The sequence below is a fragment of the Schistocerca piceifrons genome, chromosome 5 (genome assembly GCF_021461385.2).
Source record: "Schistocerca piceifrons isolate TAMUIC-IGC-003096 chromosome 5, iqSchPice1.1, whole genome shotgun sequence".
NCBI classification, from domain to species: domain Eukaryota; kingdom Metazoa; phylum Arthropoda; class Insecta; order Orthoptera; family Acrididae; genus Schistocerca; species Schistocerca piceifrons.
The window spans coordinates 54,545,858-54,617,946 of NC_060142.1; the positions used below are offsets into that span (position 1 = coordinate 54,545,858).

At 41.0% G+C, this 72,089-nt stretch overlaps 1 protein-coding gene across 1 annotated transcript; it reads left to right on the forward strand.

Moving 5' to 3' along the window:
- The first annotated feature begins 919 nt into the window (after nucleotides 1-919).
- LOC124797941 (1-acylglycerol-3-phosphate O-acyltransferase ABHD5-like) lies at nucleotides 920-52,089 on the forward strand. The gene is made up of 8 exons (XM_047261077.1): nucleotides 920-1,205; nucleotides 10,326-10,402; nucleotides 11,738-11,944; nucleotides 21,018-21,192; nucleotides 21,764-21,912; nucleotides 41,526-41,643; nucleotides 48,808-48,994; nucleotides 50,402-52,089. The coding sequence occupies exons 1-8, from the start codon at nucleotides 1,162-1,164 to the stop codon at nucleotides 50,609-50,611; spliced, it is 1,167 nt and encodes a 388-aa protein (XP_047117033.1). The 5' UTR covers nucleotides 920-1,161; the 3' UTR covers nucleotides 50,612-52,089.
- The last annotated feature ends 20,000 nt before the right edge of the window (nucleotides 52,090-72,089 follow it).

Here is a 72,089-nt window from a genome sequence, read left to right on the forward strand (position 1 = left end):
CAACTGTTACGTTATGTACACAATGTGAACTTATACGAAAGTATTCCCCACTGACTGCCATTCCAAAAAGGTGTTAATGCGTACTGGAAGACAATACTAGGTTAAAGCATTTTATTTTCTACACTGAAGGAATAGACTGCAAAATAAAGGACACATGTCTTGTTCAGTGTGCTTTACTGGCGATTTTTCCAGTGGAACAGCGAAAAGAAAATCTATGATAAAGCTTAAACGGCGTGCAGAAGTTGGAAATAAGATTCGTAACAAATTAACGATGAACAGCAAGTAGCAGAAACATATGTAAACATAATTCAAGTACACTAAAATGGCCCATCTAGCTATACTGTACACAAACCATCTTCTTGTGTCGAGGTGATGTTGGACGCCTAAATCTTTAATTTAATTTCGTAATTTTTATTTGTATTTTGCTTAACAGATAAAAAACTATTGTTTAGACATTCTGATATATTCATAGAACGATAACTCCTCCTCTTCCAGCTCCTTGTAAAGAGTGTGGAACTCTCCTTCACAGTCTCGATTTTAACATTTTTCTAACCCATACTCTTTTTGCTCTCTGTTCCTCATCATCATGAGCAACAGCGATATTCAAACTGCTGTAAAGTAAATTTCGACAGTTTATGACGTTCTACCATGAACTGCGAAATAGCGCCACTGCTGAGTATTTTACGAATCAGTTGTAACGTAACGACGTTCTGTCGACGTTGACGTACCGTGTAGTGTGTTTGCTCAGGAGTTCCTCTGACCGTCGACGTTCAAGCACATGATGGTGATGTTCCCTCAAACGTTAATCCACCGTAATTGCTGAGCGTGAAATTGTCTTTGGATTAATGTATTCTCTTTGGTTTAGCGAGAAAGCAAAGATTGTCTAATAGCGTTCAACGAATGACAGTTGTAGTTTAGTCTTTGACTGTGTTAGCCTTGAAAGGCGTCATGTAATTAATTTGGAAAATTTTTAGTATTTTTGTTGTTTGGCTTGTATTTGGGAATGGATGACGTAATGTGGAGTTTTGCGAAGTTATATCATTCCTTATTCATGGCTCCTTCTCACTTTAATATGAACATGAACTGACAATAACCGGCAGCGTATTAGTTTACGTGAAGTGTCATTTCAGTACCACCTGATAAGAAAGTTGCTAATTGAAAATGGCAGCTGAAGGTGGGGTTGTGAGCGTGAAAAGCCGATTCAGGTTGAGTATTTTCTGTAATCATAAATAATAATTTCGTTGGAAATAAGGTTTAGGAGTGTTTGAAAATAAGGTAGACCGACAGAGCCTTATCAGTTCTAGTTGGTTTGGCAAGCGCTCTGTGTAGGGAAGTTTTATTTTTAGGAAGGCCTTTCGTTACATTAGACGCCACTGGAGAATTTTTAAGCTGCATACTCCACCGTGCAATGCCACACTGCAGGATGTCTCACCGAACAGAAATTATTTGATAAATCTATCGTTATTTGAGATTTTGTAGTGTAAGTAAACTTTACGGTTGTTATACCAGCGCTGTTTGAAGGACGACCCCCCATTTGCCATTCAGAATGTGTTCTTCTTTTAGTGTCTTGTATATGCTCTCCCCTCTTGAAAATATTTCCGTTCAGAGTTCTCTAAAATGATTGTAATTAACATCTTTACCTGTAATTAATATTGGCTACTTAATTTTCAACGTTTTGGAAAATATTACACCCCTCGTGCCTTAAGTCCACTGTCTACAATGAGACACTACATGCAGACTTTGATACAACTTGAGCGTTAGATACTGCCCGTCTGATTTGAGCCATGATATGGTGGTGATGTGAAATGTGGAGGGAATCAAAGACTTGGTACTGCAAGCAGGTCCAACTGGATGTACGATGTAATAGTTGTCCAGAGATGAAGAGGCTTGCAGAGGATAGGCTACCCCTTGAGAGCTGAATCAGTTCCATCTTTGGCTCAAGGACAAAAACAGCAATGTGTTCATTAGGAATTTTTATTACTTGAAACTAAATACTCAGCTAATTTGTTGGAGTAGTAGTTAATGAAGTTAGTTTTTAATTTCCTTTCAATTTGTAGTGGTTTTCAATTACTTTCCTTGTCAGATGGAATCTTATTGAAGACCTCAACACAAGAATATAGAACCCCAAACTAAACTGTAAACAATATGGTGAAGTTTATATGAATATCATTGTGATTGTACAAATACACCTCAATTGAAACTAATCAGAGCACTTTTCTTCTCTACAAGCTCAATGGAAAATATGTTGCTGGCTACCATTGCAAATGGGACTTTAGATAAAGACAACAAAACCTGAAGAATTAACTGTTCCAAATTGAAAATAAAACAATAATGCAAGAAGAATGAGAAGTATAGATGGATAGCAGGGGTAGATAAGTACAGCCAAAGATTGCAAAACGGTAGTTGTACTGTGTGTCATAATAATGTTTCAAATGAACCGTATGGCATCGCATTTACAGTTTAATTTGTGATGTGAATGTGAAATTACTCATTGTGCATCATTACAATTTATTGTGCAAATGAGCCATGGTACATGAAATTAATTATCAAATTTACATGCATGTCTGAAAGAGCAGACAGTGTTGATGATCCAGAGATCGTTCAAGTATTACGAGCCTGGGTGGTACACAGTGATAACAATATTGGTCTTATTCTTCATTGTCTCTTTCTTCCTTTTGAGGGAATCCAAGTAATGTTGCAAGCATTTGATGATGAATTTAGTGGACTACAATTGAAGGATGTAGACAGTGTGGCAAACGGAAGTTAGTGTCAATTTTAGAAACCTATAGATTGCTCATTTCTTGACCAGAGAAGATCTGCCTCTATTCATCTGGATTAAGTGGTACCCTTTCATAGAAATAGCAAGAAATGCATCAAGCTCTTCTAATGATACTTCATCCCTCAGTGCTGTACACACCTCTCTTTGATCAATAAAACAAAACCATTTGATTTCGGAAACATTTTATTTCTTCAAATTTCCATTACCATGTACGCATGAAGATTCATCACAATTTTCATTGCTGCCCCAGAGCCATTTGAACTCCCTCATGTAATTGTTTTAGTATCAGAATCAGTTGAAATACCATTTACACCTTTTTTTTCTGATTCAGCTTCTTCAGTATTATTTGTCAAAGCTAACATCTGCTCATCAATAGACAACAATGATGAGCTACACTGTCACAGTGCCTGTTTGTTTTGTTTATGTAATGTTTTATTCTGAGAAAGAAGCCACACTTAAAGTTTCATATCTCCATTGGAGCAACAGATGCAATAAAGGTTACCAACATGTGTAGCATTCATTGGCACCTAGTATGAAATGGGACAAAAATGTCACATTGGCAGTCCTAGGTATTTATTATTTTTTCTCGAAAAGTGTTAAGACTTTATTTCAGAATGAGGTAGGCTAAGAAATACTGAAAGTCACGAACACTCATTGATGACCTAAAACAGATAGAATTGGCAGAGGGAACAAAATTTTGCTAAGGGACAGAAATGTCCTGTTGGCAGTTCTAGTGTTAAGTCTTATACTTTTTTGTAATCTGAAGACAAGTTTTAAATCATATGTTCAGCTTTTATTACTGTGTGGGTATATTAGTGAATAATAGTGATTGTGATATAGTTCAACAGAGAATTTATCAGAATGTACTAAGTACAGGAAGACCTACAGAAGGTCAGCATTTAGTCCGTTTCTGGCAGCCGACCTCTCAACGTTACCTGTAGTCATACACATAAATATTTAGCAATAACAGTGATGAGGTTCACTCACCAAATATGTTCAGGGTTTTCTATTCAGGACAATTCAGTGGTGGAGCAGCTGTAGAAATTGCATTTAAAAATTGGTGTTAATGCTGTTTTTTTACAGTCTTTTGGGTTGTGTTGTTCATAGTTGGTAATTAGTTTGGATTGTGATTAGTTGGAATTGTGGCACTTGTTTTACCTACATTGCTAAGATTAGGTTTTCAGTATTAGTTGTACGAATGAGCTTCGGTCTTGGGATACAGGGCACTTTGTTTTAGCTGTATAGGCCAAGTGAAGTGTTAGATATCAGAATTTTTCAGTTTCAGCATTTTGTTGACACAGTATCAGCAACATTTTAACCCTTAACTATAGTAGTGAAAAATACTTACGCTTCTATAATCGTGGGTCCATTGGAACCGTGTATATGGGGATTTTTCAGGATATTTAAGTTAATATTTTATAACACACATTTATCAAAATGGGAATACGGAAGTGTCCGATTCCACCCGTCTGCTTTGACCCATGATGTCACCAATATGGCAGAAACGACCATTCACAACTCCCATATTGTGCCTATGATGTCATTACGTAAACATGACAACAAACTTGAAAACAGATCGAAAAATCATCACACACTTCTTCCTCAAAAAATATAATGAAACTAATGGGACAACCGTGCGAAATTGGGGGTTTTTGGGTGGGAACAAACTAAATATAAACATACGACACTGTACGAAATGACACAAAACGACAAAATAAAATGACCCCACAACCTTACCAAATCCCACTACACATCATATCCTCTGGAATCTGTCACTTCCCTGACCTATATATCTCAACAGCAACTATTGATACCACATTATAAAACTCCAAAACTTTCACCACTGCCACAATTATTACTACCACAAAAAAACACCTAGAAAAACCAAATTGGAATCGAACACTTTCCTTGACCTATATAGGTCAACAGTAACTCACGATACTAAATCACCAAAACCAACAACCAAACAACTCACAAATACCCCACCAACCATAAAAAAAAAAAAAAACACCGAAAAGAAAAACACCACCACAAAAAAGTTCTGACACTGCACTCTAGGTCAGACACCACAATCTCACATACACAAACCCACTCAAGGAAAGAAAAGAAAAAAAACCACAACAAAACAACCAACCCAGCCCCCCCAAATCAAACACCCATAAATAATAAAAACCAAAAAACTCTCAATCACACACTACAACTCAACAACAGCAACAAAAGAGAGATTCCACAACAAAATCACGAAACAACTACCACCGTACCGAGCGAGGTGGCGCAGTGGTTAGCACACTGGACTCGCATTCGGGAGGACGACGGTTCAATCCCGTCTCTGGCCATCCTGATTTAGGTTTTCCGTGATTTCCCTAAATCGTTTCAGGCAAATGCCGGGATGGTTCCTTTGAAAGGGCACGGCCGATTTCCTTCCCAATCCTTCCCTAACCTGAGCTTGCGCTCCGTCTCTAATGACCTCGTTGTCGACGGGACGTTAAACACTAACCACTACCACCACCACCACCAACTACCACCTGTCTACCTCCAAAAAACTCGGCAACAACTAACCCCCCCCCCCCCCCCCTCCCCCTCCCACGACACCTCCCTAACCAACCACCTTCGGATACATCATACTAACTGACATTTTAAAAAAAACCTAAAAATACAATAGCCCTCAGGGACACTCTTCCGCCAACTGTACGCATCTAAATGAGACTGAAGATTAGAAGAGCGCCTCTTCCCCCTTCCAATAACTGACTTAACGGCCCCCGAAACCCCTCCATGGTCTTCGTACAGGCCCCGGTCTCATCATTTTTAAACTCAACGGCATGTTTAACTACTAAACTACCTATAAGATGAAAACGCATCTGAAACTGTGGTACTCCCCTTTTCTATGAAATCCTCAATTAATCCCACTAATTCCCTTTTTGTCCATCCCTCCAAAACCATAAATACACATTCTGAACCATCCCCCCCCCCCCTCTCCCGATAAAACAGCCCCCCACACCCATACACCAACCAAAGACTTACCCCTCCCATACTGCTTCTTCCCAAACTGCGACTTGTCAACCACCACCACCCCAGGCCCACCCAACTTACTCCTGTGCTTAATATACGCTGAATACACCTCACGACAAAATGAAAACCAATCAAGCACAGTCCTCTCACTCACATGAATCTCATGCGCACAGAAACTGAGAGAGGATCTATAACAAAAATGATAAGTCATTAACACAATTTCTTGCACGTCCAAACTAGACTTCTCGAACCAGGAACCTCACGCTATAGAGCACCATAGGTTATCCCTATGGCAGCTCCACATGAAGCCGTCCCTGGTCCGAGGCGCCAGAACTTTCGTCCATCGCATTTCCTCCCAACAGACAGAGCACTTCACCCATTTGGCCAACAGCTCAAAAAGCTAGAGAAACTCGATGAGGGACAAAGCACTGTCCTCCATCTGCACACACAAAGTTCAATTTGTCAGTCATATCCATACCTAACAAAGGCATAAACAAAGTAATGTAAAAAAATTCACACACGACAAACAGCAAACAACACTACAGTAACTTAGACACAACAAAAACTAAATCGATAACTCACTGAAAACTATTCCTGTAAAAGCACAGTCAACAGCAATACCACACACGTCAAGGACTAACACGCAACTGAACCCAATACACCACATAACACGCCACCCATAAAAATGCCACCAGAGAGGACCACCGACCGCATCAAAATGACACCTATAAACACGCCACACTTGCAAACTAAACCCAATACACCACATAACACACAACCCATAAACACACCAACAGAGCACCGCCGACTGCATCAAAACGACACCTATCGTTGTAACGTCACGCCACAGCAGGATTACGTCACGGGTCAAAGCCGATGGATGGAATTGGACGCTTCTGTTGACCCATCAAAATCAACAGTAGGAGTCTACAATTCTTTGTCTAAATGACACTTACAAAATCAGTTTTCCTAGGCTGAAAATGTGTGATGTACAGAAACATAAAGAAAATACAAAATAAACAAGTTAACTAAACCAATATTTTGTCTCCTAATTAATGAAAGTATGTTGTATCACAAAATTAACAAAAAATTATAGCATGTTTCTAAAAAAAAAAAAAATGTACCACTTGCCCAATTACAGGCATTAATTGCATGCAGTATTTCCACAAGTCACGCATACGGGCTGCTTACACTGCATCTACACTTAGTCTATATAAGTACACAGTCTTCGCACTCTTTCCAGGCAAATGGAATGAGCATCGCTTCATTTTGTTCTTATCCAGTTTTAGAGTCTCCCAAGAAGTTCCCTTCCCTGCCAGTGGAATTGTGATAGTTGTCGCAATGCATATTTGAAGTTGTGCGGACAGTCTCTGATTATAGCATCTCAATTTTATATATAGATCACATAAAGCCTTAGCAATGCCTTTCAAGAACAACATCTCTGTCATTTCAGCTCTTTCATGACTATTGAATGATGTAAGCATTCAATGCACTCATATCCAACGGTGTATACAGAAAAGGCATAGACCAACGATGTGTTCTGTGAGTGCTTGAATATACAGAGCACATCTGGACAACAGCGTTGATGCAACCTTTTGTGGCGTTATGGTGCAGAATGATTTCAGACTTGTGTTGTCGTGCTGCATCGAAGACACAAGTATGATGCTCTTATTTTTTTGGTACATATTTGACAATTTTTGCTTCTTTTGTGAATCCAAAGAGTGAAGATCCAATTGAACGATCCTTATGTGGCAAAAATTCTTCAGGAATTTCCTTTTTGGTTTTCATCATCCCTACCACTATAATGCCTTTTGTTCACATAGTATTGACATTCCAATGAGGTGTACCAGCTGTCAGTCATAATGTTATGATTGGTGTTCAGAATTGGTTGGCTTAATTGTAAACAGACTTGTACTGGTATTGGTACTTTGTCCTCTTCATCTGTCAAAGTGAGCCCATCAGTATTTTTACCATAGAAAATGACCATATTTATTCAGTTTGCTGGGAATGCGTATTTTGAAGTAACGCTGCCCACGGAAACTTAACGTCATCTCGTCAGTTGTTTCACTAGTAGCAACTGAGTAAATGCTTGAGAATTCTTATTAACTAAGTTTATTATTTCTGTAGTGATACATTGTGGGTCGGTTTTTTTGTGCTTTTCTATATATTCAGGATTGTTGAAGCGGAGGCATATTAGAACTATTTAAAATGATGAAGAAGACATGCTTTGTTGGAAAACACTCTTCCAATTCCATCTGTCACAAAGACTGATACAATAGCATCATGATTTGATATGAGCACAGTAGAATTCATCAACAGACTTAAGAAACGGTCCAGTTCTTCCCTCAGTGCTGTATGATCAGGAGATTTGTAACTCAGCATCAAAGTTTCTAATTTTTTATTGGTCCAAAACAGTATTTTGTGGAACAGTCAATTCGCCTGGAAAATTTTAAAATTCACATCAGTATTTTGTTGTTCGTATCACTGTCAAACAGTAAACTGAATGCTTCATTTGGATGGTATGGCTCAACAGGTCTTGATTGAGATGTAGTAGATGGCAATCTCATAGTATTATGGCTTCTGACTTGAGTATTTCATGCTGTTGTTGCTTTAGCCCACCTATACCAATTTTCCCTGTAAAAATACCCAGTTGCAATGTGGTTGTTCACTCACCCTATTGTCATCAGAACTTCCGCAGTCAGATATTTCAGAGCTCATGTCATGGTCGCTGTCTATAACAGTGCCCTCGTAATTGTCTGAGAACTCATTGCCTGAATATGTTTCAGCATTACAAGAAGGTAAGGAGTTTTCATTAATTTCATCATCATTGGTTTCTAATTCTTCATTCAGCCACTTTTCTATTATGTCATCCTCATTACCACATACACATTTACAATTTGCCATCATGATAAATTGAAACAATAAACAAAAGTAAATAGATTAACAAAAATAAAAAAAAGTTACGTATCTATAGTCATGAGTCCATTGGACACTCGCGAAAGCCAATATGTACCATAGGAGTAGCAAATGAAATGCATCCATCTCACAATGTGCACTCCAACACACTAAAGGTAGGTGCTGGGGAGGGGGGGAGGCGGACTGTCTTGCATGCCACTTCGAAAATTCAACCTGGGTACAGTGATTGGACCCACGACTATAGTTAAGGGTTAATATTTCATAGAGTGTTTATCAGCAGATCTGTTATAGTTGCAGTACATATAGTTGGCAACTAGTGTCAAGCCTGACTTGTTGAAGCTGCACTGAAAGTGCCTGATCTTAATAACAAACATCAAAATGGCAATACATGCTTTATAAAGTGTTCACAGATGACTGTGCATGATAAAGTCTGATTCTGACTTGCCAAGTAGCCCACGTTGATTGTGACAATCATCTGTGAACATTTTGTAGAGCATTTATTGCCATTTTGATGTTTGTTATTAAGGTCAGGCACCTTCAGTGCAGCCACAGTAGGCCAATTTCAGAATGAACCAGTTCATTTGAAACTAGTTGTCAAATACATTTATTGCAACTGTGACAGATTTGTTAATAGATGCTTCATGAAATCAAAATTTTTGGTTTTATGACAGGATTTTGTGTGCTTGATTTTTGCATTAGTATTTTTTTCAGTGCGCCTTAATTATTAGAATCATCATACACATTTATTTTGTTCGCCTCCCAAAACCCCATGACTGTCTACTTAGTTTCAAGTTATTCCTGCAATTTTTTTATGTATATTTTTGCGTCTGTGATGGGTGATGTCATGGTTGCCATATTGAATAAGCCTGAAGTAGGGGTCTGCCATGTTGATGTCACAGGTCCAAGTTAACAGGTGCTACTGAATTCTTTGGTTTTGCCAAATTGGGTTATGTGAAATTCACTGTAACAATGTCTGTCATTTATGAAGGTTATTTCTCAACGAATTTTGTTTGACCAAATATTAAGTGGTGCATAATCTTTGTGGGATACTTACCAAGTTTACTTTAATTTAAGACTCAAAAAAAATTCATAGCAGAGCGGAACAGATTATATACGTCAAATTTTAGTCAGCATAGGAGTGCCACAAAAATACCTAACAGTAATCAGTTGGAGTTGCTGCACCGAAGATGCCCATAAAGCAAACACTAAGATTTCCTTCCACTTCTTTGTCCAATCTGAACTTGTGTTGATGGGCTGTAAAACCTGAATCTTCCTTTATTTTACTACTGATGTAGATGTCATAATTTCTAAGCACTTTCTAAGAGTGTGTTTAGCTGATGGTAATCATGGATCATCTGATAGAGTGTATGTATGTGGTGTGCAGCTGCACTCTGTAGTAGAACAATATAAATGTTCTTTATATTTTCCTTGGTGAAGACATAATCCTCTGTATTATAGAACTCTGTAGCACTCTACATTACTGTTTCCAGTAGAAAGTGGCATTTTTTATTTATCTTTGAGTAATGCTAGTGTTCTGATTTATTAAAAACAATTGGTGTTTGAAGTAAAAACAGAATGGTGCTTTCAAAACTTTAACATCTCTGATAATGTTTTCTTTCAGCCAATTGTGGGAATGGTTGCAATGGTGTCCAGTTTCAACAGATACTCTTCGGACAATTGAAAAGAAAATAATGACATGTAAGTGTACAATGTAATTGAGATCTATTGATTTTCTAAATGCAATTGAACTTTTTTTCTGTTTAAAGAAGACATTTATAAGTTAGAGAATACTGAAGATTGCAGTACCAGACATCAACTTTGACCCGTGATGTCATCAAGATGGTAGATACCCCTATTTAAAATTATACAATATGGCAACCGTCATGTCACACATTACACATGTGAATACACACAAACAAAACAAAAAAGTAATATCAGAACTAACATGAAACTAATGGAATAAGTGTAGGAATTGTGTGTTTTGGGTGGGGACAATCAGAATCATAAAGACATACAAAATCAAATACTAATGCAAAATTCAACCAATGGAAACCTCAGCCCTCAGCAGAATCACAATTAAAAAACCATTAAAAAGGGGTACTGGAAATTTCACTTGACCTATATAGCTTGGAAAAAGCTTGTGATACCCATGAGCCAAACTAATATAACTGTTATCAAAATCGTACCAGACCAAAATAGCACCACCATACTCCACGATACCCACCGTTATAAACTACTAAATGTGAACTGCAGGCACCAACCTGAAATACAAAGTCACAAAAACTACTCCAACATAAATTTCTATAGCCACACCTCAAAGAAAATTATGTACATAAACAGAGCCCCCCCCCCCCCAAAAAAAAAAAAAACCACACACACACCACACACACACACACACACACACACACACACACACACAGCACCACCACCACCACCACCCAACAACTAAACAGCTAATACTTGACCCCAATACAATGTCCCACACTGCCAACATGTCATACATTCAACCGTAATACCATTTAACCAGAGAAGTTTAATAGTAGCAACATCTATAGCAGCAACTAATAAATCACTAGTAAGAGCCGTGCCTAGTACCAAGCTAAAAAATAAAAAAAATTCTAACCGTGACCCATTAATAACATGATGAACTAGCAATTCCAAAACCAAAAACAAATCAGTGGCCAATAACTAATGACATTAAAATTATTCATTACCAAACAAGCAGAAACAGACTTCCTGAGCACAGGGTACCCTCGACGCTAAGTCCAGTGCCACATCAACATCAGTTACAATCAGTTTAGAAACATAAACATCCCTCATTAAAGTATACCAGTACTTACTCCAACATGCCATCTGCAAACATGATCACAATGATGTTACACAACACAGCTACGTCATGGATCAAAGCCGACGGCTGGTGCTGCAAACTTTGCTTCGCCATAAATAAAGTCAGTGCTCTCCAATTGCTGTTATGTTATGTAGAAGAACTTTTTATTATTGGTCTCAGATTTTAAAATTATGTTATTGTTACAGGTTTAAAAACAAAATATCGTGGATGGTATGTCGATATAGGAGCTGTTGTCGGGACATCAGACAAAGTATGGACCGTTTCTCTTAATGAAGAATCTCCACGAACACCAATTGTATTACTTCATGGTCTCGCAGCAGGTGTTGCTTTGTGGTGTCTTAATTATGATTCATTGGCCAGCAAAAGACCTGTATATGCAATTGATCTTCTGGGTTAGTGTTATTACTACTTTTGACAATGTGTAGAACTGCTGTGTAATAGTTTAAAACAATGAAAAAATCAAAACATAGTTCTAGTTAGACTAGTTCGTTTAGCTAGTTAAGCTTCGTAGATATTATTTACGATAAACTTTGTTACATAAAATGTGCCAGTGTCTATACACACACAGTGAGGTGACAAAAGTAATGGGATACATCCCAGTATCGTGTCAAACCTATTTTTGAAACTTCCTGGTGGATTAAAACTGTGCGCCAATCCGAGACTTGAACTCGGGACCTTTGCCTTTCACAGGCAAGTGCTCTACCAACTGAGCTATCAAAGCATGATTTGTGACCTGTCCTCACAGCTTCACTTTCGCTAGTACCTAGTCTTCTACCTTACAAACTTCACAGAAGCTCTCCTGTGAAACTTGCAGAACTAGCACTCCTGGAAGAAAGGATATTGCAGAGACATGGCTGTGCCACAGCCTGGAGGATATTTCCAGAATGAAATTTTCACTCTGCAGTGGAGAGTGTGCTGATTTGAAACCTCCTGGTGGATTAAAATTGTGTACGGGTTATGAGTTGTGCTTGGGTAATTCAGTTGGTAGAGCACTTGCCCGCGAAAGGCAAAGGTCCTGAGTTCGAGTCTCAGTCCAGCACACAGTTTTAATCTGCCATGAAGTTTCAAATCAGCACTCACTCCGCTGCAGAGTGAAAATTTCATTCAGGAAACCTAGTTTTGCTTGGTATAGTGTAGCAACTCTACATGGCATTGACTCAAAAAGTTGTTGGAAGTCCCCTGCAGAAATATTGAGCCATGCTGCCTCTGTAACTTTCCGTAATTGTGAAAGTGTTGCTGGTGCAGATTTTGTGCATAAACTGACTTCTTGCGTACTTCGTTATGTCCCATAAATGTTTGATGGGATTCATGTCAGGGGATGTGGATGCCCATATCGTTTAGTTGAGTTGTCCAGAACGTTCTTCAAACCAGTTGCAAACAATTGTAGCCTGATGAGATGTTTGGGAATGTCAAGTACACAAATGACTGCAAATTGGCTCCAAGTAACTGAACATGACCATTTTCAGTCAGTGATAAGTTTAATTGGACCAGAGGACTCAGTCCATTTCATTTAAACACAGCCCACACCATTATGGAGGTGCAGCCAGCTTGCACTGTGCCTTACTGACAGCTTGAGTCCATGGCTTTATGGGATCTGCACCCCACTCGATTCCTACCATCAGCTCATACCAACTGAAATTGGGACTAATCTGATCAGCCCACAGTTTTCCAATCATCTAGGATCTAACCGATATGGTCACAAGCCCAGGAGAGATTCAGCAAGTGATTTTGTGCTGCTAGCAAAGGCACTCACATTGGTCACCTGCTGCCACTGCCTACATATGCTAAATTTCATTGCACTGTCCTAAAGGATATGTTTGTTGTACGTCCCACATTGATTTGTGCGATTATTTCACATTAGCATTGTCTGTTAGCACTGCCAACTGCACACAAATGCCGCTGCTCTCAGTGAAAGCTGTCAGCCAGTTTGTTGTGTGTGGTGAGAGGTAGTGCCTGACGTGTGGTATTCTGGGCATGCTCTTGACAATGCGGATCTAGAAATATTGACTTTGGTAATGACTTTACAAATTAATGTCCCGTGCATCTTGCTCGAACTACCATTTTGTAATTAACAATGAAATCCAGACCATTAGGTGCTTACAGGCATTGCTAAATATCAATATGGACAGTTGACAATGTGTGCCCTGACCAGTACTTGAACCTGGGATCTCCTGTTTACATGACAGATGCACTATCCATCGAGGACACGGATGATGGTGCGACTGCGGTGACTTATCTCTGGCATGCTCCCAGTGAGATCCACACTTCCAACTTACTGTCCACACACTACATTTGTAGTGCCCATTCCCTCTATACTCATGCCTCTTAAATACAGGTGTCCCCACACATTTCATTGTGGCACATGGCACATATCCGGCCTTCGATTTCTCGGTTTGCAGTCCTGGCCTTCTCCTGTCTATCCACTGGAGAACACATGACAACCTATGTGGTAGTGACCACTTCCCCATGTTGCTGTCATTCCCCTGGCGTCATGCCCATGGGCGCATACCCAGATGGAATTTAAACAAGGCAGATTGGGAAGCCTTCACCTCTGCTGTCAATGCTGAATATCCCCCACATGGTGCCATCAATGTTGTCATTGAGCAGGTCACTACAACAATCGTCTCTGTGGCGAAAAACACGATCCCTCGTTCTTTAGAGTGCCCCTAGCGAAAGACAGTCCCTTGGTGGCCACCGGAAATCACTGAGACAATTAAAGAGCATCGGCGAGCTCTACAGCGACGTAAGCAGCACCCTTCCCTTGAGCACCTAATAGCCTTTAAGCAGCTCCGTGCCTACCTTCGCCAGCTTATAAAATGATGGAAATGAGTGTTGGGAGAGGTATGTGTCGACCATTGGGTGCAGTACGTCACCTTCCCAAGTCTGGACAAAGATCAGATGTCTTTTTGGGAAACCAGACCCTAACAAGTGCCCCTGGCATTAACATCAATCGCGTGTTATCTACTAACGCAGATGCAGTTGCTGAGAACTTTGCTGAGGACTATCCTCAAGCCTCTGCGTCGGATAACTAACCCCCAGCCTTTCACACCCTCAAACGGCGGATGGAAAGTAAAGTCCTCTTGTTCACTACATGCCGTAGTGAACCCTATAATGCCCATTTACAGATTGGGAGCTCCTTAGCGCCCTTTCACATTGCCCCCACACAGCTCCTGGGCTGGATTGGATCCACAGTCCAACATCCCCTCGTCATCTTCAACTGGATCTGGTGTGATGGTGTCTTTCCATCGCAATGGCAGGAGAGCACCATAATTCCGGTGCTCAAACCCGGTCAAAACTCACTTGATGTGGATAGTTACCGGCCCATCAGCCTCACCAGCTTTCTTTGTAAGCTTCTGGAACATATGGTGTGCCGGTGGTTGAGTTGTTTCCTGGAGTCACGTGGCTTACTGGCTCCATGTCAGGGTGGCTTCCGCCAGGGTCACTCTACCACTGATAATCTTGTGTCCCTCGAGTCTGCCATCCAAACAGCCTTTTCCAGATGCCAACATCTGGTTGCCATCTTTTTTGACGTACGTAAAGCATACGACACAACCTGGCGACATCATATCCTTTCCACATTGTATGAGTGGGGTCTCCAGGGCCCGCTCCCGATTTTTATCTAAAACTTCCTGTGCTCCATACCTTCAGTGTCCAAGTTGGTGCCTCCCATAGTTCCCCTGAATTCAGGAGTATGGCGTTCCGCAGGGCTCCGTATTGAGTGTCTGTCTATTTTAAGTGGCAATTAACGGTCTAGCAGCAGCTGTAGGGCCGTCGGTCTCACCTTCTGTGTATGCGGATGACTTCTGCATTTCGTACTCCTCCTCTGGTACTGGTGTTGCTGAGCGGTGCCTATGTGAGCCATTCACAAGGCACAGTCTTGGGCCCTAGCCCACAGTTTCCAGTTTTCAGCCATGAAGTCATGTGTCGTGCATTTGTGTCGGCATCGCACCATTCATCCAGAACCAGAACTTCACCTTAATGACAATCCACTCACTGTAGTGGAGACATTTTGATTATTAGGACTGGTTTTCATTGTATAATTGACTTGGCTACCTCATATTCATTGGCTTAACCGAAAGTGCTGACAGTACCTCAATGCCCTCCGCTGCCTGAGCAACACCAACTGGGGTGCATATCGCTCTACGCTGCTGCAGCTCAACAGAGCCCTTGTTCAATCCCGCCTTGACTATGGGAGTCTGGTTTATGATTCAGCAGTGCCCTCAGCATTGCATTTACTTGACCCAGTGCACCACTGCGGCGTTCGCCTAGCAATGGGAGCTTTTAGAACGAGTCTGGTGACCAGTGTTCTGGTGGAGGCCTGAGTCCCTCCATTGAAGGTTAGGCATGCACAAATGCTTGCCAGTTACATTGTACATGTTCATAGTTCTCGTGCGCATCCGAATTACTGTCTCCTTTTCCCAACCACAGTGGTTCATCTCCCGCATCAGTGGCCCAGGTCAGGCTTATGACTGCGGTTCGTGTCTGGTCCCTTCTGTGTGAACTGGAGTCCTTCCCATTACCACCTCTCCTTGAGGTCCATTCACGTACACCTCCACAGTGTACACCTAGGCCACAGATCCTTCTGGAGCTTTAGCATGGCCCTAAGTACTCCATTATCCTTGCGGATCTTCGCTATCACTTCCTCTTGATTCTCAACAAGTACCGGGCCCACAAAGTGGTTTACACCAATGGCTGATGGTCACACAGGCTTTGTATATGTTCATGGAAGACATATTGAACAGCACTCCTTGCCAGATGGCTGCAGTGTTTTCACTGCAGAGCTAGCGGCCATATCTCATGCTCTTGGGCACATCCACTCATGCCCTTTTGAGTAATTTCTCCTGTGTACTGACTCCTTGAGCAGCCTACAAGCTATGGACCAGTGCTACCCTCGCCATCCTTTGGTAGCATTCCTTCAGGAGTCCATCTATGCCCTGGAACGGTCCCGTCGTTCAGTGGTGATGTGTGGACCCAGGACATGTTGGAATCCCAGGCAACGAACTTGCTGGCATGCTGGGCAAACAGGCTACGCGGAAACTGCTTCTGGAGATAAGCATCTCTGAAACTGACTTGCGTTCTATCTTACGCCGCAGGGTTTTTTGGCTTTGGGAGATGGAATGGCATAACAGTACGCACAACAGACTGCGTGTTGTTAAGGAGACTATGAATGTGTGGAAGTCTTCCATGCGGTCCTCTCGCAGGGAATCAGTTGTCCTCTGTCAGCTCCGCATTGGCTGTATGTGGCTAACGCGTGGTTACCTCCTATGTTGCGAGGACCCACCTCAGTGTCACTGTGGCTCATAAGTGACGGTCATCCACCTCTTGCTGGACTGCCCAGTTTTAGCTGCTCTGCAGCGGACTTTAACTTTACTAGCATCCTACCTTCGGTGTTGGGTGACAATGCCTCAACAGCACTTTAGTTCTACGTTTTATTCATGAGGGTATGCGCAAGTTTTAGCGCATGTCCTTTGTCCCTCTGTGTCCATTCTAGTGCTTTTAGGGTGGAGGTTTTAATGTGTTGCAGAGTGGCTGGCTTCTCCTTTTTATTCTCATTGTTAGCCAGCCATGGTAATCTGCTCTCTTGTTTTTATCTCTTCTACCTGTTTCTTTCGTCTCTCTGTGGTTTTCATGTCCGATTTTGTTCATTTTAGTGTTTGTTGCCCTTCTGTCATTCTTGTAAGACTCGGAGAAAGATGCTCTTACTTCATGTTTTAACCATTTTTATCTGTGCTAGATAGGTAAATTATGGTAAAGCTGCACTACATCATGTTTTCTCAAAATGAATGACAGTCTAAAAATGTAGTGCTTCAGATAATTTAAATAGGGAATTAGGAGGTAGCAGCATCAGTTTTGAATTCTGATATACTTTTTTTTTTATTAAAACGTATTAAAACTGTTGTAATGAACTGTAGATTATTTACATGGATAACTAATGTCCTCCTTTTACTGGGCATGAGCTGTGCATTTTCCCACTATATGTGAGAGCACATTTTTATCCAGTCTTCCCTTCGCTTGTGCACCGCTTCTTGTACTCCCATTAGCCTACTATCCTTTGTTTTTCCACATGACCTTTCCTGCTCTGCATTCATTTCATGTATCACATTTGGTATTCTTCATTTGACCATTCACTTTTTGTTTGTCTTTACTATTTTGATTCTCTCGCTTTGCCTGCAGGGTTTCACTTTTTATGTCCCTCTGACTGCCATGTTTCTTACCCTATCACTGTGTGTCTCTCTTATGCTGCTCCTCAGGTATTGCATTATGTTTAGTGTATTTTACTCTTGTCTCTTTCCTTGATTACCCATCTCCCAACTACATTCATCAGTATTAGTGTGCGGTATGTGTAGCATATCACTATTGTCTTTTTAGGGTACAATCCCTTGCTCGATACCAAGCTTCTGGTGGACTTGTAGAAGGTTTGAACTTTCGACTGTCATTCATTACATTCTGTGTCATTGTCCACTCTGATCTGTTGCACTGACAAAATATTTAAAACTTTTCACTTTCTTCAATTCTGCCCTCTGCATTAATACACTTTATCTCATTTCTTGTGATCAAAACTTCCCCTCTCTTTTATGCTAAAATTCATTAGACAATCTTTTATTTCTTCCTTCTCTGTGTCTAACTGCTGTTGGACTTCCTGTTCTCCCTGCACTTTCTCTCTGCGACTAGCATAGCTCCTTATTTTCTTTAACAGTATTTTGTGCCATTATGTTGTGACACTTTGATGAAAAGTAATGGTGAAAGAACAATTCCTTCTTGTAGTCTTTGTCTCTGTTCCATACAGTCTGTTCTCTCCAACCTTTACACATCTTCGATCTTCAGTTGTCTTCATGCATCTTTTTTCTTACCATCCATTCGGTGTGTTTATCAACACCTATTCTGGAAATCTTCCCATACCTTCTGCATACCCTATCACATGCATTTCCTCTGTCAAGGAAAGTCGTCACCATGCTCTATCCATACTCGGCACTTGTTCAGCCTACAAAATCTGAAATCTTATTGTTCTTCTCATACTTCCTTTTCTTCCTTGCTCCATGTTCTTATTTCTAAGACCTCAAGTAGCATGATCCCACTTTTTTTTTATAATACTTTCTTCAAAATAGGTGTAACAATGTCCTCCTTTCAGTCTACAAGTGTGTGTATCTCCTTCCACATTTCCTCCATGATTGTGATACAGCTTTCCTACTTACCTCCTGCCTTCATCTCAACTCTCACTTCCTTTCCTCCATTAATTTTCCTTAACACCCATTGTACTACTTCTTGTGTTAATTATGTGAATACTTGTGTTCCCTTCTGACTCATCTTCTTTTCATTCCTTCTATTTAGTTCTGTCTTGGGTTTGGGTGAGTTACCTGAAATGTTTCCACTGTAGTTGTTTTATTCCATCCACTTTCTCCACTTCCTTGCTTGCTTTATTTATCATACTTGGGGTATCTGTTGTAACATGCCTCTTCCTTTTTCACATTCTGTACAACATGTTGATTTTTCCATCACAGCTCTGTTCTGTTATTTTCATGAATTATTCTGCCCATTCTTTTTTTTCTTCTTTTTGCCATAATGTATTTTGCTTCCTTTTTCAGCAGTCTGCATTCATCCCCCTCTCTGATTTTTATTAAACTACTACCTGAAACTATTGCTTTTATTTTCTGTTACTTTCTTTATTATTAATTTTATTATTACTATTACTCTGTTAACACTTCAAAGCTTTGCTCAAAGTAGGGCTTGACTGGAAGGACAGGCGACTGAGTTTGAGTATATACAAAAGTCAAAGTACTGAATTAGATAATGATAGCAAGAAAGAAGCAAAAAACAGAAGGAGAGTGTGTGAACAGTGCCCTCTATCATTTTACTTATTTTGTATGTTCATTGAGGAGGGGGTAACAGCAATGAAAGGAAAAGAACTGAAACCAATTATGGGGATGAAGGATATGTTGTAAGGAGAGTTCCTACTTGTGCATTTCAGAAAAGCTGATGTTGGTCAGAAGAATTCAGTTAGTACAGGCTGTGAAGCTGTCATTAAAAGGAAGCACATTGTCTTGGCAGCAACAGACTGGTCCAGCTGCATCTTGGCCATAGTTAGGTTGTGGCCATTTGTATGGCCAGACAGCTTGTTGGTTGTCATGCCCAAGTAGAATGCAGCACAGTGGTTGCAGCTAAATTGGTGGATCACATATGTACATTCACAGGTGGCCTTGCCTTTGATGGGATAGAGGTGACAGTGACGGGACTGGGGAAGGTTGTAGTGGGAGGATGGATGGGCTAGGTCTTGCTTTTAGGTCTATTGCAGGCTATGAGCCAAGTGGTTAGGGAGCAGGGATGGAGTAGTGATGGACAATGATGTTGTGTAGGTTGGGTGTGTGATAGAAAACCACTGTGGGGTCCCTGCTCCCACTCCAGTGCTACACGTCTTCTGCCCACCAACACATGTACATATTCGTTTCCTCTTCCCTACTTTCCTCTTCTCCCTTTAAATCCCCTCCCCTTCCCCATGTGGAGCCTCCCAATGTTGCATCTAACAACCCTATCCTGTCCCCACCACACCCCTGCACACTCCCATCTCTAGCATCTTTCCCCACCTGTTTCCTGCTATTCATTCTCCTTCCAGCCCAACACCTCTTCCTTACCTTCACTACCCACCCCAGCTAGATTGCTGCCCATGTCGGACACAGTCACAGTTGGGTGTTAGTGCCCAAAGACAATGGTCATTGTGTGTGTGTGTGTGTGTGTGTGTGTGTGTGTGTGTGCAGAAGAAGAATACTTTGTGTGTGTGTGTGCAGAAGAAGAATACTTAATCAGTAGTTTTAGTTAGTTTAAAAGACGATATTTATTCATGTTTAACAAAATAAAATGAATGTTACCATGCAGTTTCTTTTGAAACATTTTACTATATTCATCATACACAATTATTTTATTTTGTGTGCTTGAACGATAGTTGAATCTTTTGATCTGTCATGTGCATAACTTTTCATCCTATCTGTGGGAGAATATTTGTTGAAAGATTGTTTTGTTTTTGTTTCTTGTTATTTCTTTGTTAATCTCTGTCCCTATCATTACTGATAATAAGATGGATGGCCTAATATAAAGTTTAATAAATATTCATGAATGGTGACTTTCCAGTCAAAAATGGTTTGGCTGAGAAATAAAATATGAGGCCTGTCTTTTACAAAGAATATCATGAGCCCCAGTGTGTTAATAATTGGCATCAGTATATTACATTTTTGTGACATAAAAAAGATACTGTTTAACAACATGTTTGAATTGTTTTTAAAATCCCAAACATTTTGTTACTATAATTTTTGGAGAGAAAATAATTGTGAAACATTTACTGTGTTGAAAATGATTGAAAGAGCAAGTTGTTTGGCCATTATGGCAGGTTTTATTTGTAAATCTCTTAGTAATATTATCACATCAAACCAGTAGTGTGTTATCACTGCTTTTTTAATTAAAATCCTTTCACTTCAGGTTTTGGTCGAAGTTCAAGACCAACATTCAGCAAAGATGCAATGGAAGCAGAACAGCAATTTGTGCGCTCTGTGGAGGAATGGCGGCGTGAAATGAAACTGGAAAAAATTATACTCTTGGGACACAGTATGGGTGGATTCCTTGCTGCATCTTATGCACTTGCTCACCCACAGAGGTAAATACCAGTGCCTAAATCAAGACATTAACAATGTAAATGATCTACAGTGATGCTTTCCTTTTGCTTAATGGTGTTTCATAACTAAGTGATTAGACAGTACTAATTTCAACAGGTTTCTGTGAGTTAAGTGACAAATGTAGCAGTCATTTCCTAACTTCAGAGGCTTCTACATTACTGTGTACTGTTCACACAATGTTCTATTCCTTTTGTGTACTTGTGCAAACCCATGGGCATGTGTAGCAGTTGCCAAGAACAATGTATTGCTTTTTCATATGCTCTGTTTCGAATCTGAACCATTATGAAACTTTGAGTTTTGTGAAGTTTCTCTCCAGCAAATTTTTGTTGTTAAGGTTATGTTTCTTACTTATTTATTTATTTGTGTGTGTGTGTGTGTGTGTGTGTGTGTGTTTGCGCGCCCACTGTTTTCACTGATAGTATACTCACTTACATACTTTTAATATTGTAAATAATTGTGACTTGTTAAAGCTGCACAGTAATAAATTTATGAAATGATACTCGATGGAAGATATGTTTTAGTTAGCTTCATTAATGTTTTTAATAAGTGCAGAGTGAAGCATCTGATACTGGCTGATCCATGGGGCTTCCCAGAAAGACCACCTGAAGCTTCAAGACGCATTCCTCTCTGGGTTCGAGCAATTGCTTTTATTATGCAACCATTTAATCCATTGTGGCCTATTCGGTTGGCAGGACCATTTGGTAAGTCATTAGTCATGAAGTTAAAATTGATACATAAACATTGTGTTGTGAGTAGTAATAGTGACAGTGTATTTTTGAATAACTGTTGTGATTAGAAAAGCATTGTAAACTTCAGCTAATTCTGTTGCAAGATTACATTTGATTTACTTCTGATATCTTTTTATTCTTTTAATGATAACTTTCACCTACTGTGTGTATACATCAGCCTTTCCCTAGATGACTAGTCAGCATCATAATCTATGGCAAGTGTCAAGCCAACACAAATTCCTAACCATGAACAAATGTTACCCAAGACCTGTTTTATACTGATTAGCATGTAATAGTTATTGCACTGAGAACACACAGATACATTTACATTTCTGCACTATTTATCAACTTCAGCAAACTGGTCTCTAGCCGGCCGCTGTGGCCGAGCGGTTCTAGGCACTTCAGCCGGGAACCGCGCTGCTGCTACGGTCACAGGTTCGAATCCTGCCTCGGGCAGGGATGTGTGTGATGTCCTTAGGTTAGTTAGGTTTAAGTCTAGGGGACTGATAATCTCAGGTGTTAAGTCCCATAGTGCTCAGAGCCATTTGAAACTGATCTCTAATCATGATCTCACTCATTGAGGTTCATATTATACCAGACTCTTTAACTTTGAAGACACACTTTTCTACTTTAATTCTAGTTTTCCTCATTCATGCCACTCATATTATTAACTTTTAGTAATATGTGAAATAAGGGAAAAGCAGTCGCTCACTCATTGAGGAGTGGTGTGTGAAGCATAGAGACATGTAAAAGAAAAACAGTGGTCATACCAGCTTTTGAGCTCTTGCTTTTTCTAGTAAAAGTACATACCTTCACTCATACAACTGCACAGATGCCCAAATGTACATTCCCACGGCTGTGATGATACTAATTATTGATTATTGGAAAGCAGTTGCTTAGGCTAATGAGACAGATTTACAAGGGAACATATAAATACATTAAAAAGATCAGCACTAGACAGTATACAATCAAGAGCTCTGTTGAAACAAAGCTCATCTCAGATCAGGAAGTGCCTGGTATATATGAGGGCCAATCTTCATTTAAAGTAAAATGTCACTATGAAGTACAATAGCATGTAATTGTATTACCCTCTGTGATAGTGCCTAGGCTGTAAATATGCATGCTATTGTACTTCATAGCTTACTGTGTGACATTTTACATATATATATGAGAAGAGAGATGAGCTTTGTTTCAATCAAGCTCTTGATTGTATACAGTCTAGTGCTGATCCTTTAATGTATTTATGTGTTCCATTGTAAATCTCTGGTGTTAGTTTTATGACTAACAAAGATGTACACATATTTTAGTATATTGTGCTGGATGTACACAGAGATATGGTTTAATGCTACTAACAAATATGTACACATGTTTTAATCTAGTGTGCTGTATACACAAAAAGATTTGATTGAATGCCAGTACCTTCATTTTTAAGCTAAGCAGTGTTATGATTGATGTAACTCTTCAGGCTTTCCCGGCGATCTAATGACATCTTGGGTTGTCGGGTGTTCTGCCGGATATCAGCGTCGTACTTGCATGATATTTCGATCACGTAGCTCGTAACCTTCATCAGGTGCGACCTGAGACTGCTCCTCGAGTGGACCTGGTCCAGTATTTATGCCTATGGCCTTCCCCCTCCACCAACGGCTGCAGGCGCTTCCTCTGTGGTCCGCACACATTCCCTGCGACCTGCTAGAGCGTTGCTGCTCCGTTTTCCGTCCGCTGCGGTTATAGGTGTTCCCTCTGCGGTCCGCGCCCACCAACCCCACTCCTGGGGGTTTCATCTACGGTCTGGGGTACCAAGCGTTCCCCCTGCGGTCCGCGCCCGCTCACCACGACCTGTTGAGCCTGTCCATCCCATGTGGCCAGATCACCTATAGAGATAGAACGTCTCAAAACAGTTTTCTCCAAGAATGGATACACGGACAGACAAATTGAGAGGGCACTCCAACCAGCCACTATACCACAGGTTCCTGAAGAAGACCAATGTGAAACAAAGAAGGTGGCATATCTGCCCTATGCTGGCTCTATTTCTGCCAGAATCAGTAGGATCCTCCGTAAACACAATATCAAGTGTGTTTCCTGTCCATCCAACAAGATTGGGGGACTGCTGGGGAGTGTCAAAGACGACCTGGGGTTACGAAAACCAGGGATTTACAATATACCTTGTCAATGTGGCAGGTCCTACATTGGCCAGACGACAAGAACTGTGGAGATCAGGTGCAAAGAACATCAGAGTCACACTAGATTAAGACAGGTGACTAAGTCAGCCATTGCTGAACACTGTCTAGAACTAGATCATGCCATGAAGTATGAGGATACCAGGATTCTAGCACAAACACCCAGATTTTGGGACATTGTTATAAGAGAATCGATAGAAATTAAAATGGCTGACGATCTTATGAACCATGACACAGGGTACCAGCTAAGCAGAGCCTGGGATCCGGCTCTGGAATTGTTAAAGGAGCAACGGGGCCAGCTGCAACACTGCACAAACAGAAGAACCAGAGACATGGAGATGCAAAATGAGCCTCTGACGGACTGCCAGGCGCACCAGACTGAAGATGGAACCCCCAGAAGTGGGACTGGTGGGCGCGGACCGCAGAGGGAACATCCAGAGCCGCAGTGGACGAAAAACGGAGCGTCAAGGCTCCAACAGGTCATGGTGAGCGGGTGCGGACCGCAGGGGGAACGCTTGGTACCCCAGACCGTAGATGAAACCCCCAGGAGCGGGGTTGGTGGGCGCGGACCGCAGAGGGAACACCTATAACCGCAGCGGACAGAAAACGGAGCAGCAACGCTCCAGCAAGTCGCAGGGAATGGGTGCGGACCACAGAGGAAGCGCCTGCAGCCGTTGGTGGAGGGGGAAGGCCATAGGCATAAATACTGGACCAGGTCCACTCGAGGAGCAGTCTCAGGTCGCACCTGATGAAGGTTACGAGCTACGTGACCGAAATATCGTGCAAGTACGACGCTGATATCCGGCAGAACACCGGACAACTCAAGATGTCAGTGTTATGATTACCCGTCACTTTCTGTAAGCGTGCTTTGTACACCCTTATATACTACATATATACTCTTTTATTATTTAGGGGCCTGAAGATGGAAAAATGAAATGCTGAAACTGGTTGCTTTCAGAATAAAATAAAATATCTTAAAGTATACAGCTGTTGGTGAATTTCATTGACATTAAGAATATCCAAATGATCCGTGTAGTCAAGTAGCTGCTGAAGGGATTTGTGCTGAGGTTTGCAGCATGTTTGGCAGCTGGAAGGTCAAGTTTGCAGTTTTTCATAGTTCGGCAGAGGCCATTCGTGCAGGTGAATAGTTCGTTCCATGCTATGCACACAGAATGTGGTGCTGTAATTACTGCATATCTATTGTTTGATATAACTGCTTTCACATGTGGCCCTGTCTTTTATTAGCTAGAAAATGCCCATGACCAGACTCCATTAGCAGGCAGTGGGTGGATGCATGGGAGAGGTCTTGCACCTGGGCTGAACACAAGGTTTCAAAAAGAGTAGAGGTTGTGAAATATGGTTTGAGCTTGGATTGTGTGATAAACGGATATCTCATGCCATTGTATGAGGTTTGTATGGGGTGCAGCATAGGGAGCAGGAGTGCATTAAGGATGGACAAGGATATTCTGTAGGTTGGGTGGCTACCAGAACACTATTTGGATGGTGGTAGGTTATTCCTAATCTTGGGCACTGTTGAGAGGTGGTCGAAGCCCTGGTGAAGGCATTGAATTTTTCAAGGTTGGGTGGATGCTGGGTGATTAGAGGAGTGCTGATTGGTGCTTGTTAACACATTTGCTTGTGTCAGAAGACGGCACAGGACACCTGTTTATGGATGAGCTGGGTAGAATATTGTCTGTCAGTTAACTTTCAGGTAAGGTGATAAGTACGCTTTGACAACTTCTGCCTTCCAGTCTTGATGTGGTGCCCAAGGGTAGTGAGGCTGTCAAAAAGAGATGTTTTGATAGGGAATGGATGACAGCTGTCAGATTGGAGATACTATTGATGGTTGGTGCTCTTGATATGATCAGTAAGTTTTTATGGAGCCATCTTAATGGTGGAAATGAACTTCTAGGAAGATGGCAAGTTGAGCTGAGAAGGATCAGGCAAAGTGGATTTGGGAGTAGGTGTTGAGGTTATGGAGGAAAGACCAAAGGTTGTCTTTGCCATGAGTGCAGATAATGGAAATATCATCAATGAATCTGAACAAGACTATAGGTTTTAGACATTGACTAGATGAAAAAGATTTGTCCAGGTGTACCATGAATGAGTTGGCACAGAATGGTGCCACACAAGTATCCATGCCAGGACCATGGACTTGTTTATATATTTGATTGGGAGTATTAGGAAAGAGGTGGTGGGCTTAGTATCAGGACGACATTGGGAAAGGTAGTGTTCCATGGCCACAAAGCTATGGATATAGTGGATGTTGGTGTAAAAGGACATCACATCCACAGTGACCAACAACTGTGGAGGGGTAATGAAGAAAGTGAGCAGTGTTACGAGTGTAGGATGGGAGGTTATGGACAATAGTTTGGAGGTGTTTATTAACAAAGGCATAGGTTTGTTCTGCTGGGAGCATTGTACTCAGACACAGCAGGATGACCAGTAGGGAGAACTGTGGGGTTGAGTTTGTGGAGTTGAAGGAGTAGGTAAATGATTGAAGTATGGGGGTCACTGCTGTGAGGAGGGAGGTGAATTGAGGTTCAGGTTTTGGGATGGACCTAAGGCATTGACAAGGAATGGAATGGGATTATAGTTGTAAGGTTTGTTTGCAAATATGTTGGAAAGTCAGAGGCCCTCAGGCACATATGCATTACAATTCATGATTACAGTGATGGAGCATTTGTCTGTGGAAATGATAAGATCTGGATTGGTTTTCAGGTTACAGTTAGGTATGTGTTCCACTGGAGTGATGTTGGACTGACTGGGGAGAGATATACGAAAGAAAGATGAGGCCAGGTTAGAAGTGAGGAATTCCTGAAAGATTACCAGGGGATGACTGTGGAAGGGAGAGGAGGATCATGGCTGGAGGGAGGTTGCATATGTTCTAAACAAGGTTCTATGTAGGACTTTGGTTGGCTGTTGTCAGTGGACTACATGGTGAAAAAATAGTTGGCTGTTGTCAGTGGACTACATGGTGAAAAAATATTTCCACTTCAGAGAATCAGTAAAGGAAAGAACATCCTTTACAAATTCAGCATGGTTGAACTTAGTTTTGTGTTAGTTTTAGTTCTGAGACTTCAATAGGGGTCAGAATTTTGGCACAATCTCTGAAAACAGAATTATGGGATGGGTGTTAATGAATTAATGTATTTTGAGGAGACGGGAGGAAGTTTTGGGGGATATGAAAGACTGAGTATGTCAGCAAGTCATGTCAGAGAGCTGTGAAGGGTTAATGGTAGTTGGATCAGAGGGGTTGGCTCTTTCTTGGCTTTAGGTAATCTCATGCTGGCACGAGACAGGAGTAACTGGTGCTGGGAATGCTATTCCAGCCATTTAAGGACAAGAGTTTCTATTACAGTGATGGCATTCAAGAATTTGTGGTCACTGAGTCAAAGGATTTTTCAAAAAGAGTAGAGGTTGTGAAATATGGTTTGAGCTTGGATTGTGTGATAAACATATCTCTCATGCCATTGCCTTACACGGGTAAACCTCTGATTCGGCCACCATCCAGCACTTCTCTGATCACCCAGTATCACTGTGGCCCGGAAAAGGTCAATTACATTCCTCATCATGGCTTTGACTGCTAATTGTCTTGCCATGAGATGGAGGATACCACACCAAAATCCTACCAACATCACCCAAAATAGTGTTCCACTGCCCACCAAATCTGCAGAATAAATCCGTGTTTGTCCATGTTCCAATCTTTCTCCCCGTGAGTCTTCGTCCCAGGTGCAAGACCTGTCACATACACCCTCCCACCACCTACTACAATCCAGTCACAGGCAGTTCATATGCAATAAATTCAGGACCACATGTGAAAGCAGGCTTGTTATTTATCAGCTATGTTGCAGTTACTGCTCCACCTTTGATATTGGCATGACAAATAACCAACTGTCTCCTTGCATGAATGAATGGCCATTGCCAAACTGTGACAAACCAAAAGCTTATTCATCCAGTTGCCAAATATGCTACACACCACAATACAAAAAACTTCAACAGCTGCTTCTCTATATGGGTCATCTGGATATCCTGTTCTGGCACAAGTTTCTCTCAACTACACAAATGAGAATTCTCTCTCCAGCATATCTTGTGCTCTTGCAATCCTGTGGCCTAAATCACCGCTAACCCATTTCCCGCTGCTGAATGCTACTATTTTCTCCTTCTCTTGTCTGTTCACTCGAGTCCTCCCCCTCCCACATCGTATCTGACTTCTTTCTCCACTCTTCCTCCTTCCTCCACTCTTCCTCCTTCCCCCCCCCCCTCCCTCCTTCCCCCCCCCTCCCTCCCACCATGCAGGAATTCTCTCTCTCTCTTTCTTTCTCTCTCTCTCTCTTGCTTTCTCTCTCCCCCCCTCCCCTCCCCTCCCCCTTTTCTCCACTCCTCCCCTCCCCTCCCCTCCCCCTCCCCTCCCCCTCCCCTCCCCCCCTTTTCTCCACTCCTGTCCCCTCTGCCTCCCTCTTCATCTCCGACTTTCTCTCTTTCTTTTTCCCTCCCTTCTTTCTCCTCCTCCACTCACTGTGTATCACTTATATGCTTCACCCTCTGAACATCTTTCATCTTGTTGTGGAGCCACTAATCATCTGCTACCCCTTCCTTGCCTTGTGTGTCCTTTCTTATCCCCTCATCATCTCCATCAGCCCAAGCAGCTGCTTCCAAAAACTGATAATAAATTTCACCATGGCCACACGAATGAACCTTTGGATGTCTGTATAGTTGTGTGAGTTAATGTCTGTAGTTTTATTAGAAAAAGAGCAAGAATTCCTTTTTTCTGTTACATGTTTTCTATGCTCCACACATCAATTTACTATAGGTGTGTGGTTACCTTTACCATATTTTGCATATTTTTCTAATGAAGAGTTTTGATTATAGTTAATTTGCTAATTCAGCTCTCTCCCTCTTCCTATATGTCATTACCTTTGTTTGTCTTTGTTTATGTGCCTACCACTCGCTGCCCATTCTTTGATATGTCTATACTTTCTGTTCCTCTACTGCACCTGCCTTAAAAACACACATCAGCCACCCTCTATTGCACGATTTAAATACCCCCTATTGTAACAACCCACCCCATTAATCAGTGCCACGTTATAACTTCCTGCTCTTGTGGTGATGGCTGTGTTTTGAACATTTTAATCTAGTGCTGTTTTTAATTCTTTCTCCTCTACCTTCTTGTGCTGTCCAGCTTGATTGTTAACTAGTCATGCCTGTGTTTTTATGATTGGGTTGCATGATCACAGGTGTTTCTTATTGTTGCACTTGTCAGTTTATGATTGAACATATTTATTTATGAGCACCCCAACCTATGTCCTGCTTCTTTAAAACCTTTTCTGGCCTTCATTCGAACTTCCTACATAGCTCTCTACACCAATCTTACCATTTTTCCATTATAACACTACCACCACAAGTTTTTACTTTGCAATTTTCAACCTTATCTAACAGTTTTTTCAGTGACTCCTCCTTTCTCCCAGCCATCCAACCATGAATTGCTGCTCATTGTACTTCACCATATCTGAAAATTCCTCAAAGCCCTTGCAAAATTCCAATCTCACATCCTCTTTTTTGAAGTCTTGTTTGGTTCATGGTATCCCACCTAATGGACTTACTATTAAAACTGGCATAAACTCTGAACCTTGCAGATGCCTCAGTAATTTCTAAAGGCTTCACCTTTAACACAGAATCTAAGTCCAGCGGACCTTCCTTGCTTTACTGGTTCTCTGCAGTGGAAATATTTCTTCACCATGCACCCCACTAACAACAGCCAACCAAAACCCCCTATATGACACTGTTTAAAACACATCCAATCTCCCTACAACCATGATCCTGCTTCCCCATCCACCCAGTTGTCCCCTGATAATCTTTCAGGAATTCCTTACCTTCCTTTCCTGAATCCCTCCATTGCATGTCCAACAGCAATCCAATGGAACACACAGTTATCCGTAACCTGAACCTTGTCATCCCTCCCACAGACAAAGGCCCTACACAGTGGTCACAAATCGAGTGGCTGTGTGGCTGAGGTCTCTGCCCACTTTCTGACACATCTGCATACAAACCATATGACCGTGATCTCATCCTAGTAGTTCAACATGTCCTCCAGCAGCTTATCAAGGCCTTGGGTCCATCCCAAATTGTGAATCTGAATTTATCTCCTTCCTCACACCAACAAACCCCTTCACTCCAACCTTTTTCCCATTCCCCAAACTCCACAAACCCAACCTCACAGGTCTTTCTACAAGTCATCCCATTTTGGCTGGGTACAATGCTCCCAAAGAATCAGCCTCTACCTTCCTTGACCAACACCTCCAAATTATTGTCTGTAATTTCCCATCTTACATTCAAGACACTGCTCAATTCCTTCCCTTTCACTCCACAGTTCCCGTCCCGTTAACCACCAGACTCATTGGTCTCTGTGGGTGTGACATTCTTGTACACGAATATCCTCTAACATCCTTTCCTGATGTCCTCCTGGTACCAAACACACCACCTCTTTCCTAATCCTCCTAGCCAACTACATGCTGACCCACAATTATTTCACTTCCGAAGGCCAACTCTGTAAACAAGCTTGTGCTATAACGGTATTGTTCTTATACAAGTCTAATATTGTTATGCTGCTATGACGCCATCCTACCAAACTTATTTATGGGCCACATTTGGAGGAATCTTCTTATCCAGTCAACACCTAAAATGAATCGTCTGGTTGAGATTTATTGATGACATTTCCATGATCGGGAACCATAGTGGGACAACTTTTGCTTTATTCTCTATAGCCTCAACACCGACTCCCAAATCCACTTCACCTGGTCCTTCTCAACACAACTTACCACCCTTCCTAAATGTTGATTTTCACTACTCAGATGGTTCCATAAATACTTCTATTCATATCAGGTGCACCAACCACCAATAATACCTCCACTGTGATAGCTGCCACATGTTCCCTGTCAAAAAGTATATACCTTACAGTCCATCACCTGTGTATGCTACATCTGCAGGGGAAAGCTGGAGTTGTCAAAATCTAACTCTATCAGATTCTGTGTTGGCAGACAATATTTTATGCAGCTCATCCATAAACAGGAGTGTGGCATCTCATCCTCTGACACCAGTAAATGTTGTAACCAGCCACCAACCAGCACTGCTCTGTTCACCCAGTATCACCCTGACCTTGAAAAGCTCTACCACATCCTTCACCAGGGCTTCAACTACCTCTCATTGTGGCCTGAGATGAGGGATATCCTACCTAAAATCCCATCGACGTAATCCGAAGTAGAGTTCCACCACCCACCCAACCTACAGAATATCCTTGTCCATTCATATTCCAATCGTGCTCCCCAGGGTAATTCACTTTTGATTGACCCAGTTGCAAGATGTGTCCCGTACACCCTCCACTCGTGCAACTGTATTCTAGTCACAGACATTTCCTACCCAATGAAAGGCATGGTGATGCTTGTTAGCAGCTGCATTACATATCAGCCATGCTGCAAATACTACACAACACACTTTGTGGGTATGATGTGTAACCAACTGTCCACTTGCGTGAGTGACCACCAACAAACTGTAGAGAACAACAGATGTGACAGTTTACATGCTGAATACGTTGCACACAACAACACTGATGATTTAAATAGCTGCTACACTATGTGGGCTGTCTTGGTACCCCAGTCCAGCACACATTTCTCTTTAACTATGCAGGTGGGAATTATCTCTCCAGCTCATCCTGCACCCTCGGAATCTCCCTGGTATAAACTTCTACTAACCTGTTTCTCACTGTCTTATGTTTCATTTCCCCTTTTCTCTTATGTCCACACCACTCCTTCCCTGTTCAGATCTTGTACTGCCTTCTCCCACCACTTTTCTCCTTTTCATGTGGTCTCCCTCTCTCCCTCCACCCATCCCCTCCCTCACTCACTCACACCATGCCTGCCTGCCTTTGTGCTTTAGGGTTTTGCGTAGTATGTGTGTGAATGAGTATAATTTTACTAGAAGTAGTGCAAGAGCTAGAAAGTTACATTGATTTTCTGTTACTTGTTTTTATGCTTGCACATTAGCCTGCTGTAGGCGAGTGTTGCCTTACCCTTGTGTAATGTACCATTACATCCAGGAATTTGCAATATTGTTATAATTTAATAATATATTGGACTCAATTGCTTCTTATTTTTGTGTTCTCTTGAGCAGCTATTCATTGACCTCAAAAGTAAACCACTGAGTTCTGAACATGTCAGTGTGCTTACAAATTATTGTGTCAGTATGATCCTAGCAGTAACTACCAAAACTAAAAGTAGCTAAACAATTAAAATATTCAAGTATTGTAAATGTTAAAAAATATAACAAAATTGTGATTTCAATAACTAGAAATGTCCTATTTCTGATAAATAAACCTGATAGAATACCATAATAAGTACAGGTGGCTTACATGCTTGTGAGATGAATTATTGTTGTGTTGACACTCTGTGGTGTGCAGTCTCTGGAGACCCTCTGCATTGGCTATTGTCAGACATTTGGGACTGAAAGTGGGTGTACTCTCCTATTAGGCATTCAGTGTCATAGGATGTCCCATGTAACATTTAAAATCTTTCCAGAGTAAGCACATTCCCCGAATGTATACTGAATTTCTCACTGCTTTCTTTAATGAATAAACAGGAAGTGAGAATTGTGTAATGACTAGGCATAAAGTGATAATTGTTGCCTTTTTTGTTGTTTTTGTTTTTAACTAGAATGATGTTTCTTGGACACAAGATTCGAGTACTGTCTCTAATTTTCCAACAGACAAATAAATCTTCAGGTTTCCCATCCTTGCTAATATCTTTGAACACAAGTCGTTCAGTTCTCTGCCAAAATCTTCCTGTAGCATTAAGTGATCTATTTTTTCCATATGCTGATGAGCCAATACTGTATAACCATCTACTTAATATTGTGTTTGTCTGCCTTTGTAATGCAATACAGTGACAATTCTGTTTAACATGGACATGGTTCTGAAGGTATGAACACCAGATATTGATGCACAGTTATTCATATAGTATTATCATAAATTGTTGCCTGATGGTTTGTGGGTGCAGATCTGGCATTTGATAGCATCCAAGAAGTGTTGCCTCAAGTTCAAATCAGGAAAATTACGTGGTCAAAACATCATGCACTTCAAACCACTCAAGCATGATTCTGACCTTGTGACATGGACAATTATCCTACAGGAAGATGCCATCATCGTGAAGAAAGACATCAAACATGAAAGGACGTTGGTGGTACACAATAATTTTCACACAGTTGGCAGCTGTTGGATGCCTTCAATTACTGTCACGAATCCCATGGAAGTCCAGGCATATGTCCTCTGTAGCATAATATTGCTCCCCCTTCCCCTCCTCTGCCTTTATAAATGGAACACTTTTTGTAGAAATCTTTGCTCCTATATAGTCCATGCTGCAACAGAAGAGAATAATCCTTGATGATCACCTATTTGTGGTGATGTTACACATCATCACGAACCTCATCAAAAGCAGCATTTCTTGTTGAGATTTTATGATGAGTAGGGAGCATAAGATTTCATAAGTGAGAAATACCATACGAATAACTGGTGATATCAAGAAAATAGTAGCATAAATGCTTACTTTCAAGTCACCATTGCTGTCAGAAACTTTCAAGTCACCATTGCTGTCAGAATCTAAGAAAGCTAGTTCCTTTGACATAAGTGTGATCATAAGCCCAGCCAAAAGAAATTCTTCAAATGCCAGCAGTATGAGTATGTTACGTCATACAAGAGCCAAACAACTTGTGATAAATATTTCACAATTGCACGTAAATTAAAAACAGTATGTTTATATTAAACAAACTATTCTGAAAATCATGCAGTTGACAAATTTTCCTAGAGATGAATAAATGCATGAAAAAGAAGGCTGTTGGAGACTGTGTTTCAAGATTAGAATTGCATATCAGGCTATTAAACTGTCAATGTTTGTGACCAAAAAAGGCCACATCAAAGAAAGCTGGAACAAACACTTATAGCTGCAAGTCTTCCTCCAAACATAATGTTTTTGTGAAGTCTGTTTTTTCCTTAAGGCTATTAGCAAAAGCTAGAAATAAAGCTAGAAATAATAAAGTTCATATCTTTCAATGTTGCCAGTATAAGTAGAAATGGAAAAAAATAACTAAAGTGCTCCAAACCTTTTACATCAAAAAAGTATCCAGCCAATCGCATTCATTCAAGATAATCATATTCATGTCTGCCCCTGGTAGCTGAGTGGTCAGTGCGACAGAATGTCATACCTAATGGCCCGGGTTCAATTCCCAGCTGGGTTGGAGATTTTCTCCACTCAGGGACTGGGTGTTGTGTTGTCCTTATCATCATTTCATCCCCATCGACACGCAAGTTGCCGAAGTGGCATCAACTCGAAAGACTTGCACCAGGTGAATGGTCTACCTGGCGGGAGGCCCTAGCCACATGACGTTTCCATCATATTCCTTAGGCAGCTGTTTTAATGAAGCAATATCCAACATTCTGAATCTTGTCATGTTCTCCATCCCTCCCACCATCTCCCCCTTCCCTGGCAGCCATTTCCTCAAAGAAAATGTAGACGGAAAAGGAGGAAACTGAATTGTAGACAAAGTGTAATGTGTTTTCAGAGAAGCAAGAAGCTGACTGGAAAAGTGTTAAGCAAAGAAACAATTTTCCAGAGACTGCCCAAGTAGGGCCGTGCAAATTACACTGCTTCAAAAGTTGATTACTATTAATCTCTTTATATAAGAAATTTCAAATACTTCAGTGTTAAAATAATTTGGTATACAAAAATATTTTTTTTTGTGGGAAGTTCAGCACATTTACAGCCAGGAATCTTTTTACCTTTTATAGAAAACAAGATTATATAGAAAATGTTTTGTGAAAGTATGTATTTGTTATAATGAGAGTTTAAATTTCCTCATCACTGTTAAGAGCCATTGTGTGAGATGCACTCTTTAGTGAATGATTATTCCCAGGTTGAACTCAAGAACATTTTATCCACAGCACAAATATACCATAAAGTTTAGTTCTAAGAACAGCTGAAAGATTGTTTGTGATCACTTGACAATAACAGAAACAAATTTCACTGACATAATACCAGTTCCAGGGGAAGCCTCATCTCAGGTGGCTGTAGAATGGTGTTCGCTGGGGGCTGTACCATGTGCGGTACTGTGGAGCAATATGGAGACAGTTCTGTGTGGAGTAGAGCATCTGGGCTGGTCACTGTGAGTTCTGATTGATGGGCTATGAGGGTGGCTGGCTCCTGGCCTGGAAATGAGTGAGCAATTGAATGCTGCTGCTTCACCTTAAGTATCGAGCAGTTGGAAGTATGTCTGCGACTTCATGACGTGTAGGTATGGTACTCATTTCCTCAATAGGAGCTCCACTAGTTTCCTGGTGCAGGTACTGGTTGCAATTGTTGGCTGGTGCCCCTGGTGAAGCCTGTAAAAATGGGTGTATCAGCAGACAGTTTGTATACAGTATTGTGACCACAACATGTGAAGCCCTTGTGGTATTTGTAAATTGTCTCCAGAGGAGAGACGCCTGTGCGCCAAGGGCGGGCAAACACTCTAAGCAAAGATGTGCTGGATGTGTGATGTGGTCAGCCTATGGCCAATTTACAACACCCCTGTTCTTTGAACAGATGATGGAGCCCAATTGTTGAAGCCACCAATACTGCATTGGAACTTACTTTGGCTGAGGAGAGGTCCAACGGAACGAGGACTTCAAAGCAGCTGTAACCCAGTTGCAGGAATAGATTACCGAGTATTCTGAAGTGAATGCCTTCCAGGTTGTGGCTGACCTGGCCAGTACTGTGAAGAGAAAATGCAGGAGAATTAGCGGTAGTGAAGAATGCAACCACATGTGAGCCTCCCAGTGGCCCACAAAGGAAAGACCAGTGGCCCAGTATGAGGTGCGAAGGCACTGGCGGCCATGGAGTAGCAGCATTGCTGGATACGGTGGATGACTGGGCTCAACCAGTGTGATGCAAAGCGTGCGACGGTGACGACAGACGCAGTGTCGGCAGGCACTAACTAACTTGTGGACAGTGGTCACCGGCTTTGAGAGCATATGGGAGGAACAGAGGAATGTTCGATGGATTCCAGAGGACAGAGATGCCACGAAAAGGAATGAAAAGGGCACAGGCACAGGAGCACAGGAAAAACATGGGCCAAAGGGTGACCGAGGTGGCAGGAAGGCCATTGCCACAGCATTCATTGGAACATGGGAACAATTGGATGGAGTGAGACCAATGGGCAGCAAGAAAGTTGTGATTGCAGCATGCTTAGGTGCATACAAAAATATTCACCACAGAGAAGGATGTATGTTACATAGAAGCAGTGGTGCCTAGGGTTGTGTGGCTCTCGAAAGAAAGAGCTCAACCACCGATGTATCGGCTGGAAGAGGCAGCATGATTTGGCGGGCAGCAATAGACTTGGCTGTGGGAGGATAGTGTCGGGTTCAGCTGTAGTGGAACTGCAAGACGATGCAAAGACTACAGATGATCTGCTTGGCAGAAGTCAAAGTGTAGTGCCACGTAGGAAAGGGAGGCCAGCGATGGCTGCAAAAAGACAAAGGCATAAAAAAAAGTCTGTCAGGCGTGGCTGGGAAAGGCCAGTGTTTGGGTGGCAGTTGAGTTGTGGTGCTGTGTGTAGGGATCTGACAATGGTTTCATCATTATGGATGCAGTATCAAATGTGGCAAGAAGGAGAGAAAGTGGGAACCTTGCTGCTGGAAGATGATGTGTGCCATCTTCATGAGGAGGCCAGGTGACATGTCTTGGGCTGAGCCACCCTCATGAGGAATTCCAAACATGGCTGCATCTTCATGGTGAGGGTTCACAGTGGTAGGACAGCATAGGGCATGGGGGAAGGGATGGGCCATGGTGGCTGGGCGGGATGGCATGGGTTGATGACCCAAGGAGCTGCAGCATGTGGACTCAAACCTCATCACCATGGAAGTCCAGGTGAGCCAGCTTTGTGAGAAGGGCCGACCATGACTGCAATGGGCAGAGCAATGTCAGGCACAGCTGGACATGGGGAGCAGGCGGGCAATGGACTAAGGGAAGAGCTGACAAAGGCACTGAAGCCAGAGGAGGTACTGGTGTGAATAGTGACGCTGTACCGCCGTGACACATATTCAAGTGATATGTACCTGTGATGAACTATCCCTTATTTTTCCACAGGCGATGACCTCCGGAAACAAACATATGGTATTCAGGTCTACAGATTCCACAAAAGTGCAACAATGTACACACAGTGTAAGTTTCTGTCTCACACAAAGTATCCAACCTGGGCAGTAAAGTAATGTCCCTGGAATGAGATTAGAGTGCCATAGAAGACACATTTCTATCCTCGTTGCTTATATTATATCAAAAGTTTAACTCTTGCCTCTGTTACAACCAATTGTGGGTGATGAATGTTGCAGTAAATGGTTGTAGTAAATGATAATTCCCAGGTCGAACTTAAGAATATACTTTATTCATGGCACAAGTTCACAACAAAGTTTGGTTCTAGTAACAACTGAAAGATCGTTTGTGATCGGTTGAGAATTACAGAAACAAAGTTCAGTGGCATAATACAAATTCTCAGGGAAGCCTCATCCTGAGCAGCTGTGATGTAAAGCAGAGCATCTGGGCCGGTGTCGGCAAGTTCCTATTGATGGGCTACGAGTGTGGCCAGTTCCTGGCCCAAAACTGAGTGAGCAGTTGAATGCAGTGACAGGAGGTTGCACTTAACATTATGTAGTTATCAGACAGAGATATGTCCATGACGTGCAGAAAGGTACTTGCTTTAGTGTATCAATGACGTGTAGGGATGGTACTCATTTCCTCAATAGGAGCTCCACTAGTTTCCTGGTGCAGGTACTGGTTGCAATTGTTGGCTGGTGCCCCTGGTGAAGCCTGTAAAAATGGGTGTGTCAACAGACTGTTTGTATACAGTAATATGTCCGCAACATTCAATGCCTTTGCAGTGTTTGTAAATAGTCTGCAGAGAAGAGATGCCTGCTGGCCAAGGGCAAAGATGTTGTGCTGGGAGTGTGATGTGGTCTTTAAAATATGGTCAAATGGTTCAAATGCCTCTGTACACTATGGGACTTAACATCTGAGGTCCTCAGTCCCCTAGAACTTAGAACTACTTAAACCTAACTAACCTAAGGACATCACACACATCCATGCCCGAGGCAGAATTCGAACCTGTGACCGTAGCGGTTGTGTGGTTCCAGACTGAAGCGCCTAGAACCACTCGGCCACACTGGCCAGCAAAATATGGTCAAAATACCTATTTATTCCTGCTCCAAAAGTGTTAATAAAAATATCTCAATATTCTGGAAGATTTCTCTTGTGTCATTTCTTTCCTTGAGCCCATTATGCTAAAAAAATCCTGGATGTCAGTGTTTTTAGAGGCTACTCTTTCGTTCTGTTTGGGTTACATGTGTGTTATATGCGTCATTGTTGTACTGTATAGAGACTTTGAGAGCAATGGAAAAAGGTGTGTGTGTGTGTGTGTGTGTGTGTGTGTGTGTGTGTGTAAATTATTCTCATAAACTGACCAGTTTATTCACTGTACCATACCTTATATCATCTGGCTATCTGAAATATGTAGTGTGGTGAATACATTAATTCGACGGCACGAGGTTCTCCTCACTCGGCTTCAGATAGGCCACAGCCCTATGACGCACGGCTTCCTACTCCGGCGAGAGGACCCTCCAATGTGTGGTGCTTGTGGCGTCCAGGTCACTGTGCGCCATGTTTTATTGGATTGCGTTTTATTTTCTGACCAGCGGGTCGCGGCTGACTTGCCAGTGGACCTGCCATCTCTTTTAGGCAACACTCGGACGAATGTGGCTAAAGTTTTAAAGTTCTGTGCCCTGTCAAATGTTTTTACAAAGATTTTAGGGAGAGGATTTTAATTTGCTCACTGTGTGACAAGCTCGCCCATATTTTATGTAAGTGGCCAGCCAATAACAATTTCCTGTGACATTCTTGTTGCTATGTTTCCCCTTTCCTTAGGTTTTACTTTCTTATGTAGCATTTTCCTTCTTTTCCTGCTTTCTTTGAGTGTGTGCTTTAGTTTTCTTAGGTCTGTCCACATTCGTTCCTTTTAATGTGTGTCAGGGCGCTGATGACCTCGATGTTGAGCGCCCATAAGCCCCAACACACCACCACCACCACCACCGCCACCACCACCACCACCACCACCACCACCATCAAAGTGGTGGAGACTGAATATTCCTAATATTCCTTTATCACTGCCAGTAATCAGATTACCACAGTTGCCAGCATTTAACTTTTTCAGGGTTTATGGAAGTTTATGATCATTATTTATCTGATCGCTGCTCCAAGTGTTGCAAAATGACAAATAACTTTGACATGCCCAGGGCATTCTCTTTCTCTAAAAGAATCAACAATTTATTTTACACTGACCTGAACAAAAGGCTGCTTGAAGTCTTTGGACAGTTGAGATACGGTAAGAAGTTGAAAATCATTACTTGCTCAAAGTCCATGAGTGCAATGCAGACTGCCTATGAATTTCTAGGTATGCAGTAAAACTTCCCGTAATCCAGAATCCCTTTCTCCATTCTCCAAGGTGGAGATACTTACTGAGATACTTGGGGGGGGGGGGGGGGAATAAGAAATGCTTCTACAGAGGTGGAATTCAGGGGAAATGTTACATGTTGTTTTGTTGTCTCCCGTACCATAGTTCCACTGGTGATGAGTGTGCTTGTGCGTTAGAGCAGAACAGTCGCTGGAAAGGGTTGAACATAATATACAACAGGCTAAATCAGTAACATAATTGTCATATGCCTCCTGCCGGAGACTTGAATGAATAAGGAATGATGTCTCTCCATCTAATGAACATTATTTTTATATTTGTATATTATATGTGAATTTCATTGCACATGTGGCATAATTTATTTGAAATATTGAATTTTTTGCTGATTAGTGGGCAGCCTCAGAACTACTTATACTTTGCATTTTACCTTACATGGCTTACTGTAATGTCACAAAGTCCTTATAATTACTAGTGCAGAAGTTCTAAACTATGGTAATTATGAATTCTAGCAGAATGAGTACCCTTCCCAGTCAATCTACATAACATTCTGGTCCTTCTCTGTGCCAGGCTCACTCCCCAAGCCATTGCCACATGAATCATATACGTGTGATAGATTCAGGTGCAAGATCTGTCTGAGTCATCCACACAGCACATTCTACTCCAATCCTGTATAGGCTTATCCTGTCTCATCAGAGGAAGAGCCATGTATGCAGCAGCCATCGTATACAGCTCTGCTGCAATTTCTGCACAGCATTCTGTGTGTGCGTGACTACCACCAGCTGTTCACCCTCTGGTACCCTGGACTGACGGTTTTGAAAGTTCAGCCGAGATCACAGAATTCGATGATGGCACTGCTACATATGCGAGAGCTAGCCTCACTGCTGCAGCTCTGGTTGCAGAGCCATGCTTATCTTGTCAGCCAATTGATGCTTGTGGCTACATTGTAAAGCTAGTGATGTGCCAGCTCTGTCTTAATTCATGATTTTGCTGTGCTCTTGTATTGTTGTCAGAATTCGCTAAACGTTAGGTTTTCGCTCTTGGATACTCGTTTAGGTGTGCTGTCTCTGTTGTCCATGTCCCACCTGTTGTTATCCTCCTGTTCGCACCTGGCAACTGGCTATTGACAGCCATTGGCTGGAGTCTTTTTTGACTTTGTTAGATTCTGCCCACAATAAACCTGAGATTTAATGGTCATTGTCTAACTGGCCAAAAGCAGAGTTGGCAACCCAATGGTGAAACACACTGCAGAGCACAACTTACTTGAATTTAATGACTGTCACAATCCATTCCATCTGGATCCTCCCCCCCCCCCCCTCCTCTCTCTCTCTCTCTCTCTCTCTCTCTCTCTCTCTCTCTCTCTCTCTCTCTCTCTCTCTCTCTCCAAAACTTCCTTTTCCAAATTTCATAGCTGGGAGTTGTCCTTGAAATACATCATTTATTCCTGTAGTCCTCCTGACATCAGTCTCTGCTAGCCCCATGCGCCACATCCATGACCTCCTTATCCCAGGACTGCCTGCATCCACACCTTCTTCCCCAAGTCTCCTCCTCCTCCTCCTCCTCATCATCATCATTTCTGTTTACTCCTCCACATCATTGTAAGCATCAAGAACTCACTGCTGCCAGTGCCCATGGATTACATTTCTGTGCTGTGCACCTGCTGCTGCCCCACAAAAATCACCATGTTTTCAGAAGTTCTAAAGTGATTGATAGTGGCTAACCTGGTCTATCACTATTTCATATGTGCTCAGTCATCACCCAGATGTCTCACATTTGGTGTTTGATGATTTATGTGATATCTTGAAATATGTTAAATGTTGTGTGCGTAGTTTTAAATATGTATTCTCGTGTTACATCTGCAATGAAATATTTCAGGTGAGTGGTTAATAGCAAAGACGAGACCTGATCTTACAAGAAAATTCGCACCAGCACTTGAAGAGAATGTTAGCCTGATACCTCAGTACATTTATCAGTGCAACGCTCAGAATCCCACGTAAGTACTGTTTGAGTATTTTTATGGTTCATTCAGTCCATAGAAAAATTAATTACAAGCAGACAAAAATAAAATTGATTTCACCCTTATGTGTAAGGTCTGTCTTGGCAACTAAATAAGAAACATTTGAATTTTACCTGTCATACTTTACACCATTCTATTTCAAAATAACCTGTGGATTTGTAATATATTATTGAGGTGAGCACACAAAATACATGGAATTTCAAAATAGTTATTACATAGATTGCTTGATATTATTGTTTATACCTACGAATTAGCAAAGAAATCTTTTGGGTAATTTTTAGAGGGCTTTTATTTACCAAGGTGTCTTCCCTCATTCTGTGCATCACACTGATTTTGGGGTGTTTCATGCACAAATGTAAGATCGTCTGGTATACAGGCCTAGTTCTGAGGCTGGCCGCTGTGGCTGAGTGGTTCTAGGCACTTCAGTCCAGAATCGCGCTGCTGCTACAGTCGCAGGTTCGAATCCTGCCTCGGGCATGGATGTGTATGATGTCCTTAGGTAGGTTAGGTTTAAGTAGTTCTAAGTCTAGGGAACTGATGACCTCAGATGTTAAGTCCCATAGTGCTTAGAGCCATTTGAACCAACCCAGTTCTGAATTTGCACTCACCAAAGAACTGAACATGAATTCATTCACTGTATCCCCATTATGATATTACTATATTCAATGTCCTAGGACACTACAGTGTTGTATTTATTAACAGCAATGTAGGCAGAAGTGCAGTCTTCTCAAGGTAGGCTGCAGTTAGTTTATGTTGATATTTCTTGCTGCAATTACAATTTGACTCCTTTTCTTAGAGACACTGATGAGAAAGAATGCCTCAGATTCTCTTAAATCAAGTTGTGAAACATTGTCCCAGTTATTCTCAAATCAGAGTGAATGTTAGCACAGAGAGCCTCACGTATAATTTATATGTAGCTGAAGAGAATGGAACTTCTTTTTCCTGCTGGAATCTTGAGTGATTGTGTACTCATAAGGAGTTAAATATGTTTACATATGATATTATTATGAAATGGATAGATTGCTCCTCTCCATATTGTGGTGATGTTGAGTCGCAGATAGACACAGCAACAAAACTGTCACAAGGTTAGCATTTGGCCAAAAAGGGCTTATCCGAATTAGACCACACACACACACACACACACACTGCCGAGGACATATGATATGATGATAAGCAGCTATATCAAATGTTATTCCAAATTATTTGCTGAATGGGAATTGAGAGACATCAGATGCAATGAGTATAGATGTATTATCCAGTTGTGACACATGAAATTTGTACCGGCCAGGGACTGGAGCCCAGAATTCCAGCTTATAAGCTGTCACCTTAATCATTTTGGCTATCTGTGCACGCTCCTGTGCCCAATCCAGATCTCCATTTGTCTCTTTCTATATCCTGATATCGTAGTCCTATGTACATCTTCCTTTATTAAGTGCGTAAAGTGACCATTCATGATAAGCAAGACATCGGGGTTCACTTCCTAGTTTGGATTAAATTTGCACGTCACAATTGGGTAATAAGCCTATATCCCTTGCAGCTGATATCATGAAGTTTGCAGTCAGTGAATAATTTGGAATAATTTAAATATGTGGCAGCTGCTGTGTGGGATAGGCACACTTCTGTCACCATGGCAAATGGCGATGTTCAGCATGTTGTGCAATTGGGATCTCATCTGACCTTGTAGTCATCAGTGAAATGGCAGTTGAGCATAGGAACAAGAAGCACGATATTTGTGTATTTGATGACAGATTGATCATGAGAGCCAAGTGTATTGATGGGCAACAATATGTTGATAACAGGTCTCCTATCAGCTGTTGTAGATTCTAACAGTGGATAGAAAGGTTAAAATGCAGCAAATTATTTATCAAATAACTGCAGCAGCAACAAGCAGGCACCCATATAGTACAGATCCACCACCTGATTGTGGGACAGAGAATCTACTGGTCCACATATGTATCCTAATTCACTATATGATATAGGCCACAGAAATTAGCACAGATGCAGGAATGCTACCATTGTGTGTTTGATGTGTGGATACACCTTGACTAACTGGTTAGCATGGACAATGTTTTTCGGGGATTTTGATATTTTTTTGTTGAATTTGGTGTTCTCTTGTGGCAGTTTTGGTACCTTTTTTTACAGTTTCTGTGAGTTCTTCTTCCCCCCCCCCCCTCCCAAATTGCCTTTTTTCAGTTTTGACATAACGTTTTGGCCTTTTTTTTGTAGTTTCGGAGTTATTTGTGTCATTGATTTTGGTGTTATTTTAGTTTCTGACAGTTAGTTCTTTTTGTCATATTTCACTTTCTTATGTTGTTATGTTGAAAATGAAAATATTCTTTCCAACTATATGATATTTACTGACACCAGCTGTACATTTATCTACATTAACATTAAAAACATTTACACGAAACTTATTAAATCTAATAAGTTGTGTGTGCCAAGTTGGTAATTGTAGGAAGTAAGTTTTTTCAGCTGGTCTTTCCCAAGTGGGTTGTGGAGGAGACCCAACAGGATGGCTCAAGGGCACAATAATTCCCCAGGATGGCAGGCCATTCCAAGCACCTGTTGGGAAAGGTGATCTGGCAGAATGGAGTGTTTTAGAGTGAAGCGATCAGCATGAGTGGGGATGGGCCAATGAAATGTGACTACTGTGTCTGAGTGGCTGAAAGACCTGAATGTTATAAAATTATGTGGAGTGGTTTGGAGCTCATGAAATCGGAGGTAATCAATTCGACAGCATCATGGATACAAAATTGTTAAGGCTTTCATGGCCACTTGTTGACGAACTGCCTATTGGCTTCTGTCTCGGGTTCTTCAGCCGACGTTCATCTAATGATTTTTCTGTTCACCACTGGCAATGGAGGGTGAAGCTTTGACAATGCCAGCCACTCGTGCTGGCGAAACGTCAGAAAAATCATTAGATGAACGTCGGCCGAAGAACCCGAGACAGAAGCCAATAGGCAGTTCGTCAGCATCATGGATGTTTAGTCTGTGACTTCTTGGAGTGCAATGTTCAGAGACTAGTGATCCGGGAAGTATTTCTTCCAGTACAGAAAGCTGAGAGTACTAACAAGGACATTTATTTTGTCTGAGTGTGGGAGTTGATAGTAGCAAAGCGGAGGCATTGTTTCAACTGTTAGCTGTGTTCGTATTCCTGTTCAGCTGTCAGTTCGTGCAATCTTTCTGACAAGAGTTGGGTTGCCAGAAGACACTAATTAGTGGCCTTGTCCTTGTGAGAAATTTAATCATGTCCCATAGGGTGACGCAGGGCTGACAGCACTTATACAGGGTGTTTCAAAAATGACCGGTATATTTGAAACGGCAATAAAAACTAAACGAGCAGCGATAGAAATACACCGTTTGTTGCAATATGCTTGGGACAACAGTACATTTTCAGGCAGACAAACTTTCGAAATTACAGTAGTTACAATTTTCAACAACAGATGGCGCTGCGGTCTGGGAAACTCTGTAGTACGATATTTTCCACATATCCACCATGCGTAGCAATAATATGGCGTAGTCTCTGAATGAAATTACCCAAAACCTTTGACAACGTGTCTGGCGGAATGGCTTCACATGCAGATGAGATGTACTGCTTCAGCTGTTCAATTGTTTCTGGATTCTGGCGGTACACCTGGTCTTTCAAGTGTCCCCACAGAAAGAAGTCACAGGGGTTCATGTCTGGCGAATAGGGAGGCCAATCCACGCCGCCTCCTGTATGTTTCGGATAGCCCAAAGCAATCACACGATCATCGAAATATTCATTCAGGAAATTAAAGACGTCGGCCGTGCGATGTGGCCGGGCACCATCTTGCATAAACCACGAGGTGTTCGCAGTGTCGTCTAAGGCAGTTTGTACCGCCACAAATTCACGAAGAATGTCCAGATAGCGTGATGCAGTAATCGTTTTGGATCTGAAAAATGGGCCAATGATTCCTTTGGAAGAAATGGCGGCCCAGTCCAGTACTTTTTGAGGATGCAGGGACGATGGGACTGCAACATGGGGCTTTTCGGTTCCCCATACGCACCAGTTCTGTTTATTGACGAAGCCGTCCAGGTAAAAATAAGCTTCGTCAGTAAACCAAATGCTGCCCACATGCATATCGCCGTCATCAATCCTGTGCACTATATCGTTAGCGAATGTCTCTCGTGCAGCAATGGTAGCGGCGCTGAGGGATTGCCGCGTTTGAATTTTGCATGGATAGAGGTGTAAACTCTGGCGCGTGAGACAATACGTGGACGTTGGCGTCATTTGGACCGCAGCTGCAACACGGCGAACAGAAACCCGAGGCCGCTGTTGGATCACCTGCTGCACTAGCTGCGCGTTGCCCTCTGTGGTTGCCGTACGCGGTCGCCCTACCTTTCCAGCACGTTCATCCGTCACGTTCCCAGTCCATTGAAATTTTTCAAACAGATCCTTTATTGTATCGCTTTTCGGTCCTTTGGTTACATTAAACCTCCGTTGAAAACTTCGTCTTGTTGCAACAACACTGTGTTCTAGGCGGTGGAATTCCAACACCAGAAAAATCCTCTGTTCTAAGGAATAAACCATGTTGTCTACAGCACACTTGCACGTTGTGAACAGCACACACTTACAGCAGAAAGACGACGTACAGAATGGCGCACCCACAGACTGCGTTGTCTTCTATATCTTTCACATCACTTGCAGCGCCATCTGTTGTTGAAAATTGTAACTACTGTAATTTCGAAAGTTTGTCCGCCTGAAAATGTACTGTTGTCCCAAGCATATTGCAACAAACGGTGTATTTCTATCGCTGCTCGTTTAGTTTTTATTGCCGTTTCAAATATACCGGTCATTTTTGAAACACCCTGTATAAGGTGATCGTACATGTGTAGCAGTGCAGAGAATTAGTCCGGGTATGATAATAAACATTTACAATTAAAATTGCAGATCAGTTGGCCATGTAATGTGTTTGGTGCACCACACCTTGCAGAGATTATGTGCTTTCTGGCCACAGCCGCAAGTGTGATATTGCACAGTGCCAGGAAGCTCTGAAAAAGTGAGAAATGAACATTTCAGTGTGAAAACAGTCACCCAGAGTCTATATTTGAATACAGTCTTCAGCACAAGAAGATACATTTGGTAATGTCCACATTTCCTCTGGCATGGGTAGTTGCTTTTCCCCAAAATTATGAAGGAATTTATATCCCCTTAGAATATCTACATGACTGGAACCTGCCGTTCCAGATGCAGTGTGAGCGTTAATAATAGAGGTCATAATTATCATCCTGTATTTGAAGCAGGAGCTTACGGCGGTGAAGACAACAGACTTATGTGGATATGTGGCCATAATTGAGGCCCATTTGCATTATCTAAATGGCATATTTTCATAGTACATAAATATATATACAAGAAGCAAACAGATACAGCAATTTAACTACGGACATGTGAATTTGTCTTTGGAAATAAATCAGGACACTAATGATGATTTCACTTTAATATTGATTCAATATTTTTTACTATTTTATGAATGAAGCTTGGGGAGACAGCTTAACCCGTTGGATGGGTTGAGCTGTAGCTTAGATTGAAAGATCGTAATTCAGTTGTTGCAAGGCCAGTGAACATGATTCAATAAGAAGTTATCATATTACATAAGCAGCATGATTTAAAACTGAGTGAGGCTGCGCAGTGATAAGCACACTGGACTCGCATTCGGGAGGACACTGGTTCAAACCTGTCTCCAGCCATCCTGATTAGGTTGTTGTGATTTCCCTAAAGCACTTCAGGCAAATGCCAGGATGATTCCTCTGAAAGGTCATGGCCAACTTCCTTCCCTATCTTCCCTAATCTGATGTGAGACCGATGACCTCACTGTTTTGTTCCCTCCTCCAAATCAACCAATCAACGACCATGATATTTCATATTTACTACTGTGTACTACAAAAAATGCAGTTCAATAGATGTACTACTATAAAAGTCTCTCATAAACATTATTTTTGGTACTGTTTGTGGTGTAAAAGTATCAGGAAATGTGCCATTGGTGACTAAAGGTGTTACTGAAATGGAGTTCATCGGTCATAGGCTATTTTTGTTTCTACGGCCATAGTTCCTTGTGTGGTAAATGAACTGTCATTTAAGATTATACATGAGAAATGGTCAGAATTAATATCAATATTTAGTAACTAGCAATTTACAGTATTAGTAAACTGCTAGCCTCTGATTTGAGAGATCATTACATGGAATTGGGGAAAATGCCAAATTCATGTTACATTGTTAAAAAGCTGCTGATTTTGCATTATTATTAATGTGGAATTTTCCTACCCCTACTGATAAGTGATGAAACTTTTTAGTGTGTACTGGTGGCAGGGTAGGGATATATTGAAAGCCACCCAAGGCAGTGGAACCTGCCATCCAGGCAGGTAGCAGAGTTATTCTCATATTGGGGATATTTACACAGGGTGAAATAGGATATCACTTTCCTCGGCCACAGGTAGATGACCAATGAATCTGATGTACAGTCACGCACATTTGTTTGTTCATCCTAAGCATTTTAGTCAACCTCTACCTACAACAAGACAGTCTATCACCCCATCAATCCCAGACTTGGTCAGAATTAATTGAAAAACATTCCACAGCAGATAAGGAAGTACTTGTGTGTTCCACCTCACTCCACCCTCTCTCCTCCCAGTCAGTTGCCCTCAGTTCTGTTGTACACATCTGCGACCCCATTGAATGTGGTTTGTATACCTTAGATGCAGCTATCTCGTGGAGTTGTGAGCAGCTCTTGAGCACCCATGGATCATGATTGTTTCACAACACTTGTGGTGCATGTGGAATCCATGTCACAACAGTATGTTATTGCTATCAGGGGAAAAGGGGTGGTGATACGCCCTATTAAATTGGTGCTTGTAATTTAGTTGCCAATAGATGTGTTCAGACTGTCTGTGGTCAAACTTTTATCCGAGATTAGAGATATATAATTTCTAATAATATAGATCAGCACAGAACTTTCTTGTTTCACATATCTAGCTTTTGTTGTTTGGTAGTTACTGGGGATATTTGTATTAGTGATGTTAGCTGTATTATACAAATCACATGAGATATTCATATGGTTCCTCACCGTATTGTTTGCAGATTTGTTGGTGTTTATGATGATAAATTTGTGCTTTCTTTTTCAGAGGTGAAGCTGCATTTCGTGCAATGATGTCTGGATTTGGGTGGGCAAAACACCCAATGATTCAACGTATACATTCCTTGCCTCCAGAGATTCCAATAACCATAATATATGGTTCAAGATCTTGGGTTCAGAACACACCGGGGGAAACAATACAGCAAGCTCGCACAAATTCATATGTCAATGTGCAGGTAAGATATTCTAAGCAATGTGAGCAAAAACATGCAAAATTTCGTTTGCTAAACATGAAAGAAAAATAGAGGTATATACCAGTGAATCACTCCTGAGTGGTAATGGGGAAATATAGTTACTCATTATTTCCGTCCTGTTATCTTCCTTTACTCCTATAGCCAAATATCTCCGTCAGAACATATGAACTTTTAGTCATCATATACTGATAGATCAGTTGTATTTGTAAGTTTACAATTAGCGAGATCTAATTTTTATAACGTTTTTGCTAGTGTATATAATGACCCTGCGCCATCTACTCTACTTGTAACTATAGTGTACTATTAACCTCCTTTATTACAAATGGCTGGTTGTGCCTGTTAAACTGTGTGACCTTGCTACAACCTTGGCTATATTTTTTTTAAAAAAATAAATAAAAACCATTGTTAGCTCTCCTTTAAAGTAAACTGGACTCACTTACAAATGATAACTGTGTTTGTACCTGTCTCAATATTAATTAGGCTATTATACTTTTTCCATAGCATTTTGTCACAAACTAGAGCATTGTATGCAGAAACAGTCTACACTACACTTAACTTCACACTTTTAATTATTTTGATGAGTCATGTTTTGTACCGAAACACAGTGTCATTATTTACTATTGAGCTCAGAACCAATACTAACTCACCTTCAAAACTTTCCTCCTTTTGATATATGCCACCAGTCCTGAAAGAACAGAATCTTGAAGGTAAATCTGTTCGTTAAACTTGAAACAGTAATGAATGTGTGTTTGAATAAACAGATTTTTTGCTTTAGTACCAGAATTAAACGAACAATTGAAAGACTTCCCTTTAAAACATTACTTTATGAACTGTGCAAAGAAAAATAAGTTAATTATTGTCATCAGGCTGAATTTATTTTAGTCTTGAGAATTTAAGCAATGGCTGTTATGAATGTTTTGTATCTCCATTTTCATTTGTTAATGAACCACAAAAAACTTGCACTAATGATACAGCCCAACTGCCAACCCTGTATCAACACTGCCCACTGGGTTAGCCTATTGCACATTTTCTCTTGTAGAAAAGGTGTTCCAGAAATGGAACGATAAGGAAAAAACTTGGCAGTTCTCTGGCCTAATGGCTTCCCCGTTTCGTTGGCTGAGTACTTCTCTTTTCATAATAATAAATAATAAATCCCAGAGTTTATAAATGTTATTGTTTTAAATCCTTAAGTATACACCAAAGAAATAAAGTGTCTAATTATTAATCAGAATATTCTTTTACCATTATTTTATACCTCTTTAAATAATCATGATTAAGTCATATCAGAAATTTACAACACACTACATAAATATAAAAGTAATACTGTTCTGTTACAAGCAGCATGTAAAATGCACCACGCAAGGAATTATTGCATTTTGTATATTGCAGGTAATTACAGGTGCTGGACACCATGTATATGCTGATAAAAGTGAAACTTTTAATCAGCATGTACTTGAAGCATGTGAGCTGTCAGACAGACGTGATAGCAGACTGTTGGGTACTCTTACTCAAAATGGAGATGATGAAAGTGATGATGATGAAAGTGAAAGTGATGCTGAGGGAAATATACTGGAGGATATACGTTTTGTTCCTAGTTGAAACAGTCTATGGATCTCATATTTCGTGAAATGTAAAACTGCAATTTGTTTGTAGTTGAATTTGTTGAAGATTCAAATTCATATATGCAATTGTTTTAAATATCTTAAATTTTATTTATGATAAAATGGAAATTTAGTGTAAAATAAAACATATTTTAACATGTATAAGATTTTAACAATTTTTGAAAATGGAAAATGGGCCACTTATTACCAGATGTCAAAGCAGGATATGGAGTAGGGATGAGACACACATCTGAAAATGTAATTACACTCTAGCTTTTATAAGTGTCATTAATTTCCGAATTGGAAGAAAGGAAGTACTGATTATAAAAAAGGTATATGAGATTTATGGATTGATGTTTATAGCCAAGGAAAGTTACTTGATGAGACCTATCAGTAAACATAAATGTGAGTGAGTGGTGGCCTAACTTCACTAAACTCTAGGTTCAACCATAATTTAAATTTTCTCTTTAACCTCAGATACCGTTAATTTGCCAGTGGGCAAGTAGACTTCTATTGCATGTCACTAATATTAGTGATATATATATATATTTCCCCTTTCATTGTTGAATAAGATTTTAATTTGTATATTGCTTCCTCTTTTCTTAATTTCACTATATTGGCTAAATACAGAACCACCTCTCTGCTGATGGCAAGATATTACAGAAAATAAGGAAACATGAATAAGACTTTGAGCAGTGGACATAATGTATCCATGAGCATATGTCCCTACGGTTCCTCTTGCTGTATTGAATATGCAAAATATGCAATTCAAAGTTTCAAACTTTTGCACACTTTCCTTTTTGTGTTTCCCTTCATCTACATTTCTGCTGCTTAGCTTTTTTTATTATTTTGTATGTCTTCCAGGACTTATTATTACACATGTAGTGTATAGATTAGCACTTCCGAAATTTGTGAGATGTTGCATGTGTAAGTAATGGGAGTAGGGTCCTGTTAAGTTCCAGTCTTCCTTTTGTTGTTCTCTGAAATCACCTCAGGTGATCTTCCCTAACTTGTTTTCTATTTGAGTGAGTGCTGAGTTTAATGACATTAATGTTGTAGGGACTTTGAAACTGTAAGCTATTTTCTTTACACTATAAAAATGGTAATGTGTCTATATATGGATGCTAATACCATTAGAATCACATCATTGCATTTTTTCCCATTGACGAGATATTTTTCAAGAAATGTGTGTGTAACAGTACTTGAACATCTATTTTGTAACATGATGTGATATATTTGTTACGCTTATTTCATGTTTTGTTTCAATGTGAAATAATGTAAAAATATCAACAGTGGATGTTGCTTAAATCTGTGATGGACAATCACCAAAGGAATTGTTTAGTGATAAGAAATTTTGGTAACTAAAGAACATAAAAGTAAATAATATTTTAGATAATGTGTGTAACAGATCTTATTTTTACCTCTAACCCTCTGTATTGGCATCACAAAAGTATGATATATATGCTACATAATTAATTTGAGAATTAATGTTTTCCATTTGCAATGATTGAGCACTTAAAGCTCTTCTTGTAAACATTTGGCGTATCAATGAAAAAAAAAAAAAATGAGGAGGATAGATTGCTACTCACCACGTAGGGAACACATGAATTTCACACAATTACATTGAAAAAAGAACACTAAATATTATTAGCTATCAGACTAAGCCCATTACCAGATACAGACAGAAGAAACATATGCACATGATTATGCATGCCCACTGTCATCTCTGGGCACTAAGATCTGACTGCATCTGAGGTGAGCAGCAATAGTACATGAGGTGTCACCTACACTCTGCTAAGGCTCTTATCCACAAGTTGTATGCAGGTGAAATGGGATGGCTCAGAAGTCAGATCTTCATTGGGTGCTCCTTTCAGAGTTGAGCCATAGGTGCTTGCAGACACAGTGGCTGCGTGTGTTCAGGGCCGTGTGCGTGTGTGTGTGTGTGTCTTCCAATAACAGTCTCCCCCTCCCTCCCCTCCCAATGTGTGCACCCACCACTCAGGACTGCCTCTACATGGCGAGAAGCAATTTATCCTTTTTTATATTATCCTGTCCAGGATTTTCGATTGTTTGGTGTATCACAAAGTTTGAAACCGACAATGACCCATCATTTTGTGAATGTTTTATATGAAGGAAAGCAGTTGCAGATGCACAGAGATTTGAATTTTAAAGCTATGATATGTCAGCATCCTGCACAGCATCAAGCTTTAATGCATACATGTGTCTTAAGGGACCACATTAGTTCATATTTTAGATTGTTTTCCTGGAAATGTACAAACTGGGGTTGATTTTGTGGCATAATTGATATTAATATTCCATCACTTGAAGGCTTAACTTAGATATCTAACCGAAAATAGGCTATTTTATGTAATGAATATTTTATGAAAAATAGACTATACATTTCAACCTTTATAAGTTTGAAAATCAAGAAGCGACAATGGCTCCTTCAGTATAATCTTTTGATATGTTTTGACATTTTGCAAAGAACTTGGCATAGTAGGTTTAATTGCAAATTACAAAGTACATCGTAAATGCACTTGTAGTGACTGAGCGCCAGAGGCTGGGCACACACAGGGAGAAAAACAGTGGGAAACACAGTCCAGGCCAAGTCTGGTGATGAGCAAGTTCATCACAACAAATCACTGAACTGTCCTAATTGGGCACATAGAACCTACACAGAACATAAACTTTGCGGGAGAGAGTGCGCCCACTGTTGGTGTGCAGGTGTCCTCAATCTGCTGGTGGTGGCACTGCCAATGAGGGGTGCCGACGCTCTAATTTGGAAGTCTTGCCTGCAGCGCCAAATGTGAACTCTGCAGGTGTGATGGTGATGATGTAACTGGACACACCTCCACATCTCATACCCCCTCTGGGGATCTGGAGCCACATGTATTGGTGGTAAAAGGTGGAAGGTCATGTGAATGGGACTAATGTCAGAGACGGACTGGTGTGGTCAAGTATGCCATGGGGCACGCCCAGGTGATTCTGCAGTATTGGCAGTGATGTGATGGCAGATGCATGTTGATGATGATCACCTCCATTGGCTTGTTGGCATCGAATGACGCATTGTTGCTGTGGCACTGGATTGTCAGCTATCTCCAGTGTGGCAGGACGTACAGTGAGAAGTGGTCCAGACGATGGCAAGCCAGGTATGGGACAAGACCACGCGTGCCACTGGCATGAAATCTGTGCCATCAGCGGTGAGGGACAGGGCAGAAACAATGAGCGATTCTGTGGGAGGGTGGTGTCCAGGCACACTCTGTTGAGCACTGGCAGAGGACAATGTTCTTGCTCAACAGTTCCTCAAGTGATGGTGCACCTGTGCACGGCACTTGCATGTTGACTCCTTGCTGCAGTCTACAGTGATTGTGGGTAGGACAGGTCAGTGCCCCAATGGTTGGAGAGCAGCACAGTATTGGTGTCAGCAGTGAATGTTTGCGTACTGCATTTCGCTTGCACTATAGCTAGCATCCATCCAAGCTGCTGACTAACAGTATGTTCCCAGACATACATGCTAGGTGTATCACAATGGATGTGAGTGCATGTTGGGGCATGCCGCAAGGTAGAGTGGGTGCAGCAGAGTCCTGGGTTGTCAGTTGTGGAGGATCCTTGCCACGCTTCTGCCAGGCAGTGGTGTAGTTCTGTAGGTACAGTGAAACAGAGGAATATCGAGTCTGCCAAGCACTTTTGTAACTGCAATTTAAAGGTCCACACAATATGCTTCACCTTCCCTCATGATTGTGAGTGAAAATGCGTGGACGTGAGATGGGCAATACAATTTTGGCTGTAGAAATCTTGAAACAGCACTAATGTGAAATGAGGGCCGTTACTGGAGACAATCATTAGGGCAACCCTTCAGTCACAAAGACCTGTGGGAGAGCTCACTCAGTAGCTACCTTGATGGTGGAGTGCATTTGCAGAATATGTGGGTAGATGGACAACATATTGACCTCCACCTACCGTACAGAATGACAGAAGAGATTGACAGAGATGGTGTAAATGTGGCCCTACAGCTGAGGTGGCATGGGCTGTGGAGCAAAAGTTCTTGGCAGCACCAGCTACTGTTTAGCACTGTTTTTACTTACAGATATCCTCGCAATCACTGAGTTAGTGCCAAGCCAGTAGACAAAAAGCTGCACAAGGAGCTTCATGCAGGTCATACCCCAGTGGGCATGGTGTAAGAGACCATTAATATGAGTCCACAGGACTGAGGGGACAATGACCCAGGAGTCATCCGAGTCAGTCCTTAGGAGGAAAGTGCCAGTGCCTACCGCCAGCCACTGATGGAGAATAAAATGGGAGCCGAGTGGACCAGACACCTCGGCAGGCAGGCACTTTGGCTGCCATCACACACAAAATCAACTACCTCTCGAAGCAGGGATCTAGGTGGGTAGCTTGTGCAATGCGATGTGGCATTACCGGAAGTATATCCACCATGTGCTGCAAGTAAGCATCAATCTGGAAACAGCCAATTTTAGATTTGTCAAAGTCTGGATCAGGTCCCACAGGCAGGTGCAAAAATTTGTCAGCATTAGAATGCTGTGCTGTGGATCTGTAATGAACCTCATAGTGGTGCACACTCAGAAACTAAGTCCAACACTTCAGTCGTCGGGAAGTTATGAAGGGGGCACCAAACAATGAGAAAAGTGACATATGGTATGTGATGAGATAAGATGCAATTTGCTGCCGTAGAGTGAAATGTGGAACGTCTGGATGGCGTACATGATGGCTAAAGCCGCCTTTCCGATCCGAGAATAATTGCGTTGAATGGCTGTCAACATTTTGATACAAGGGGCTGCTCAGAGCCATCTGTCTTTCTGTAAGCTCACACCCCTCCAACACCATAGTGGGAAGCGATTATTGCCAGGACAAATTTTTTGCCCAGTATAAAGGTACCAAGGCACAGCAATGTCTTTAGCAGTGCCTTTATATGCGTGGAAACTCCATTGCACGCTGGTAACCAAAAGAAAGAAAAACTGCTTTTTTGCAACTTTTTCAATGAGTGAGTTGTTTCTGCCAAGTTAGGGAGAAATTTTGAAAAATAACTGGTTTTGCCCAGAAATGATTCGAGTTCTTTCAGGTTTCGCAGTTTAGGGAGTTTGAGTCGCCACTACATGGTGCTTCATAGGTTTCACACTGTCCTTTTAAAGAAGGTGGCCCAAATGTTCAATTTCTGTATGAAAGAACTTTGATTTTTACAGATTGCACTTAAGGCCCTTCCCTTGCCATTTAGTGAATAGAATCAAGGGTTAGTGACGGTGTTCCTGCCATGAGGAATCTGTGACATTGTCTTTAAGATAGTTTGCACAGGATGGAACCCGTCAAGTTAACTATTCTAAAAATCAATGAAAAATTATGTATATACCCGAAAATAATAAAGTTTTGAAAATATAACTGGATAGATAAAAAAAACCTACTCACCAAATGGCGACAGGAGAACATACATATAAAAGGTATTATGAGTACAAGCTTTTGGAGGCAGTGTCTGCTTCTTTTGGCAGAAGGAAAAGAAGGAAGGGTGAAGGAAAACGACTTTTGGGATTTAGGAAAAAGAGGCAGAGTTTGGAAAAGTCACCCAGAACCCTGGGTCAGAGGAATGTTACTGGACGGGATGAGAAGGAAAGACTTCTTATCCCATCCATTGAGTCTTCCCCGACCCTTATGACTTTTCGGAACTCCACCCCTTTTGCTAAACCTCACTAGTCCTTTTCCTTCACCCCTCTTCCCTCCCTGTCAAGCCTCCAGCCTTATATGTGTGTTCTCCTGCAACCAATTGGTGATTAGATTTTTTGTCTGTGTGATGATAAATGACGGCCACACTCGCAGTACCAAATGACCAAATGAATAGAATGGTAAAGTCCAAGGGACATCTTGATGATCATTATCTGTCAAGAGCCATGATCCAGCCAAGTCTATTTTAGAAAAGCAGTCACTATTCATGAGCTGTGTATTATTTTCGGCCGTGGAATGGGGTAGCTATCCACTACAGACTGGATGTTAATGGTGGACTTAAAATGTCTGCACAAAATAGGTACCCTGTAAGTCTTCCGATAACAACCAGTGATGTACAGGCTGTGCAACCAGTCCAATTTTTGCTTAACCACCAGCCACAGAGCAGATGGAATAGGCACTGCATGACAAAATTTGAGAACAGCCATCACTTACAGTGTGATGTGGAACCCATCTTCTGCAGCACCCAATCCCAGTGAAAACAGTGTCCAAACTCGTGGCAGAAGTCATCTAGTGCCCGGAACAGGATGAAATTGGAAATGAGATGTGCAGCATCCTCAATTGGAAAAAAAACATGAGTGCATCAAGATCAATAATATTTTTGGACGTTGCACTGTTGATGGCCAAAAAAACATGAGCGCATATGATAAACTGATCCGCAACGTTGATCGTGAACTGGCCTGAAGAAGAATTGGCTGACCTCTGTAACAGACCAAATGATGAGTGATGGAGGAAAGAAAAAGGTGACTCAAGTGATGATACTTTTCAAGATTCAGAGATGTCCTGGTATTGACCTGGAAATGGAATGATCTTTGCAGAATTTGCAGTATAATATAAATCTTGCATGGAAGTCTGAGCTCCTGGCTGAGCATGAGTGTGACACTATGAACCTCCAGGAGGTCTTATGTCTCCATCCGAGTACTGGCCTTGCTGGCATCTGTGGTAGATAGTTGCAACATGAACTTAGTTAAGGCTAGCTGTGCATGCAGATGTGGAAGCAACTACAGACATGTGCTGCGAAACAATCAGGACAAGACAGGAAACTGCATCGAGTAGAGCCACAGTCTGATGGTGAACAGTGCGAACAAGAAGAAAACAATGAAGGTGTTGGTGAATGATGCTGTTGCTGTGGTATGGAAAGCACTGCCGCTACTCCCACTGTGTCAAACTGTTCAGTCACAGCATGTGACGCTTACAACACCTGAGCTGTTGTCAGGACTTTCTCAACTGTGGCATCTTCCAATCACAATGCCTCCTGACACACTTCTCTGGCTGGAGCAGAATGGACGACAACATTGCATATCAGAGAGTCGGCATAGGAGCCTTGACAGTAAGCACTTGTAAATCTGTACTTCCAACTCAACCTCCAGAGGTTGGCTTATGCTTATCTGATGGGATTGGCCCTGCTTCTGTTGTCACTGGTGAAATTCCATATGGTAAGCCACAACATGGGTTTGCTTATGATGATCATCATTAAGCAACTGACAGGATTGAGAAAACAATAATGCTGCATGGTCCATTGACAGAGCGAGTTTCTGAAGCAAAAGAGATGTTTTCAGGCTTGATCCAAGACAAGAAAAAGGAGTTTTGCAGAGATGGGTCCATTACCTGAAATACTGCATAACACTGCTGCACAAGTACAAGTCCCACTCTTCCTTCGCCTCTTGGTACAGTGAAAGAGCTGTGGGCATGGGTGGGTGTGCTGAAGGTGGGTGTAAGGACCATGTCACCCTGTGAAGTTGTAACCAGCTAACGAAGCAAGTCTAACTACTGTTGTTGCGGTTTGAGCTGGTGCAGTTGTAACAACTGAACCAATGCTGTAGTCATTGTGCTCATGGAACACACACACAACAAAATGACATTTTTGCCAAAAACTGTAGCATCTACAGTTTTATTGCAAATAACAAAGTACACAGTAAATACAATTTCAGTGACCCTCTGCCACACACCGCTTGGTGGCTAGCGGAGTATATATGTAAATAGATATGTAGACATGAATATAATAGAAAGAAACATTCCACATGGGAAAAATATATTAAAAAAAGATGCTGTGACTTACCAAACGAGAAAGCGCTGGTAGATAGACACAATAAAAAACACACACACAAATATCAAGCTTTCGCAACCCATGGTTGCTTTATCAGGAAAGAGGGAAGGAGAGGGAAAGACAAAAGGATGTGGGTTTTAAGGGAGAGGGTAAGGAGTCATTCCATTCCTGGGTGCGGAAAGACTTACCTTAGGGGGAAAAAGGGACAGGTATGCACACGCGCCCCCCCCTCTCCCCTCCCCCCCCCCCCCCACACACACACACACATCCATCCGCACATATACAGACACAAGCAGCCACACACACATATCCATCCGCACATATACAGACACAAGCAGACATATGCAAAGGCAAAGAGTTTGGGCAGAGATGTCAGTCGAGGCAGAAGTACAGAGGCAAAGATGTGGTTGAGTGACAAGTGATGTACGAGGCACGGCAAATTGAAATTAGCGGAGGTTGAGGCCAGGTGGGTAATGGGAAGAGAGGATATATTGAAGGGCAAGTTCCCATCTCCGAAGTTCTGATAGGTTGGTGTCGGTGGGAAGTATCCAGATAACCCGGACGGTGTAACACTGTGCCAAGATGTGCTGGCTGTGCACCAAGGCATGTTTAGCCACAGGGTGATCCTCATTACCAACAAACACTGTCTGGCTGTGTCCGTTCATGCGAATGGACAGTAGGTTGCTGGTCATTCCCACATAGAAGGCTTCACAGTGTAGGCAGGTCAGTTGGTAAATCACGTGGGTGCTTTCACATATGGTTCTGCCTTTGATCGTGTACACCTTCTGGGTTACAGGACTGGAGTAGGTGGTGGTGGGAGGGTGCATGGGACAGGTTTTACACCGGGGGCGGTTACAAGGGTAGGAGGCAGAGGGTAGGGAAGGTGGTTTGGGGATTTCATAGGGATGAACCAAGAGGTTACGAAGGTTAGGTGGACGGCGGAAAGACACTCTTGGTGGAGTGGGGAGGATTTCATGAAGGATGGATCTCATTTCAGGGCAGGATTTGAGGAAGTCGTATCCCTGCTAGAGAGCCACATTCACAGTGTGATCCACTGGATTCTCTTGTACCAGAACACTGTCTTCAGGGCAGAATTTGATGAGCCATTGCTGGAGAGTTGCTGTCTCAGCTGGATGTTCAAAATCATGCACAGTAAATTGACCTATCTGAGGCACACCATCTTGTCACAGCACTGACAATGTGGGTGGAGAGGTTAGCATGTTCAGTGAAGCCGAAATCTATGCCAGCTGTGGTGCAGCTACTGGCAGGGTCTCCCATACCAGACAGGTCTCAGCAAATGAACTGGATGCTGCATGTCCCACAATACTCTGTCTACCACACCAATTCCTGTAGTCATTCCCCAGGTGCCTAACTCAAGGTGTGGTACCATCTGTGCCAAGGGTTTCATGGCTACTGGGCTACTGGGTGATCTCCCTGAGTAATTAGCCTTGCACTGGGTGTGGCTCTGTGGTGTTGATGGATATATCATCAATCCTTGTGTGACCAAAGTGGAGAACAGAGAAGCAAAATAAGAATTGAGGGACTTGGAGAGAACTTAAGAACTTATAACTTCTTTATTATACAATTTTGTAAGACATGAATTGGTGTGTTACTTAGGCAATGATACATTTACAATCCTCTAAAACAAGACAATCTTCTTTTGTCTCTTGTGATGTCACAGAACATCTGTCACTGAAGCCAACCTTATTGATTTCAAAACACTCACCGACACACAGCAAAACACCATATGGCAGAACAACCTGCTCCCGAATCACCCCCTTCTCAGTAAGACGGTCACAATTCACTGTACCACTTACACTAGTCTTGCGGGAAATCAAATTATGCAGCCTGATCTTGATGTCGTGGTTTTTTATCTTCAGGTTGTTTGTCCCGGGGTGGTGGTGAAATTGGAGTATCTTCTGGCAATTTAACATCTTCATTTAGCAAATATGCAGGTTTCAATCAGTGGCTGGAAATGTTTTTTACGTGGTCATTCATTTTGATTCCAAAACATTTTAGGCCTTCATATGGAGATTCTAATGACTTTTTAACTCTCTCAACCCTTACAAATACGTGTGTTGACCTGCTGAGGTCCTTGTATACAAATGGTGTCTGTTTTACTTTGTGAGCTATTTTTGCACAGGTTTCAGCTAGTTCATATATTGTTTTAGTTGTGAGACAAATTGGGGTAAGTCTGAATCCCTTTTTGTTCCATCTTCTTGAAAAAAATCACCAGGTATCCTGATGAACAAACCAAAAATCATTTCTGCTATCATAGCATTAGTAATAATGAAAAGCACCAGTTTGCTTTTGTTCTACAATATTGTAGAATATTCTGTAGAATAATATTGTAGAACAAAAGCAAACTGGTGCTTTTCATTTATTATTGTAATGTTGTTCTACCAAGAACCGACGGAAGATTCTGTTAATATCATAGCATTAGTGTTTTCTCTGATTGAGCAACGAAGACCAAGAAGGATTACAGATATTGTTTGAATCCATTTTGTAGTTGAATGTGAACAGATTGCTGCTTTAAGTGCATGATGAAATCTTTTTATTTTTCCATTGGATTGAGGATTATATGCAGTAGATTGAGTTAGATTACAACTATATATTTTTGATAGTGCTTGAAATAGCTTAGAATTAAATTGTCATCCACGATCGGCACTATTTGATAAGGTGTGCCAAATCTAGTAATCCAACAATTAAAGAAAGCTTGAGCTACAGCTTTTGCTTGTATATCCCAAAGTGGTATTACCTCTGTCCAATTCATAACTCTATCAATACATGTTAAGCAATATGTATATTCATCAGAAGGAGGCATTGGCCCTATCAAATCCAGATGAATTACTTTAAAACATTCATCAGCGTCGGGAAAGTGTCCTATTGGTGAATGCACATGTCATGATACCTTGTTTTTTTTGACAAGCATTACATGCTTGTGACCAATTTGCAATGTCCTTTTTCATATTCATCCAGACACATCTTGATGTAATCATTTTTAGAGTTGTCTTGATACCTGGATGAGCCAAATTATGATAATGTTGAAAAATAGCATAACGGAATTTTTCAGGAATATAAGGTCGAATACTTTGTGTCGAGACATAACACCACAATTGCTTGCCTGTCTGAGTCAAATAGTATTTTAATTCAAGTGAAGTATTATTGCCGAATTGCAGTTGATGAAGCTCTTCGTCCTTTTCTTGTGCCGGGGCTATCTCTTTATAGTTAATTGGAACCAATTCTTCAAGCCTTGAAAAGCTATCAGCCACAACATTTGCTTTACCAGAAACATGTCGCAAATCTGTTGTAAATTGTGAAATATATTGGAGATAATGTAATTGGATGGATGTTGCTTTCTCATTCTTCTGCTTGAATGCATATGTTAGAGGGGCGTGTTCAGTATAAATAACCAAGTCTCTACCTTCTAACAGATATTTGAAATACTTGACAGCCATATATATACTAAGTAGTTCTCTATATCTAAAAACAAAGATGATGTAACTTACCAAACAAAAGCACTGGCAGGTTGATAGACACACAAACCAACACAAACACACACACAAAATTCAAGCTTTTGCAACCAATGGTTGCTTCATCAAGAAAGAGGGAAGGAGAGGGAAAGACGAAAGGATGTGGGTTTTAAGGGAGAGGGTAAGGAGTCATTACAGTCCCGGGAGTGGAAAGACTTACCTTAGGGGGAAAAAAGGACAGGTATACACTCGCACACTCACACATATCCGTCTGCACATATACAGACACCTGCTTGTGTCTCCCTTAAAACCCACATCCTTTCGTCTTTCCCTCTCCTTCCCTCTTTCCTGATGAAGCAATAGTTGGTTGCGAAAGCTTGAATTTTGTGTGTGTGTTTGTGTTTGTTTGTCTGTCTATCAACCTGCCAGCGCTTTCGTTTGGTAAGTTACATCCTCTTTGTTTTTAGATGTATTTTTCCCACGTGGAATGTTTCCCTCTATCATATTCATATCACTAAGTAGTTCTCTGTCAGATGTGGAATACTTCTTCTGTGCCATTGTGAACTTTTTTTGAAAAGAATCCAATAGCTTTCCATTGTTCATCTTGCCTCTGTTGCAGCGCAGCACCAGCTGCAAAATCTGATGCATCCACAAATAATGCGAGTTGGCTGTGCAAACCTGGAAATGTTAAAAGCATTGCGTTTTGCGAGATCTTCTTTACATTTTTGGAACTGAGCAATTGCTTCTTCTATCCAGTCAATATGCCCTAGGTCATTTTTTAGTTGGTCCTTTTAGGTAATCATTCAATAAGGCTTGGTTTTCTGCAGCATGTTCTAAATGCCTACGATAAAAATTGATGATTCCTAAAAATTGTCAAAGTTCGCGAACAGTTTCAGGTTGCGTTTAGTTCATTAGCGCAGACACTTTTTCTGGATCCGGCTTCGCTTCTGCAGGTGTGATTAATTGTCCTAAGAATGTCAGTTCTTGCACTCCAAATATGTATTTTCCAACATTTATTACCAGACCATACTGATTCAATTGTTTAAAGAGTAAATTTAGATGCTCAATATGTTGTTCTGGAGATTATAATGCTATTAAAATATCATCCAGATATGGAAAGCAGAAATCCAGCTCTCTTACAACTTTGTGTATAAACCTCTGAAATGTGCTAGGTGCATTTCAAAGTCCGAGGTGCATATAATTAAATTCATACAGACCAAAAGGAGTAGTAACCACTGACTTTGGCTTGTCTTCTTTGGCTAATAGAATTTGATAATACACTTTTAGTTGGTCAATCTTGGAGAATATCTTCTTATTCTGCAGCATAAAATTTACATCTCTACTCGATGGACTGGATACCGGCCTGGGAGAGTCCTGTCATTAAGATGACGATAATCTCCACAAACTTGCCACTGACCATTTGACTTCATAACAAGGTACAGTGGACTGTCCCATTGTGATTGTGATGGACATATAATACCATTATTCAACAGAAAGTGGTATTCTTTTTTAGCTATTTGCAATTTGTGTGGTTCCAACATGTGAGCTTGACTATACACCAGTGGCCCATTAGAAGTAGTGATATAATGCTGTACTTTACGCTTTAACACCTTTGATATTATAGATGGTTTTGTTAGCTCAGGAAATTTCTCTAACAGCTTTGAATACTGAGATTTTGCTTAGAGTGAGCTGACTGAATCGTTAGCAGTCACAGTGGTTACCTCTGCAGAAATTTTTAACTTAGTAATGTCATCTATCAGCTTTTTATTTTTCAGATCTACGAGTAAACCAAAATAATGAAGAAAATCGGCTCCCAATATTCTTTTTGATACATCTGGCCATTCAAACTTATGTTTAAGACCTAATTCAATGGTTAACAGCTTTGACCCATAAGTTTTTATTTTAGAACCATTTGCCACATAGAGACTAAAGTCAGAGGGTTCAAGTTTCTTAGTTTTCGACACTGGTATAACAGAAAAATCTGCACCACTATCTACCAGATAAGATCGTCCACAAGTTCTGTCTTTAGCAAATAATTGGTATTGGCGGCTTACTGTAGGAGCTAGGGCAGAACACTCAGCCACTTTTGACTCTACACTTTCTTGTTTTCTTTATTTTTCCATTGACAAGGCAGTACACACTTTTCAGGTTTACACCGTGAGCCAAATTTGAAGTGATAATAACAATATTTACCATTTGTTTTGAACTGTGTTTTGTTTCTACTTCTGCTGCACGATCTGGATCTATTTGATTCTCGGAGCATCTTAACTTCATTTTCTAATTCTTTAATTTTTACAAGAAGATCTTGGACTGATAAGGATGTGGAAGGAACTGATTGGGCTGAGGTAATTTGAAGCTCCTTAGCATATTGCATCTCCACTATACAATCAGCCATCTGCGCAATTTTGTCTGTCGTTTTTTCTGATATCACTAATATACTTCGACTATTACTAAGAAGTTTATTGAGCCACAATGTTTTTAAAGTGTTTTCCGGCAAGTTGGTCCCAGCATAGTTTTGCATTTTTCTTAGTAACTGGCTAGGTTTCATATCACTCAGTTCCAACCCACTCAACAGTTTTTTTTTTTTTACACTCCTCACTTACCTTGAAAATTGTTAAAGAGTCGTTCTTTTGCCAGTGAATATTTATTATTTTCATCGCTGGTTACCAGATCCCAGATGTTTTTGACATATTTTGGTTCAAGCTGGGCCAGCAGGTAATTGAACTTAGTTGCCTCTGTTGCTAAAGCAGTGATTGTAAACTGAGCTTTGGCTTGGCAAAACCAAGTATCGGGCTTTTCTACCCAAAAGGGTGGAAGCTTTACACTTATCTTATTGATTTCCAGAGTACTCACAGGATTTCCCCTATCAAGTCCACTTCCTATCGGGATTTTGAGTATTTTTATTAAACACCATCTGTGACAAATTGCAGCAGATTCCGCGTTGGACAATTTGCCGATAATTACATTGCAGGTTTTTTTTGTTGCCTCACTGATCACATCGGGCTCACCACTTATTGGTGGTGTCTAACTAAGGTAAACACAAACAAATAAGAACTTATAACTTCTTTATTATATAATTTTATAAGACATGAAATGGCGTGTTACTTAGGCAATGATACATTTACAACTCTCTAAAACAAGACAATCTTCTTTTGTCGCTTGTGACAACACAGAACACATATCTCTGAAGCCAATGTCAATGTCAAAACACTCACTGATACACACCAAAACACCATATGGCAGAGCAACCTGCTCCCACAACCTCATACACCCAAGCATTGGGGTTGAAACTGATCTAAGCTGTTTCTGCAGCTTGATTCAATGATAGATCAGTCAAAGAAATGGAAATCATCACTGAGAAGTTGGATCAGGTCAAGATCAAAGCCGTGACTGTGGCATAGAGGTGAAAACTTGTCAGGAAACAAAAAGAAAACAAAGGCAAAGAAAGGCTTCTTAAACATAAATGGAGGAAATTAAAAGGTCTCAAATATAAGACCTCCAAAAAAGGCTGTCTCAGAGTGAAGGGGGTGCACATAACCATTCAACCTACAGGATGGGGACCAAGAGAATAAGGGAGGAGTCTAATACACCCACTTCTCAGTATAATTGGTTCCAGAAAAAGCCAAGGCAAGAAATAGGGAAACAGACCTATAGTACTGCAGCCTTTGTTTTTAGGATGGCAGTTATTCAATAAGGACATCCACTACACCACACAGCCCTCACAGCAGAAACCGTTAGTTCAGATGGCTCTCTTTGAGAAGACATAGAGGGATGCAAGTTCAAGCCCAAATTCAGGAGAGTCTATCTGGACAAAGGTGCTCTAAACTGTGTCTGTGGGGAATGGGAACAGTGGGTTGGCTAAATGGTGCCCAAAATATCTCCAAGGAAGGAGGAGAAGCTGCTGGTCATGACAGCAGCTGACCTCTTCAGGACAGTAAAGACAACAAGAAACTTCTTGAGTGTCTAAAGCAATGGTCATCAAACTGCATCCTGCAGGCAGCATGCAGCCTGGCTCAAGTGTTCATACGGCCCACAGTTATCAGCCATGTTTTATAATACTATACTTCTAATGGGTAACAGTAGAATCTAACAATGTCAACTAACATTAAAAGCCCCTTAAATGTGTATTTTTCTTGCTCAGTAACAGAAATACTTATGTACAATAATAGTTTAAGATGTGCTTAATTTTAACAGAGAGAGAGAGCGTGTTCTGTTATTGGCTGTGAGCTAAGTAAAGTTGGCTGCTTAGCTCAGGGGGCAGAGTGGTATGTAGCACAGCTACTGCAGGGTTAATAGAAGTTAGAGGAGGAATATTTTATTGCTGTCTTCCAATGCTGACGTGCTCAAGAGCATGTGAAACTAGCACTGATCAGTTGGTATGGTGTAAGTGTCAAATGGAAGTAACATGGATTCGTGAATGTGCATTAGAGAGACAGTCATTTTGAAATGTGGTACATCTTTGTAGCAAGTAATATGAAATGAAATTTATAAGACTGCTGTGATACAAAGCAACGAGTGAAATGAAAATGACATTCAAAACAGGTAGTAAACATTTCTGATCGTGCCTCATGTTGCAATAACTATTATTAATTAATATAACAGTCTAATTTATGTAGGTTACCAATTAATAGTAAGATTGGCAGGGGAAGGTGTGATAAACTGACCAGAACAACAAAAGTAGCCACTGCATATTGTCCTGAACATCGCTGCTGGCTGTGGAGAAATGATCAGACTAAGTTCTGATAGTACCATTGTTGTCAGTGAGTCTGAGAGAGGGAGCTTGTTCTGTTAATTGTAGTAAAAACTATTTTGTTTCTGAGTCATCTGATGTAAGATAATTCATTTGTATTATTGTTATCCCACTTGTATGAAGTGTAATAATTTGTTACAATAAATGACCGAAATTAACCACAGTAAGAGCTAGTTACTTTAAAAAATAAATAAATAAGGAAACATGCATAATACAAGAGGAAAAACTGACTTCTAAACCCGTTTGTATTCAAAGCTATCATCTGCCATTCTACCCCTTTGTGACAACTTTAAATTAATTGAGTTATATTATTCAAATCCATCTGTGTTCTGTTATACGTTTACAAAAGTCCAATTAAAAATGGTCTGGTGCAACCACATGATATTCTTTCCGATACTAAGGTGTGAAAACACCTAAAAAATGTTCCTGTGAATTAGAAAAACAAACATGGGATCCTATAGTGATGACTTTGGCCCATTGGCCGCAGTAACCACTTTGTATGAAGAACTGGTCACTATGTAAGCCTTTAGAAAAATGAATGTTCCAATATATAATATTTGTTTTCACTTTAAAATAATTAGTATGATACCTGATAATAAGTAGATATGTAAGTGATAAGCTTTTATCAATAACCATAGTTTGGTGAAAACTTAATTTCTCTTGGAGTGCCCCCCCCCCCCCCCCCTCCAGCCATCACCTTTTTCCTATGCTGTCCAAGGTGGCACCATCAATGTCAATACTTGCTCTTAAGCAAAAAAGTTTGACCACCACTGCTCTAAAGGCTCTGTTTGAGAAAGTATGGGCTGCACATTAGAAGGTCTCCACAGAGGACTATAAAGCAATTTACCAGTAGGTTGTATCTGTAGGCTAAGTCCTTCTGGCTGAAGGCAGTGAAGAATCCCTAAGGGCAATGCCAGAACTGTATTTAGGGCTCTCACAGGTGAAAGTTGTTGTTGTTGTGGTCTTCAGTCCTGAGACTAGTTTGATGCAGCTCTCCATGCTACCTGCCGGCCGGAGTGGCTGTGCGGTTCTGGGCGCTACAGTCTGGAGCCGAGCGACCGCAACGGTCGCAGGTTCGAATCCTGCCTCGGGCATGGATGTGTGTGATGTCCTTAGGTTAGTTAGGTTTAATTAGTTCTAAGTTATAGGCGACTGATGACCTTAAAAGTTAAGTCGCATAGTGCTCAGAGCCATTTGAACCATTTTTCTCCATGCTACCCTATCCTGAGAAAGCTTCTTCATCTCCCAGTACTTACTGCAACCCACATCCTTCTGAATCTGCTTAGTGTATTCATCTCTTGGTCTTCCTCTACGATTTTTACCCTCCACGCTGCCCTCCAATGCTAAATTTGTGATCCCTTGATGCCTCAGAACATGCCCTACTGACTGGTCCCTTCTTTTTGTCAAGTTGTGCCACATACTCCTCTTCTCCCCAATTCTATTCAATACTTCATCATTAGTTATGTGATCTACCCATCTAATCTTCAGCATTCTTCTGTAGCACCACATTTCGAAAGCTTCTGTTCTCTTCTTGTCTAAACTATGTATCGTCCACGTTTCACTTCCATACATGGCTGCACTCCATACAAATACTTTCAGAAACGACTTTCTATCTCGATGTTAAAAATTTTTTTTTCTTCAGGAATGCTTTCCTTGCCATTGCCAGTCTACATTTTATATCCTCTCTCCTTCGACCATCATCAGTTATTTTGCTCCCCAAATAGCAAAACTCCTTTACTACTTTAAGTGTCTCATTTCCTAATCTAATTCCCTCAGCATCACCCGACTTAATTTGATTACATTTCATTATCCTCGTTTTGCTTTTGTTGATGTTCATCTTATATCCTCCTTTCAAGACACTGTCCATTCTGTTCAACTGGTCTTCCAAGTCCTTTGCTGTCTCTGACAAAATTACAATGCCATTGGCAAACCTCAAAGTTTTTATTTCTTCTCCATGGATTTTAATACCTACTCCGAATTTTTCTTTTGTTTCCTTTACTGCTTGCTCAATATACTGATTGAATAACATCGGTGAGATGCTACAACCCTGTCTCACTCCCTTCCCAACCACTTCTTCCCTTTCATGCCCCTTGACTCTTATAACTGCCATCTGGTTTCTGTACAAATTGTAAATAGCCTTTCGCTCCCTGTATTTTACCCCTGCCACCTTTAGAATTTGAAAGAGAGTATTCCAGTCAACATTGTCAAAAGCTTTCTCTAAGTCTACAAATGCTAGAAACGTAGGTTTGTCTTTCCTTAATCTTTCTTCTAAGATAACTCGTAAGGTCAGTATTGCCTCATGTGTTCCAATATTTCTGCAGAATCCAAACCGATCTTCCCCGAGGTCAGCTTCTACCAGTTTTTCCATTCTTCTGTAAAGAATTTACGTTAGTATTTTGCAGCTGTGACTTATTAAACTGATAGTTCGGTAATTTTCACATCTGTCAACACCTGCATTCTTTGGGATTGGAATTATTATATTCTTCTTGAAGTCTGAGGTTATTTCGCCTGTCTCGTACATCTTGCTCATCAGATGGTAGAGTTTTGTCAGGACTGGCTCTCCCAAGGTCATCAGTAGTTCTAATGGAATGTTGTCTACCCCCGGGGCCTTGTTTCGACTCAGGTCTTTCAGTGCTCTGTCAAACTCTTCACACAGTATTGTACCTCCCATTTCATCTTCATCTATATCCTCTTCCATTTCCATAATATTGTCCTCAAGTACATCGCCCTTATATAGACCCTCTATATACTCCTTCCACCTTTCTGCTTTCCCTTCTTTGCTTAGAACTGGGTTTCCATCTGAGCTCTTGGTATTCATACAAGTGGTTCTCTTTTCTCCAAAGTTAGTATAATTAAATACATTCAAAATGACTGTGATGGCAAGCTGGGAGCTGCAAAAATTGCAGAAAAACCTGCAACTATATAAGAAGGCAACTGCCGCCAAGAGACTTCTTCTGGGAAGACAGGAGATGCACATGGCTCTGATCCAGAAACCCTGTTTGTATAAAGAGGCATGTGAGGCCTCGGAGGTACTGGAGGTAGGTTTATTTAGGCTAGAAATCTAAAAAAAAAAAAAAATACAGAATATGCGTTGATGTCATAAACGGAATTTCATTCATGGTGACAGTGGGCTTTTGTTCCAGGGACCATCAGGATGAAACAACATAAGGAAGGAAGCATGAGGGAAATTGTATTGATTTTACTTTCCATCCTAACAAGGTAAGTGCTCTCCCTTCCCAGGAAGCGAGGAGACTGGTAGATAGCTGATCACAATTGCATGAACAACTGTTGGTTGGTTTTGAGGCCAATGCATGCAACCTGGGAAGCAGTGACATCAACAACAGAGGTGAGTACCAATCAAGTATCCAATCAAGAGCAACTTGGAGATCGTGAATAAGGATAGGGAATGTACCTTCAGGAACAGAAGATGGGATGAAGTAACTGACATAACTTTTGGGTCCATCTTAATAGGTTGCTATGTAAAACAATGGCATTGGTGTTAGAGTCATTCTTCTTTGACCATATGTATATTAAGTTTTAGGCTGGAATGCCCTATAGGAATCCTAGGAAAACAGACTGGGACTCATATAGGAAACACCTAAACTCATTTTTATTTGAAATCAGAACTTCCTTAAGAAATGGCAGACAAAGTGATGGCTGCCATTATGACTTCATACCAAGAATATGTAATGTAGTAGAGTGGGGCAATACATCAAGAACAGATCGATACCAGGTCAACCAAAGTTTTCAATACCTTGACAGTTTGCTATGCCCATATATAACTTTAATGTTTTGTGCTTCCAATGTTTATTACTTGCATTATTTGTATCAAACGAACCGTCTGAGATGCAGTTAACCAACTTACTCTATTACTTCAATGAATTTGCGTGATTACTGTACTGCAAAGATCTTTGTAGCTGTCATGTAATTAAACACGTTTACTGTACTGATATATTTTGAGTACTGGTGTAAGAAATAATAAATGTATCAGATAATACATGACAAATGTAACAAAAAAACATGCTAGGAACATTCAGAATTACAGAATATTGAAGTAATTAATATCTTATGTAAAGAATAGTTCAGACAAATAACATCTTATATTTATGCAAGTTAGGCAGTAAATCTGTCTTAATTATTGTCACCCATAATAGTTCACACAAAATGCCATCTGCATTTACTGTTCTACTATGTGAATTGTAAAACTTTAATTCTAATATGTGATGATCTAGCAAACATCAGTGTAAGTGTTCAGTTCTAATTATTGTAATATTATTAAAAAAGCCTGTTGGTAGTCATGTGTGCATCAGTGTTGTAACAGATTTTGTAGTGCCTCCAATGTGATGCAAGGAATTTGTGATGAAATGTTCTGAAGTTACATCCTGCATTTTGAACACATCACTTCTTAGTCAGTATGCCAGAAATCGCGTGACATAGCAAAGAAAAGAAGTACAGGTAAAATATTTTAATGGAGGAGCTATAAAACTAAGTGAGTTACACCAACCATTATTCAGTAACGGACAGCAAGTGTGACAACTGAACATGGTAACATTTCATTTTGGTTTGAGGAGCTGGGTATGCTGAAAAGGCCAAGGCAGAAGTACTAACCAAATTTTCAAATTTCAGATCTGTATGCATTTTGGAACTAAATTCAAAGGGTTATGGCCATGGACAACATCAACAGCGCTTTTGGCCAAAAACAGAAACACAGGGATGGATAAGAAATGTGAAGGGATAAATGACTACATTCATTGTGTGGGACATTGTTATCACAGAAATATAAAAAGACAGGTACTGAAATAATTACATTTTTCTGTGCTGTAGTGAAAAACAATAATTATGTTGTGAATTTTGTTACAGGTACGGTATGTTAGGTGAAACTATTCAATGAGGAAAAGCAAAACAAGGCAACTCAATAATCTGTAGGACTTAATTATGATTTGTTTGAACAACTAAAAGTTTATAAAAGAACAACTTAGTAATCATAAGTAACTTCAACATGCCCCCTGGAAGTGTGTTGGAACCATTGCTGTTCATGTTGTATATTAATGACCATGCAGACAATATTAATAATAACCTCAGAATTTTTGGAAATGATGCAGTTATCAGTAATGAAGTTTTATCTGAGAGAAGTGGAAATATATTCACTAGGATCTTAATAACATTTAAAAGTGGTGCAAAGACTGACAAATGGTTCAAATGGCTCTAAGCACTATGGGACTTAACATCTGAGGTCATCAGTCCCCTAGACTTAGAACTACTTAAACCTAACTAACCTAAGACATCACACAAATCCAAGCCCGAGGCAGGATTCGAACCTGTGACCATAGCAGCAGTGTGGTGCCGGACTGAAGTGCCTAGAACCGCTCAGCCACAGTGGCCTGCAAAGCAAAGATTGACAACTTGCTGTAAATGTTCAGAAAACTAAAATTCTACACTTCTAAAAACAAAACAAAAAATACACTGAGTTGACAAA

Coding starts and splice junctions, on each gene's coding strand:
- LOC124797941 (XM_047261077.1), top strand. CDS start 1,162: ATGGCAGCTGAAGGTGGGGTTGTGAGCGTGAAAAGCCGATTCAG. Junction 1,206..10,325: donor AGCGTGAAAAGCCGATTCAG/GTTGAGTATTTT, acceptor GTTTTCTTTCAG/CCAATTGTGGGAATGGTTGC. Junction 11,945..21,017: donor ATATGCAATTGATCTTCTGG/GTTAGTGTTATT, acceptor CTTTCACTTCAG/GTTTTGGTCGAAGTTCAAGA.